We start from the raw sequence: 71,182 nt of genomic DNA on the forward strand, positions 1-71,182 counted from the left end.
TTTAAGATATAAATTGAGGAAAAATGGAATAGACAGCAGAAGTCGTCCTCTGATCTGACTGGGAGTGAATGAGTCCAAAGTCTATTGTTCTCTGTGGACTCTTGGTATTGAAGTTTCTCTGCAATATGTTCCAGAGAGTCCATTCTTAGGGAAGGGCTTTGGAGCTCTTCTCTTGTGACTTCCTTTTCAAAAATTCTAGGACACTATTTTCCAGTTAAGGGCAAGCACAGTGGCTTGCTTCCCTTTGAAGGAACCTGTTTGCGAGCAGTGTTCTGGAATCAGCTCCCTAATCTGGTCTTCTCAGTTGCCTTCTCCACCGTGAAACATCCCAAGGGCAAGGAGTGAAAGCGCTGGGTCTGGTCATTCTCAGCCTCCCACAGGCAGCATAGAGAGACGCTCTGCTTTGCCAGAGACAGGACGATGAGCGACTCTTTGACTGCCTGGCTTCACCCTCTAGGAATTTAGCCTTTGCAGTATAGAGGAGGTGGAAGTGGGTAAGAAGTGCTGGCAATCTGCCTCTGCAGACTGAGAACTGGGGGTGGGAGCCCCCAGTTACTGAGTTCACTGCCTGGGAACAGTGGCTGTCATGCTGAGCTGGAAGAAAGAGAGAAGGGGCTATGGGCGTTTGCTGTCCTTACCAAAATTCAGACTCTCTTGAGTAAATATTTCTTTGTATGCTGTATGTCCCTGGTTCAGTCTCTAGAGCACTGATTCTTAACCTGTGGGTCATGACCTTTCTAGGTCTGATTTTGCAAATCAGACATTCATATTACAACTTATAAAAGTAGCAAAAATTATGTTATGAAGTAGCAACAAAAATAATTTTATGTTTGGGGATCACCAAAACATGGGGGAATATATTAAAGGGAAGTTGAGAAGTACTGCTCTAGAGGCTGTAAGTGACTATTTTAATAATTTTATTAAAAAATTTTTCAGTTATGGATGCACAGAGCTAGCACACCTCCATTCTGGAAGTAAAGCGCCTGAAATTGTATTTTATTGTAGCTTTGTTTTACATGTCCCTAATAAGTAAAATGGGGAACGTGTTTGTTTTGTTTCAGATCCCCCTGGGCCATTTGCACTAACTACACCACGCCAGTTTGCCCTCTGGCCGCTCCCAGCCACCATTTCCTAGAGCTTTCCTATTCCGGATAGCAAAGAGGCAGGCCCTGCAGGCTCTCCCCCAGGCTTCTGTATCACCTGGATTCTGGCTAAGTTTGGCTAACAGGGGACCCGAGAGGTTAGAGGGGAGGGAGAAGCCAGGGATTTCTCCCTTCCTTCCTCTGCCTCAGGCCTTACCTGCTGAAATATGGGTGTCAGCTCCAGGCAGCCGGGCCCTCTGTGGCTCTGCTTCTGCTGGGCAATGCTGGTGCCTAGGTAATTGAGGGACAGTTTTCTCCCGGTCTCCTATTTGCCTCCCAGCCCCTGTCATGTGGGTAACCTGTGGGCTGCAATAGATCCCTTCAGCTCCCGGTACTTGGACCAGTGTCTGATTTTCTAACATCGGTGAGGTCACAGGATAGAAGGAATTGTGCCAGAATGGAAAACTAAATGAAGATTAGGAAAGTATCAAACATTACACACATTGTGTGCATTTCAGGGAGATGATGATGTGATACTCAAGTAGGACCGAAGTTTTCCTAACACATGATCAATAACCACACAGTTCTCTGGAAGAATGCCATGTAGGAAATGGAGTGCGTAGGTACGGTATCCACATGATCAACCTGAAGAGCTAAGTGCTCAGGCATGGCAGCCATCATGTAGCCACCCCACCCCACCCCTCCACCCCCTCCACCCCCCACCTTATGCACACAGACGATGGGAGAGACTATACAGCTGGGACAGGAAACCTGAGGCAAAGAATTTGAGGACTGGCTGAACCTGTCATTCAGCCTTGATCGGATGCTTCTCTCCTCTTTACTATCAATTATCAAATTGCTCTTACAAAACTGAAGAACCACCACAACTGTGCTCCAGAGCAGGTGGGGGTCAGGTTTCACCGAGGATTTTACCTCTGGATACTTGGCTATAGGGGGAAAACAGAAATCAGAAATAAAGAAAACTATAATTGTTATTATAAGTAAGTATAAATTAATATATTAAGAAATTACAATTGAATTAACACATTAGTTATATTTTCCTTCTCTAAATCATAGTAAAGATGCATAATTAACTTATTCATTTTCTAAATATTTTTATTGCCTGATCTTGTTCTTAGACAAAAGACAGAACACAGATGAAATTGGATGCAACAACTGTAGAAAAATACAAAAGAATATTTACCCATATTCTAGATGATAGAATGTAAATTTTAACCAAAAAAACCCCCACATTATTACTTTAAGTATAGATTGAGAAATGTATGGAAGGAAACCGAAGGCCAAAGCATTGCAAAGTATATCTAAAAACTTTCAGAACCTAAAGATTAGTTACGTGTTCTCAAATTAGAGCAAGATTCTGAGAACAACACTTTGATAGACTTTGAAAGGTAATGTCAATAATTCACTGAAAAACACTATGTGAAGGGCTGAAGAGGTGGCTCATTGGTTAAGAACACTGGCTGCTCCCTCAGAGGACCTGGGCAATTCCCAGCACCCACAGAGCAGCTCATAATCATCTGCAACTCGAGTTCCAGGGGACTCAACACCCTCTTTTCATGTACAGACATAAGTACAGCCAAAACCCCCATACTCATCAAATAAAAAAATAAAGAAACGACAATAATAATAATAATAATAATAATAAATCCTCCTTGTTACAAACAGTGTTAGTTGTACATGTGAATGGGCTTCACCATAATGTTTCTTTCCACCATGCACACAGCCTGCTCATTTCAAATTCAGCTTCCCATTTTCTAACCCCCATCCCAGGCCTATCCCGTTCTCCAGCTGCTGCTTTCAGGTCAACTATTAGCGTCTATGTATCACAGAGCACACAGCACTTACCCATCTTATTTCGCCTAACACAGTTCTCTCCAGTTCCATCCATTTATCTACGTATTTCAGAATTCTGTTCTTCTTTACGGGGGTTCATGTACCCCACTGCGTGCATGATTTACAACTTTGGAACCCTAGAGTCGTCTGCCCAGACCCTTACGGAACCACAGAGCGTCGTCTCCCCAGCCCCTTACAGAACCACAGAGCGTCCTCTCCCCAGACCCTCTTACTGAACCACAGAGCTGTCGTCTGCCCAGCCCCTCTTACTGAGCTCTTCTCACCCCAAGGTTTCCTGTCATTCTTTTTCTCACCCCAAGGTTTCCTGTCATTCTTTTTCTCATTTACGTTGGGTATTTTCTTCCTGCTATCATGGTCTTGCTCACTCTCTCGGAGCTCACTGAGCTTTTCATAATCATTTTTGAAAACTCTGTCTTGGGGCTGGAGAGATGGTTACGAGCACTGACTATTCCTCCAGAGGACCCACTTCAATTCCCAGTACCGCATGATGACTCGCAACCATCTGTAACTCCAGTTCCAAGGAACCCAACACCTTCTAGCCCCTCAGGCACCAGGGACACAGACATGCATGCAGGCAAAAATGCCCATATGTACAAATTAAAAAACTTAATAAATCTAAAAGTCTCTCTATCAATATATCCCTTTGTCTCTGTCTCTGTCTGTCTGTGTATGTGGTGTGTGTGTGCAGTGTGTGTTTGTGTGAATGGTGTGTGTGGTGTATATATATTTGGGGTGTGTGTGTATTGGTGTGTGTGGTGTGTATGTGTGCAGTGTGTGTGTGGTATGTATGTGTGTGGTATGTGTGTAGTGTGTATGTGTGTTTGGTGTGTATGTGTATGGTGTGTGTGATGTGTGGTGTGGTGTGTGTGTGTGTGTGTGTGTGTGTGTGTGTGTGTGTGTGTGTATGTGTGTGATACTGAGATTAAACAGAAGGCCTTACATGTGGCTCTGCCACTGAGCCGTATCCCCTGGCCAGATCTCCTAAGCTCTTTATCAGGCATTACACCCATATCAGTTTCCATGGGCTATATTAATAGAAAAACAATTTGTTCTTCTGAAGCCATCATGTTACTGGGTTTCCAATTTTCTGATGCTCCTAAATTGAGTCCCTTGTACCATTTTTGCGAAGTAGCCTTCTCGGTAAGCAGCTTTATCTTTAAGGTGAGCTGAAGTGTGCATTGTTATTCAACACTATCTTTATTTAGCTAAAGAACATAGTACAGCTTTTTTGGCTGAGATGGATGACTTTGGGCACAATGCTTATGATGGTGGAGTCAGAGAGACCCACTCTCTAGGGACCAAGAAAGATTAGGAAGACTATAGCAGTGGGGAGGGGGTGGGGGCGTTTCTCACTGTGTATCTATTTCCGCAATATGATGGGAGGCCCCGATGGGACAGTTCAGGGGTCCCTTGAGTACTGTTGATATAGTATCAAGTGACTGTGGACTAGGAGAACTAAAATATTTATCCCCTGTCCAGCCAAAGGTGTGGACCCAGATGCTTCCTCAAGAGGCAGTGATGTGAAGGGCAGCAACTCCCTTTGGGCCCCAGCACCCACTGTGACAGTGAGTCAGCAGACAAGGTCTGGGAATAAGGCGGTGCTGAGACAGAGTCGGCTGGGCGTGGTCTTGTTCTTTGGCTTCCACGCAGTACACACACTCAGGAGCAGAGTGGCCCCTGTGTCCCCTCGTACAGACGGACGCCCTCAGCTGAAGTGTGCACACAGGAGCAGCACTATGGCTGCCTGAAACTGGAGGAAGTTCCTCTCTGTCCCTTTGTCTATAGACACTCAGGAATAGGACTGTGGGTAAAGCCTTAAATGAACTTGTGATTCATTATATAATAATGTAATAATTTATATAATATAATGAATTCTATAGGTGGCAGCCTTTAACCCCATCTATCATGTCTTTCCTCCAAGAAGCCTCGAGATTTAAAGATAATGTCAATGCATCTCCAGATTCTTATCTTCCCTAAGCTCAGTCCATCGCCGGCCCCAGAAGACAATCAGCAGCCTTGACACCTGCTCGGAAATCGTCATGTTTTCATAGAGAAACACGAGCTCCTTCTAACTGAAGTGAGGGGGTTCAGTGATGGTAAATCTGTGGGGGAAGCTCACTGTTGGGATAAGTATCAATTAGCACCTTCTTGCTTTCTTGATTTTTTAAACTATTGGACAGAAAAATAAATAGCAGTATTCCGGAGTCAATTGCGTCGAGGGTGGGTATGACAACACCCTCCAGTGCTAGATAACTCCATAGACTCTCCTAGCTGGAGGATGTGGTAGAGGGGGGTCCAACCCTGGGTACCCTTGTCCCTAACTAGCAGCAGGTCCTGCTGGGAATGCCCATGTCCAGGGACAGGTATGAGCTCCTTCTCAAGCCCATAATGTAGCTCAGGGAAAGTGCACCACGCCCTACCCCCCCCCCCCGCCCCGGCCTCTTCCTGAAGCAGCCCCATCCAGGACTGCTGGCACCATAGGACATCGCCCAAGAACTCCGGCTCCCCTGCCGCTCATCCTTGTGGACCCACTCAAAATCTCCCTGGGACACGCGCCTCCCCATGGCTCCAGTCCCTCGTCTGGGTCCAAGGCCTCGAAGGAGATGGTGTTGGCGGCCGCTCCCTGAAGTCCCACCTGTCTCTGTCCAAGTTCTACTTAGAAAGGGCAGTTGGTGTGACTCACAGAGGGCGCCACTGGGTTCTGAGGAGACTTGTGGGCACATGCGGGTCCTGACTGCCTTTAGGTGTGGCATGCCGGTGCCAAGGCCCCTGGAACAAGTAGAAAAGGACGGGAAGATCGCCAAGCAGAGTAGAGGCGGGAGGTGGCTGCAAGTCTGCTGTTGGGAGTCTCGGCATAGGGCAAGTCAGTCACTGAGCCATTTGGGGGCTGCCTTCTAAGACTGGTAGACCTGGGGAAAATGAAGACTGTGTGGTACCTAAAATCTAACGTAAGAACAAAGTGTTCTTGTGAAAACAGGACAGGACCCTGGAATTTGTCGTTGTCCCGTGCCTGACAGTTGTTCATCTCTGCACCAGTCACAGAAGCCATCAACCAGCGCTTCTCAAAGGAAGGGAGTGATGTTTTGAAATGAACGACCACTTCTGCATCCAAAAAGAAAATCTAAGATGACAGAAAGACATCCAGATGTGGAACATCTGCTAATAAAAGGACCACATACTTCACACACTACACCACATGCATACATTCAGAGAAGCACATTTGGTCACCATATCTGGTCAGGTCCTGGTTCAGACCCCCACTGTGGAGAATTAGGAAGGACAGAGGTTCAAGCCAAGGCAGCCTTGGGAACTCAATTATACAATGACCCAGGGTCTTAAAACAGAAGCTGCGAGGAACGGAAAGATGTCACCTGTGAACTAACAGTGTTTGAAGGATATACACCAAACAACTTCAGTGTGTTGACTTTTTAAAGACTCTGATTCATGGTTTAAAAAAAAAAATCAACATGGCCAAAGTTAATTCCAAGATCAACTGCATACACAGAAGAAAGTTATTGTTAAAATATTAAGTGTGATAATAGTGTTATAGTTTTATGAGTTTCTTATCTTTTAGAGATAAGTACCATATTAACAATAAAAAAAAATCACCCTGAACTAACACAATGAAATCATGGGACATCCAGTTGACATATCTTTGTGCTATGATGCTGCTAAAACCACAGTTTTGGAAGTATTAATATGAACTAATCTCCGAAGTGCATGCTAAATCTAAATGCATGTGTTCCCTTGTTATATCAAACTGGCTTTGTAGAACACCTTTGACAGAGGTACACTGTGGCAGAGTAAGCAAGCAGGTGAGAGTTGAAAGTGAATTTTTCCCACTGAATCAAAGTATGCATGCATGTATGTATATGTATGTGTGTATGTATGTATGTGTGCATGTATATGTATGTATGTATGTGTGTGTATGTATGTAAGTATGTGTGTATGTGTGTGTATGTATGTGTGTATGTATGTGTATGTATGTGTGTATGTATGTATGTGTGTATGTATGTGTGTGTGTATGTATGTGTTATGTGTGTATGTATGTATTGATATGTGTGTATATGTGTGTATTATGTATGTGTGTATTATGTATGTATGTGTGTATGTATGTGTGTGTATGTGTGTGTATATATGTATGTGTGTATTATGTATGTATGTGTGTGTGTATTATGTATGTATGTGTATGTATGTACTATGAAGGGGGCAGCACTCTGCTTCTGCATCCTAAGTACCAGGATTACAGGTATGCACCAGTACTTCCTGTCACTCTAGAAGTTTTGAGCACTTTCCAGAAATATTTCTTTCTGTGGCTTCTTTTGGAGCCCTCACCAAAAACTCTGCTTCATTTTGACTATTTCAAAGCCCTCTCAACAAAACTCTGTTTCCTTCATCTGCTGTGTGAGAATTCCTCACACCCCATACACCCCGCCTCACTGGCATAGCATCCACTGGTACACGGCTCTGCTGCCCGGGCACCTGAAGTCGGGACTCTTGCTAGACGCCACCTGCCTGGGAGCAGCTGCCCACGCTTCTTTGGCATTCCTGAGCCACAGGACCTGGAGCCTGCACTGTGGCTGTGTGCCCAGCACTCTGCCTGGCCTCTGCCCTCCCAGACAGACAGCTCAGATCATTCCTCGAATCTCAGAGTCAAGGTTGTGTGGACCAGGGTAGAACTCGCTCACATGCTGCGCTGCCTGCAAGCTCTGCAGAGAGCCCAGGGGATGCAGCTTCTGCGTGTCATCCCCCATGCTGGGGCAGACTTACATGACGCAGTCACACATGTTCTTGTAAATAACCCGTACCCCTTCTCCTGTAAGGAACCCCAATACACACACTGGTCCACTAAGCCAGATATGTGCAGTTGTTCCTTTGTTCTGTCATTGATGCCCCATCTGGGTGATCTCCAGGAAAAATCACACAATAGATCGTCAATCTTTCCTTCCTTCTTTCTTTCTTTCTTTCTTTCTTTCTTTCTTTCTTTCTTTCTTTCTTTCTTTCTTTCTTTTTTTTCCAATGATTGTTTCAAAATGATTCAATTTAAACTAATACTAGTATTGAGAAAGACTAGCCTATAGGAAGCTTTATTAAAATTTACTTGTAGAGAGATGGCTCAGCGGTTAAGAGCACTGGCTGCTCTTCCAGGGGTCCTGAGTTCTGTAATGAGATCTGGCGCCCTCTTCTGGCGTGCAGGTGTACATGCATGCAGAACACTATAATAAATAAATCTTTTTTAAAAAATGTGCTTGTAGGGGGGAAATTCCTATAAACATTCTTTATTTGCTCCAACCAAACCTAACCACAATGATTTTTGTTCTATATTTCTGGATATACCATCCATTCAATAATTATTTCCCAATAAACAGCTTCTCTTACTTCTTTTAGAATAGATCACTGGAGACTGGAGAGCACTGACTGCTCTCCCAAAGGACCTGGCTTTATTTCCTGGCACCCACCTGGTGGCTAACTATCCATAACTCTAGTCCCAGGAGATCTGATGTCTCCTTGGTCACCGCATGCACATGGTTGGTACACAGACATACATTCAGGCAAACACTCATACACATAAAATAAAAATAAATAAAACCTCCATTTTTTATAGTTTAGCACTGCCTTAGAAAATTAGCATATATGACTTTTCAGACACTTCCAAAATTGACTGCAGCTGAAGAAGGCTCAGGAGTGTTTTGGAAACCCCACCTTGCCTGTGGTCCTTGCTCTTCTAGCATCCCTCAATATAGCTGCTCCTGCCAGTGCTGGAGGGATCATGTGCCATTTACTGCTGGCATCTTTAATTCCACATGCTCTCTAGTCCCCGAGTCTGTACACCAGACTGCCTCCTCCTGGCCCTGTCTCCTCTGGTGCACAGCCTTCCCGAGATGCTGGGCCTCTCTGGTTTGGAGGCATGCCCCACCTCAGCTGAGCTGCTTACTGCAAAGAGCGTTATGAAAGACTGATTGACCCTCAAGTCAAGGGCTTTCCACACCTTATATATCCATTGCAAATCTACCGTGCTACTGGCTTGCTGCAAGCGAGGGAGGGTCTCTGTGCAAGAATTGGGCTCCGTGATTATCCCAAGAAAGCCAAGGAACTAATTAACCATGCCTTCTGGAGTTCAGTATTAAAAACGGGGGGGGGGTGCTGGAGAGATGGCTCAGAGGTTAAGAACACTGCTTGCTCTTCCAAAGGTCCTGAGTTCAATTCCCAGCAACCACAGGGTGGCTCACTACCATCTGTAATGAGATCTGGCGCCCTCTTCTGGCCTGCAGGGATATGTGCAGACAGAACACTGTATATGTAATAAATAAATAAATCTTTAAAAAAAAAAAGACTAAAAGAGGAAAGCATATGATAGCCTCAAAAGAAACAAGGTGTGGGGGGGGCAGTGGGGTTGATAAGACCCATTGCCTTTTGGAAGCATTTGTTTACAAATACGAACAGAACTGTTTTGTCAGAATCAAATGAAATATTTTTGCAAGATTGCCGTGTTGAAAACTATTGTACAAAGTTTTTTGGTATTTTTATATACTCTCAACAACAAATGTAAAAGATAGAAAATAGAAATATATAAATAGAAAAATAACATTTAGAAAAACATTAAAATTTATCTAACAAAGAAGTGTAAGATCTTCTATATCAAATATCAACAATTTAGTTGAAGGGGAATAATTCATGATACAACACGCACACTACCTCTGAGCAGGTCACTCAGCCCCATAGCACTACTTTATTTTACTGTTTTATGTATATAAGGGGTTTTCCTGCATATATGTATGGGCAACTCACATATGTTAATTTTCCAAGGCAATGATGATTTTTAAATTTGGAGATTTATTTATTTTTATCTTACGTGTATGAGTGTTTGCTTGAATGTATGTGCACCACACATATACAGTGTCCAAGGGGGCATCAGGTTCCTGGGACTGGAGTTATGTACAGTGAGCTGCCTCGTGGGTTCTGGGAAATGAACCCGGGTCCTCTGGAAGAGCAACCAGTGCTCTTAACTGCTGAGCCATCTCTCCAGCCCCCAGTGATACATTTTAATAGAAGTAAGGAGAAAAAAAGAAGAAGAAAATGTGCAACATCTGTGTGTCTAGTGCCTGCAAAGGCCAGAAGAGAGTGTCGTCACCTGGAACTGGAGTCGCAGACAATGGTAGGCTACCATGTGGTCCTCTGGAAGAACAGCCAGTGCTCCTAACAGCTGAGCCATCTCTCCAGCACCAACATTAATATTTTATTAATGACACGAGAGACTCGGAAAATCATTTCATAGACAGTGTTCATTGACTGAAATGCCAATCAGCGGTCTCTGCTCACACAGCTGACCTGTGTATTGAGTGCATTCTTCCCAAGCTTCCAAAGAGGTTTGTGTAATCTGACAAGGTGATTTTTCAATATATGTGGGGAAGTAGAAATATCAAGAACCACTGACACGAATCCATCAGACGACAGGAGGGGAGAGACAGGTGGGGACAGGGAGGACACTGTCCCTCGGTTGGAAGGCCTCCTCCTCAGGCAGGAGACAGGAGGACTCAGCACCACATCACCCAGTGACAGCAGAGCCACCCGGGTCCTGTCCGGCAGGACCTGGAGCCCAAACCGCAGCAGGCCTGAGGTGGAGAAGGGAGGGGAGAAGAGGCCGGCTTTCCCAGGCCCCTCCTCCCTGTTATGTCTCCACTATCCAAATTCAGCTGACCCGGGAGCCTGGAAACCGCCTGCAGGGCCCACAGTTCTGTAGCACAGACAAGAAAACCCAGAGGAATGGTTCTGAGGACCAACAAGCCTGGAAGGTGTGAAAAAAAAAAAAGTTCCCCTTTTGTACATGTGACCCAAAGGCACAAGAAGATCCAGTTTCAGAAACTGGCTTCCAGAGTGGAGGTGTGAGTAATAGCAGGTCCAGGGAAACAGTAAAGTCTGCTACAAATCTTACAAAACTTGACAACTGTCTAGTATCTCCAGAAGTAGGGACATAATGCACACAAATATTTTACCCAAGGAAACATGAGCCACACGAGGGCAGCGACGCCTCTGGCACCTGAACCGTGGCCTGCTCTGCCTCCCTTCAGGCCCAGCTCAGGACCACTCCTGCAGCATCAGCCAGCAGATGTGCCAAAGCATACATACGGCTTTCTATGTCCCGATTCCCAGCCTGGGGCTACAGCATCTCCCTGAGGGACAGGTCAGCAGTTTGTCTCCTCCCCTTTCACCTGCGCCATACTGGAGTGGCCAGATTCCGGGAGAGCGGAGGCAAGCGGCCAAGGTCCGCTCACCTTCCCATGCCGGACGTGGTGAAGGCTCTATAGTGCTTGGGTAGGCTGCCGATTTCACCCTCTTTGATGGTAGAATGATTGTTCTACAGTGGAAAGGAGAAATGAGAAGAGAAGAGCATCCAAGCCGGTCTCATACCCAGCTTGGAAAGCACGGAGGTTCTTAAAAGGGAAGCAAACCTCTTGGAGATGGACAGTGACTTGGGATTTTTCTAATGGAGAGAGGCAGGTAACAAGGAAACAGAGTCCCAGAACTGTAGCAAGTATCTCAAAAGTTCTTATTAATAAAATCAAACCTGGAGCCAGTTATTAGGGTGAATGCTGGGAGATCAGAGAAGCAGAGTAAGCCACAGCCACCTCACCTTGCCAATTCCTCAGCTGATCCTGTTTCCTCTGACTGGATGCCTCTCAGCTGAACTGTGCTGCTCAAAAGCCTAAAAGTTTAACCAGCCAAAAGCTTCTAGTTCCTGGTTTTCACGCCTTATATACCTTTCTGGTATCACTTCCTGGGATTAAAGGCTCTTGTTACCAAGCCTAGCTGTTTCCAGTGTGGCTTTGAACTCACAGAGATCCAGATGGATCTCTGCCTCTGGAATGCTGGGAATAAAGGCGTGTGTGCCACCGTTTTCTGGCCTCTATGTTTATCTAGTGACTGTTCTGTTCTCTGACCCCAGATAAGTTTATTAGGGTGCACAATATTTTGGGGAACACAATATCACCACACAGAACTCTCCCAGAAGAATGGACTCTCTGTAGAACAGATTGTAGGGAAGTTCAAGGCTCACAGTGCAGGTGAAAACAGCTAACATTGGTGGTTAGCAGCTACAAGGAGCCTGGTAGCTCCTTGAAAGCAACAGGCTAAACCATACACTGTTGGATTACCAGAGAGAACCAAGGGAAGCTGCAGCAAAGAGAGATTCTTAGGGGTCAGAAATAACTTCTAGGACTGCCTCAGAACCTACCCCAGGAACTCCAAGTGTAGCCCAGCAATAGCAACATGTTCTTGGGAGACCCTAGGTTCCAGCTCCAGCAACAACCATACCAGCAGAGCTGAAGGTGGCCTGTGGCAGACATGGCTGGCTGGCCCAGCATCAAGAGCTTGATCATGGGTTCTGTCTACGAGCTCCTTCCACACTCCTACCTCCCAGGGGGTCCACGGGTTGAGTCACAGCTGCTGATGCTGGGAGACTAAAGTGTGACAGGTTCTCCAGTCCCTAGGGCAGCTAGCTGAAAATAGGCCACAAACCAAACACCCCAAGGAGGCAGAGATTTAACTAGAAGGTGACAACTGCCAGTATCTAGAATCCAGAACACCTCAACCAAACATGCTGGGTTTCTAGAGAGCTTCTTGTGAAGGGAGACAAAAGCTTCACAATATTGTTAGTTGAGAATGCCAGGGAACTGCTCAGACACTTTTTTTTAATGTGCTGGGTGTTTGGCCTAGACGTATGTATGTGCAGCACTTGTGAGCATGGCACCCACAGAGACCAGAATAGGGCATTGGACTTCCTGGACCTGCAGTTACAGACAATTGTGAGCCATAACGTCAGTGCTGGGAATCAAACCTGAGTCTTCTAGAAGAGCAACCAGTGCTCTTAACTGCTGAGCCATCTCTCCAGTCCTGGCTCAGACATTCTCGATGAGAGTGTAAACTGTTATAATCATGGAAAACAGTTTGACATTTGCTATTTAAGTGAATCCTTCTCCCAGGTACTTTCCCCAGAAAAATGAATGCATAATCAGGCAAGGATTTGCTCATGACTGGGTGGCAGATTTATTCATCCACACCTAAATCTTACAATATAGATCAGTAAGTGACAGGATTAATAGGTTCTTATATAGTTTCCCCATATGATTGAATATTAATACAATAACAAACATCCATATGCTGGTATCTCAAGAACATTAGGCTTAATGATAGGTGACTTACTCAAGAAACGCAAATGTTGTATGACTTTTCCCAGGGAGACATGAACAAACATCTCTGTGCAACAAGAAAGAGCACTAATGGTGGAACAAGAAAACAATTCCATCCAAGCTTAGCTCACTGAGACAGCAGCTGTACTGGGGTTACCAGCAGAAGTGTGGGTGAATCAAGAGCAGTTGCCTCACCAGAAAGCCTACCCCAGCATGGGTGATATCTTGTGAAAACTGAATCCTTGTAGCTGCATCCCTGCACAATTTACAGACAGCTTAGTACATCAGAAACTCTCTTTCCAGAGCAGTTGCTATTACTTATACAAGCTTGTAGTGGGGCCTTGTAAATCCTGTAAGTTTTAGGAACTTTCTGAGACTTGAGTTATTTCCCGAGCTTGATGAGCTCTGTTGACTTCCTGAGTTTTAATGAGCCTCCCTGAATGGTGGAATCTTTCAGAGGAAATAGTTTCACAACCTTCCTTCCCTTCCTCTGTCTCTTACACACTTCCCATGCCTTCTTCCGTGATGTTTCCTGAGCTGGAAGGAATGGTATAGATGTCTGATTATTTTCTTCCATCCATGGCTAAATATTCAGCCACTATGCCACATCTGTTCTTAAAAGCTTGACTGGTTGTGGGTGTCTCTAATACACTTCTCGCTATAAAAATAAATAAATAAATAAATAAAAGGAGTTTCTCTCCATTGCAGATTGAATGCAAATGTCTAAAAGGGAATTAAACAGCCACATCACATCTACTTACTTAACAAAGCAGTAATAGTGACCTCCATATCTGGGCCTATGACCTTCCCAACAAGGCCTTTGCCCCGACTTACAGAATCAGATGTAAATTCCTTCCTGTAAAGTGGACCTTAATCCGCTCAGAAAGTAGTTGTTGCAGCCATAACAGTGTCAGCACTCTTGTCCTACTCCCTAGACGCATTCTGCCTGGAATGTGGATGCTGCAGCACTCAGCATCCAAATGGAGCAGGACCGTTAGTGACCAGCCTTTCCAGTAGCCTGCACAGTGCTTTCCGGGAGGAGGCTTCCAGGTCAGTCTTAGAATTTTCCCTTGTTCTGCAATGAAAGTGTGAGTTGTCTTCAGCAAAGTTCTTAACCTCTACTTTGGGCACACAGTCAACTGCAGTGCAGAAGCTTTTGTGTTTGGGGGTTTCGTGATCCTCCCCTGGCCAATAACTCTTGAGAAGGTTGCTTCGGCCCTTGGATTTTCATTCATCAGCCTTACAGCTCCTGGGAGCACCTTTTCCCACTTACTCGGGGTGTCTTCATTTAAACTCCTTAACTGCTATTTTTACCACTCTTTCAGATGCTTTTTTTTTTTTTTTTTTTTTTTTTTTTTTTTTTTTTTTTTTTTCGAGACAGGGTTTCTCTGCGTAGCTTTGTGCCTTTCCTGGAGCTCACTTGGTAGCCCAGGCTGGCCTCGAACTCACAGAGATCCGCCTGGCTCTGCCTCCCGAGTGCTGGGATTAAAGGCGTGCGCCACCACCGCCCGGCTTCAGATGCTTTTATAAGTCTACAAGACACTCAAGTTTTAGCATTCTGCCAGGAAACCCTTTTCCAGAGGGTGGGAAGGTCCGCCATCATCTGTTCCAAGTAAATTCCAGTTTATCACTTTAACTGCTGTCTTCTCAATATAGGAATGTTGCGTACACAGCATGGATGTGAGTCCTTACCCTATCTCTATAACCCACAGTTGTTCTCAGTGAGCCATCCAGCCTTCTCATCCTCGGATGCTGATGTACATCTCAACGGCTACTTAACCCAGCCAGGCCTAAGGAAGAGAAAGACCACATTCTGCCCTGCTGCTGGAGCTGGTTCCTTGATTCTAACAGGTTTCTGCACCAGCACCATGGCCTTTGCCTTCCCATTGGCCACTCCTGGCTATTGAGAGGGCCAGGATGGGCAAGCAATCTCCATCCTTAGCCACACAAGAAATAGTCTCTCTTGACTACTTCTACTTCAGGCTCACCTCCAAAATAAATGCAGGGTCTGGTCCCTGGACGGAGGTGGCTCTTTCTCACCTGGTATGGTCTGATCCCTTAGCTGAAGGTAGCTCTCTTTTGGCTGATGTGGGAGGAATTGTGTAGACATAAAGAATGAAACTGTGTCATTTGCAGAAAAAAAAAATGGGAACGGAAATCATCATGTTAAACAAGTTAAGATGAACAAGTATGGCGTGTGTGCTCTCACTTGTGGACCGAGAAAGAAAGAGCCGCGAAGGAAGGGTTATTGTTATTGTTAGGGGCCAAGAAGGGGACCAATGGAAGGGGAGCCAGGTATGGATAATGGGATAATTATAATCAAAGTCCTTTTTATATATGATTGAAAATGTCACAGTGAAACCCATTGTAATGCAAAATTAACATACATTGATAAAAACGTACAGAAAGCCATGCATGGTGCCGCACGCCTGGGATCCCAGTCCTCGGGAGACTGAGGCAAGAGTGTTGCAACTCGGAGGCCAACCTGATCTTAAGACTCTCTCTTTAAAAAGGAGAGGAAGAGAAAGAAATGGATACAAGGAAGCACGCAGGAAAGGCTCTGCTCTGCGTCTTTAGTCTGATGGTTCCCTAGCGTCCTGGGGTACATGAGTGCACGCTACACTCCATAGAGAGGTTCTAGTCCGTCCCTTTACATATTTAAAACTAATTAAGACCACTAAGACACTTTTCCCTTTTCTTTTTGTATTTTTGAGACAGGGTCTTTCTAAGTAGCTCTGGTTGTCCTGGAACTCACTGTGTAGACCAGGCGGGCCTTGAACTCATGAAGATCCGCCTACCTTTGCCTCCCGAGTGCTGGGATTCCATCATAGGGATTCCATACACTGGCTAAAGCACTTTTCTGATTAGCATATGTCGAAGGTTATTATATTAACTTATAGGGAGAGGGTGGCATTATTTCACAGTCTTGTCGATCTTTTAATGTCTGGCTTAAGAGGAGAAAGATGCATTCTGTATTTATCAGTGTTTCTAATCTGTTATGAAACACTATCATGGGCAGAATATGGAATAAAATCTTGTTTTGTCCACTATGCAATTGGGAAATGAAGTCTTTTCATGGCTGTTTCACATATAAATTGCATTTTCTACTTCTTTGGACTTTATGAGTGATAGACTCTTCCACCAGTTGCTGGAAACATGGAAACAGGACAGCAGACTGGATGTGTCTGGGGTTTGTGGGGTTTAGAATGTGATTGTTCAAAGAGACGGCTCTGCAGGGAAGAGCACTGGCTGCTGTTACAGAGGACCAGAGTTTGCTTCCCACTACCAGCCAGGTGATTCACAAACATCTGTAACTCCAGTTCCGGGGCACCCAACTCCCTCTCCTGGCCTCTGTGGTCACTGCATGCACGTAGTGCACTTGGAAACACGCAGGTGAAACACTGGACACAGATTTTTAAATAAAAACTTTAAATTTGTTTGCTTGGCTTTGTTTTTTGAGACAGGGTCTAGCTAAACAGCCCATGCTGGTCCCAAGATCACTGTCCCCTGAGACCTGAGTCTCCCACATGCTGGGATTGCAGGACATGCCACCATGCCTAGCTCCAGAATATGATTAGATTTATATTGCACATTTCGATATACAAAACCTCTCTCTCTCTCTCTCTCTCTCTCTCTCTCTCTCTCTCTCTCTCTCTCTCTCTCTCTGTGTGTGTGTGTGTGTGTGTGTGTGTGTGTGTGTGTGTGTGTATGTGTGTGTCTTTCTTTCTAAAGATGGAGTCTTATTTTACTCAGGCTGGCCTTGAACTTGTGATCTCCCTGCCTCCACTTTCAAAGCATCTGGAATTCAAGCCAACACCTCCACCTCTGAGCCATACTGGCCTGGTTTTCTTTTGGGAATGGGAAGAATCAGGAACGGCTCTGCAATTTTTATCCAAATTGTCACCCACATGTTGTTCAAATCTGTGTGTTTCGGCACCACATGTATGAACTGAAGACATGACTGCTCCAAGGTAAGGTTAAGCAGAAGGTTTTTGTTGTAGATATGAGGGGCAGTACAACCAGAGGCATCTGGAAGAGTCCAGAATAGAGAGAGAAAGCAGTAAGCCGAACATGGCCAGCAGACTGGACTTGGCCGTGAGAAGAGAGGGAGGTGGGGAAGAGCCTAACAGGAGAGAGAGGACCAGGAGGACCAGGAGAGAGGGGACCAAGAGGACCAGGAGATAGGGGACCAAGAGGACCAGGAGATAGGGGACCAAGAGGACCAGGAGATAGGGGACCAAGAGGACCAGGAGAGAGGGGACCAAGAGGACCAGGAGAGAGGGGACCAGGAAAGAGGGGACCAGGAGGACCAGGAGAGAGGGAACCAGGAGAGAGGGGACCAGGAGAGAGGGGACCAAGAGAGAGGGGGCCAGGAGAGAGGGGACCAAGAGGACCAGGAGAGAGGGGACCAGGAGAGAGGGGACCAGGAGGACCAGGAGAGAGGGAACCAGGAGAGAGGGGACCAAGAGAGAGGGGACCAGGAGAGAGGGGACCAGGAGAGAGGGGACCAAGAGGACCAGGAGAGAGGGGACCAGGAGAGAGGGGACCAGGAAAGAAGGGACCAGGAGAGAGGGAACCAAGAGAGAGAACCAAGAGGACCAGGAGAGAGGGGACCAGGAGAGAGGGGACCAAGAGAGCACATGACCGAAATAGAGTTATAAGGGAATGAGTGGCTGGAGAAGGGAAGCCCATGACCTGGAGAAGTTTAGGGTAGGGTGGGGTGAGAGGAACTGAGAAGAGCCAGGGTGTCAGCATGGACTCTGTAACAGGTACTTGTGATACTGAGGGAGCCTGGAGGCCAGCATGCACTTCAGTCTGCTAATGGATACCAGAGATAGCCCTCTGTCCCAAGTTTCTTCTGGACCTGACTGTGTGTGTGTGTCAGCTCCTCCCTTCCACTCACAAGGTCTTGAAATAATCAGCTTATAAAGAAACCAGGTCTGTCCTGACTTGGAACTTTAGAAGTCTCAGATTTGTTGGCCCTGCATGGGGCCTGTGGCAACATGTCACATCAGGAGCACACACTGGAGAAAGAATGCTCAACTCATCGCCAGGGAACTGGGGCGCTGGGAGTGGAAGGAGTTTGGGGTCCCATGATTCCCTTCAGGGGCATGACCTGCCGACCTCTCACTAGGCTCCACCCCTTACCCAGGCTCCATGTCTCCCAACACCACCTGCATGGCAACCTCGCCTCCACCACATGAAAGGGAGGATGTTGAAGATTGAGGCTGAGGGACATGGGTACTCTAAAGCACATGCCAGAAACAGCCTTTTCTTTCTCTCTCTCTCTCTCTTTCTTTCTTTTTTAATATAATATATTCTAGCTATGACACTGTATCCATTCCTTCACTCACTGAACTTTGTGACGGCTTTTGAACAAAAGCACAGAAAAATCGGACTGAATTTCTCCTGGCTCTGATGAACTCTGTCTCAAGTGTTTATTGATTGCCTTCATGTAAACTAAACTTTGAAACCTCTTACACCATATTAGAGCTCATGGCCGATGGGTAGCAGACAAGGGGGAGTCAAGGTCTTATTTGTTTTTCAACAGTAGCTTTATTCAGATGTAGTCCACATATCATCACATATACTCTGTGTCTTTATTCATTCATTTTGACCATGCTGAGGATCCGATCTAGGATCCTTGTCTGCTACCCACCCTGACAGCCTTCGGCAATGGAGTTGTGAGGTGAAACCAGGCCCTTTCTCCACAAGCTGCCTTTGCTCATGGTGTCGTATCATAGCAATAGGAACCCTAACTAAGGCAAGGGGGACGTCCGTCAACTGCAGCTACTGCTGGAATCTTTTACTTCTCAATTTTTAAAGACAGAGTTTCCCTGTGTAGCCCCTGGCTGACCTGGAACTCACTCTGTAGACCAGGCTGGTCTCGAACTCACAGAGATCCTCCTGCCTCTGCCTCCCAAGTGCTAAGATTAAAGGTGTGCTCCACTACTGCCCAGTGAGTTAGAATGTTTCCATCCTCACTGTGTTAGGAATAATAGATTTGCCTGCTTTGGTGAATGGCAGGAGACAGAATTCCTGTGGGAGCAATTTAGAAGGAGGCCGGGGAACTTGCCTGGACTTGCACCCTTTGGAGGAGGACCGCAGGTGTGGGAGAGGTTATGTTATGTGTGGGAGGCTGTTGAGCTGAAGCACCAGGAAATTCCATATTTGGGTAGAAGATTGGCAACATACTACCCAGGGGTTCCAAGGAGGCGGGAATAAGTTGACTATGTTCACTAGAAACTGCCCTCAGTTAGAATGGGAAAGGCTTGGGCCCTGATGAGCAGCACAGAGGGCTGGAGCCAAGGGTGAGAGGTGAAAATTAAGAACTCTACCCTCGAATGTGTGCAGGGTGATAAACTTGAACCCCCACTGGGCCCTCACAGTGGTGTACCTGGCCAGTCTTGGGAGGGCAGCAGGGGTATGGGCAGCCCCAAGGGTGCCAGGAACTGTGGTTGACCTTTCTGCATGGCCGGCCCTGCTTCCCCACCACCACCACCCACCACCCTCCCCCCACCCATCCTCCAGCCCACCCCACCCCCACCCACCATCCCCCCCACCCCACCCTCACTCCCCTCCCCCCACCCCCACCACACACACAGGGTGCTGGCCTTTGCTTGGCCTCCACGCCTCCTGGCCTTCAGACTAGCACACCTCACGGTGTTGTGTGCTTAAAGACAAACATGTTCTTTCGTGTTTATATACACACTTCATTCTCTATTTTATTTACTTGCATTTTATTTGTGGTTCTGAGAATGAACCCCAGGGCCTTCTCCAAGCGAGACAAGCATCCTACCCCCAAGCCTGTCCCTAGACCTTGGTTTTGCTTTTAAACTTCGTTCACTTACCAATTCACCTATTAAAATAATTACAACGACTCGCTAGAAAGGCTCCAGAAAGGCTGTAATACCAGGCCAGCTCGGGCTTTTGTGTTTAGACTGCCAGACTAGGTGAAACCTTTGCTAGGTGCTTGGCTAGCCTTGGCCCCCTAGGCAACTCGGGGGGTGGAGCCAAGAGAGGGGTGGGGCTAGTGGGGGCGGGGCTAACGGGCAGCTGGCGTCCCCGGCTGCTCAGGTCCCCGCCGCCCCGAGCCAGGCAGACTTGCAAGAGGAGTTGGGGAGTGGAGGGACACCTGCGGCCGCTGGAGCGTGAGCGAGACCCTAACCGTAAGCTCCGGGGACAGCGGCGGCACCCCAGCCTGAGAGTTGCCAGGGCTGCGTGTAGCTCCTGCAGTTAAATGCGCTTCCGCCTATCCCAAGGCTGATGCCCGGCGTGCAGTCGGCCTGCCTCCAAGTCCGGCATCCGACGCCCCCTCCCCATCCCTGGGCAGTCTGGGTGCGCTTCTGAAGCCAGGGGTGGGTGCTGGGCCTGCCAGCGCCGCTCCCTGGGCTCCCTCCCCGACAGGTGCAGGTTTGTCCCTTCGGCTCCCAGCTCGAGGCTTGCCCGGGCACCGGCCCCGACCCTGGCGGCCAGGACGCAAGCCCTGCAGGAACTCTTCACTTCTCCACTCTGTACCTCTCGCTGTTTAAACTTCAGGCGGCCCAAAGCCAGGGTCGCCCTGCCCGCGCTGGGTGGGTGGGATCGGGCGGGAGGTGGAGGCATCCGGTGCCCACGCGCGCGCGTCACCCTAGGACTAGGACCTTCGCTAGCGTTCTGCGGCTGCTGGCCAGGACTGTTGAGTTAGACTTTGGGGTGGGGGATAAGGGGTGTGTTTTGCTTGCTTCTCTGCCTCTGAATTCGGTGTGGTCCTTTTTTTTTTTAAAGGCTCAGTGCCCCAGAGGCTGACATTGTTAGTGTGACGGTGGTTTCCTTCCTCAAGTGGCGCCTTTCACTGGCTGTGCTTGGTCTGACGTAGCAGAGGACTAAGGAGGGAAAAAAAAATAAAACAAAACATGGGCGTGTTCAGCAAACAGTTTCCAGTCCCAAATGCCCACACGAGGAGGGCCGCGTGATGACTTACTGTGTCCCGGAAGAAGTGTCTCCAATGGGGCTGTGCTTAGGGAAACAGACTGGCTGTTCAGATACTGCCCTACACCCTGGGGGTGGCACGGAATGTGTTTGCATGGGACATGCTTTTTAGGACAGACAACTAGCAAAATTCAAGGACCAGCACCATAAAACAAAGGAGTACATATTTGTAAAATTTAACGTTTATTGGAAGATGATGTGTGCTGTGGAAAAATAGAAAGCATTAAAAAGAGAAAAAAGGAATGTTGTTGAATGGGAAGTGAAGAAGGCCTCCCAGAGGCAACATTTTAACACTCCTGACGAGTTAGGGAGCCACTCTGTGTCCAGCTGCACCAGAGTGAGGAAAGACCCCGCCAAGGATCCTGAGGCAGGAGTGGATGCCTTGTGTCGATGGCTTTTATGTCCTTATTTGCAGTCTGAGGGGAGTGACCAGTGTCAGAGAGAGGGCCCCAAGCTTTCTGCTGCCCCAGGTTCCAAGAACACAAGGTTGTCCCCTAGACTCTCAACTGCTCAGAAGGTCAGCTGTGCGAACTTGAGCACCATCCGTGATCCCCCAGGTTGTCCCGTGTGACTGCGCCTGCCTCTTGGTGTGCCTCGATCACACTGGCTGCCACAGAGGTCCTGAGGTGGGAAGTACATGGTGAGCAGAGGGGAGAATTTTAGTGAAAGTTAGGAAAGTGTGCACCTCCACCAGACCCCTGGGGGGCCCATTTTCTGCCTAGTGTCCAACTAGTACACAGGTGGTACCCACAAAAAGCCCCTGTTACTATGAGCAGCATTTCTCCTCCCATCACAGAGGTGCTGGCATGCCCAGGCATAGTCCCTCCCTACCTGGTGCCTCCTCCTCCCCCCCACCCCACCCCACTGGTATTCTGGCCCAGGCTCAATAATGTGAAGGGCAGAAGCTGCCCAAATTCCATTCCTTCACTCTTGTTCTGAGACCAGAAAGCGTGGGAACACTGCCTGGTTGTAGAGATGGGAGGCAAAAGAGGTCAAGGATACCTTAGAGACAAGAGGACCGCTACTCAGTCCCACTGGCCTTCTGGGGTCCCCTGCAGGTGGTCTTCAGGCCAAGCCAGTGATGTGCTGGAGTCTCCAGTGGGCTATGCTGATAATACTAGGAAAAGGCCCCCAAGAGGGAGCCAACCTCTGCTAAGAACCTTCTCCTGCATGGTGGTGCGCAGGGGAGTGGGGGAGACTGGGTCCCCATCCTGTTAGATAATCAACTGCACAAAGTAGTTCGAAGGAGCGCTTGCCCTGCTCCCAGGGTTTATCGTGAGGGAAATCACAGTTCTTGCTTTCTCCCCAGAGGGCAGCTGTTTTTCCTCTCAGAGTGGACTGCATGTTCCTTCCCACCATCACAGGCCGGGGGTGGATCTTCACTCCTGGCCCAATGCCCGCCTTCCCTTTGCTGCCGGCCGGTCACCCCCACTTTCCTGTGGAGCCAAGCCATAGCAAAGCCACAGCCTGTGCACTCTTCCAAGGCCTGGAGAGCTCACTTTAGAGGAAAAATGTTGCTCCAGCTGTGTTATTAAAAAGGCTTTACAGGCTAGAGATATGGCTCAGAGGTTAGAAGCACTGGCCGTTATTCCAGAGGTCCTGAGTTCAAATCCCAGCAACCCACATGGTGGCTCACAACCATCTGTAATGAGATCTTGTGCCCTCTTCTGGTCTTCAGGGATACATGCAGGCAGAACACTGTATATGTAATAAATACATCTTTAAAAAAAAAAGGTTTTACAGAAAATTCTCTAGTTTGACCAACCAACAAGCAAGAAGCCTTGTTGCTGAGTAAGAAGGAGTCTGCTGTCTAGCGTTTGAGAGGCTGGTGAGCGGTGGCACAATGTGGATGTCTCTTTGGCACTGACTGGTTAGATTATCGGGAGCAGCCGGGCAGTGGTGGCGCATGCCTTTAATCCCAGCACTCGGGAGGCAGAGGCAGGCGGATCTCTGTGAGTTCGAGGCCAGCCTGGGCTACCAAGTGAGCTCCAGGAAAGGCGCAAAGCTACACAGAGAAACCCTGTCTCGGAAAACCAAAAAAAAAAAAAAAAAAAAAAAGATTATCGGGAGCAAACATCCTCTCTGAACTTTAAGTGCTCTTTCAAACAGGGGAACACCCACTTCACTTCTTAGGTTAGAATATTACATGAGGTGATGATGGGAGAGTCCGGCTGTCAGCAGCATCGAGGACACAGCTCAGCACTGTGGCTGCGCAGCCTGAGGCTTTTCCTGTAAACCTCCAGCCAGGAGCAGCCAGGATCTGGACCTCGGGTGCTCAGGGATTAGTCAGTAGGAAGCAGAGTTGGAGCTTGTGAAGAAAAAGATTTTAATATAGACTTAAAGGGGAGAGAGAGAGAATATGACTGACTTAAGAAAAGGTCACTTGTGTGACTTTCTCTGGAGACAGGTGAACAAGTGTCCACTCATCTCAGATAGGTACCAGTGACGAACCAAAGAAACAATTCCGTAGATTCCACAGAAGAACAGTTGGATGGCCGATGACTTGATTAGCCTTACAGGAACGTTGATGAGGGGCTCTTCACAGCAGCATGGGTGACTCGAAGATAGTTTGCATCACCGATACGTCCCATCCCGTCATGAATGACAGCTCCTCAAAAGCTCGTCATAACTGCTGGTAAACTGCAGTCACCTACCTCCTGTATATTCTGGTAGCCCTGCCCGAGCCCAGCCTAAGACCACACATAGCTGGGAGCAAGAGTAGTGGCGGGTGGGTGAAGTCCTTCTAGGGCGTATTAAGATCCCCCTTACCCCAGGCCCAGCTGTCACTGTCTTCTCCCTCGTCCCAAAGGGGCCAGGGTCATCTCTCCTCCTTGGTGGTGATAGGATGGATGTGCCATGCCTAGAGGAAGATGCCATAGTAAACAGTGGTGCCCATCTCAGAGTAAACAGTGGTGCCCGTCTCAGAGTAAACAGTGGTGCCCATCTGTGTGTGAGTACCCTTTCAAGAGACAGGTCCTACCTAGTTTCTTTGGTGACTTTTGAAGTCTCCCTGTTCAAAGGTATGTTTTAGCATATCTATTTTTATCTAAATTTTTATTTAACAACTGAGATTACAAAGTGGTTTATGAGGTTCATCGTACACCTGTTTGTTGGTAAGAAAGGAGTATTGGTGTTTTTTTAAGGCAGGTCAAAAAAAGGTCGAAGTAATTCTTACTGTATGTCACAAGGAAGAGGAGGTGGATTTTGACTGTTAAGCATGGTTCAGTCTTGTTTGTGAGGTTTTCTCAAAAGATTATTGTCCCTCACAGGCCGTTTGAAAATTCTTTGCAAGAGACTTAACCAGATCCCAGGGGTGAGGGGCTCCTTTATCTCTTCATATTCCCTTTATGTTCCCTGTCTTTCTATCATCTCAAGTACTACCTCAGTGTCACAGTCCGGGCTCTCACTGAACTCTTCTAGATTGCGGGTGAACATTCCTGCCATGAACACACCTGGCTGCCTTTCGCGTGGCTCCGGTTTGCACTATGACCTGGGAAGGCCGTGGGATACCACAGCCGCGGGCAGGAGGTCCCAGTGCCTCCGTGGGGCATCAGAGAGCCACCGGTGAAGGGCGGCCTGTAAGCAGAAGACATGGCTGCTCCAGCGTATGGCTGAGCAGAAGGTTTTCAGTGTAGATGTGAGGGAGCGTACAGCCAGAGGCATCCTGAAGAGTCCAGAGCAGAGAGAGAAAGTCACAAAGTGAACACGGCCAGCCAGCCGACTGGACTTGGCCATGAGAGGAGAGAAAGGGGGTTGAGGGAGAAAGGAAGATAATGAGAACAAGAGAGTGGGAGACTGAGTGTGAGACCAAGAGAGGGAAAGAGAGAGGGAGGGAAGGAGAGAGAGAGAGAGAGAGAGAGAGAGAGAGAGAGAGAGAGAGAGAGAGAGAGAGAGCTAGCTCACATTGCGGAAATCGCAGGGTTGCTCCGGGGAGGGAAGCCCACGAGCTGGAGACATTTAGTGTAGGGGAGAGGTGAGAAGAGCCAGGATGCCAGCATGGACTCTGAAATATTTAACAGGTGCAGGTGACACTGTGTGAGCCTAGTGACCAGAGAGGGCGTTGGCACGCTAATCGGCATCACAGCCAGTCATTCGTCCCTCCTTCCAGTGATGAGGAAAGGGCTCCTTTGCTGGAGGGGGGCAGGCTTCCCAAGTTCCTGAGGGATGCCGGTGTTTGTCTAATGCCCAGAATTTGGACCTGAGACAGCGAATGGCTTGTCCTCTGGCCACCCCACCTAGAGCTTATACCCCTCCCCGACCTATCAGCTGGGCTACCAGACGGCCATCTCGTTTGGGTTTTGTCTTGATTCTTTTTTTTTCTTTACTTAAGTGGACTTACATCAAAAGAATAGGCTTAGGGACAAAGAGCTCTGCCAGGCCCCAAATAAGCCGATTCTTTCCTCTTTGAAATATGGGAGGCTCTTTACGGTTCACATTTTTTATTGCCGGGAGACTTGAAATTAAAACTCCTCTCTAGAACAGAGAGCAGAGGCGGCCTGGGTTCCTTTGGCCCTGGGAAAAGACAAGTAAGTTAGTCTCACTGTCGGGTCCAAAGGAAGCTCCATTTCCCCAAATTCTGGGCGTTAGACAAATGCTGGCATTCCTCGGTAACGTAGGAAGCCTGCTCCCCTCTACCAAAGGAGCCCTTTCCTCATCACTGGCAGAAGGGACAGATGGCTGTCTGTGGTGCCGGTTAGCGTGCCAAAGCCCACTCGGGTCTCCAGGCTCCCTCGGCATCACCAGGACCCAGCTCCTCTCACCTCCTCCACTACCACCCATGCCTGCCGCTCACGGGGTTCCCTCAATGCGGCTGCTCATTCTCTTTATAACCCTGCTATTTGGCTATGTGTATTCTTGGTCTCTGTCTTCATCTCTCACTCCCTTGCCGCCACCACCCCCACACCTCTCTCTCTCTCTCTCTCTCTCTCTCTCTCTCTCTCTCTCTCTCTCTCTCCCTCCTCCCTCCCTCCCTCCTCCCTCCCTTCTTCTTCTTCTTCTTCTTCTTCTTCTTCTTCTTCTCTCTCTCTCTCTCTCTCTCTCTCTCTCTCTCTCTCTCTCTCTCTCACTCTCTCTCCTCCTGCTTCTCCCATGGCCAGGTCCAGTCTGCTGGCCATGTTCAACCTACTACTTTCTGTCCTCAGGACCCTTCCAGATGCCTCTGGCTGTTCTCTCCCTCACATCTACAACAAAAGCCTTCCCCTTAAGCATGCCATGGAGCGGTCATGTCGTCCGTTGATGTACTCACTGGTGAATTTACCTCTTGTACCTTAGTTTCACGGCTTTCTGTAGACACCTCCCATGTCTAAGTTGTAAACAAACCCACTTTCCTTGGACGGTTTGTTTCTTAGATCTTTTTAAAATATAAGGAAGTCAGACCCCGGGTTTCTGGACCTAAGTGCCTGGGAACGGCAGGGCAGTTTAGGGGAGCTGGTCTCCCCTGCCCACTTAGAATGGTAAGCTTCCCCTCTTGCAGCTTGCCTGTCTCTGGCAGACCGGCTGCCCAACCAGCTTGTCCCTCAGAATCACCCACTGAGCAGTGCTGGGAGGCTGGCCAGGCCTCGGGGGCTCTGTAGGAAGTTCACGCTGCACCCAAGCAGCCAGGAAGGTGGACTGGACTGCTCAGAAGGCCCAGACTCCAGGCAGTTCTGGTGCCTGCTAGTGAGGAAGCTTCCAGACCAGGAGGTTAGAATCACTGAGGAAAACCCGGGTGGAATGGGGTGGGGTGGGAAGGTAATGGCATGCTGCAGGATGGTCCCCTCCTGCTACCCCAACGTGGGCGTCTGCCATGCTAGCTGAACAGCGGGCGTGAGTTAAACCTCCACCTTAAAGCAGGGGAGGTGTGTTCCTGCAGACATTTAGGCCAGTGGAAAAGGTGACAGCTCCTGTTTTAGTTGGCAGAGCCGGAGCTGGAAGAGAGCTCTGACGGAACTCCTAAGCTTGAGCACGCTGAGCTGACAATGTCCCGGTTACAGGACTGCAAAGGCTGCGTGGCTGCATTGGGGGAAGTAACTGAAAACAGCTGGGCTGCAGCCTAGGGACAGGGCGTGTGTCTATGTGAGTGAGGTCCTGGGAGCCACCCCAGCACTGGAAAATGGCGGTGTTGTTGTTGTTGTTGTTGTGGTGGTGGTGGTGGTGGTGTTGGTGGTGTTGGTGTTGTTGTTGGTGGTGGTGGTGGTGGCGGCGGCGGCGGCGGCGGCGGCGGTGGTAGTTTTCTCTGTGTAGCTCTGGCTGTCCTGGAACACTCTCTCTGTAGTCCAGGCTGGCTTTGAACTCAGAGATCCACCTGCCCCCCCCCCAAAAAAAAATGTAATGGAGTATGTTTGTTTGAGAATGCATAAAATGTAGTCAAGGTCACAGTTAATGAGATCTCAGAAAGATCTGCAATTTCAGAACCTTTGCCTGAGGCTAAATAAAATAATAATTCCTAGCTAATTAACTGGTTAATTTTTCCAGCCTCCTTAGGTGTAAAGCTTATACACACAGGGTTGAACCAATAAGCGTACGTGGCTTTTCCACACTGGAAGTGTCCACCCCCTCTCTGAAGGCATGCAGGGCCTGCCCACGCACACGTGTGCTCCCAGCCCTCCCTAGCCAGCTCCTCTGTGGCGGTGATCAGACTGAGGCCTGGACAAGGGTGATCCCTGCCCTCGGGTACAGGGGCAGCCCTGGGGGCCTGGCCTCCAGCCGGGCTGGCCCTGGGCCCTGGTGTGTTTCAGCAGAGCACACTTCCAGATCGGGCATTTCCTGACCATCTCGGCTCCTCCCTTCTTCCTCTCTTCTGCGTTTGCCTTCAGAAACACTCTAACCTCTCCTGCTGGTTGACTCTGACTGCTTTCCTGAGCTCAGCTCCAAGGCTGCGTTCTGAGAGAAACAAGACGGTAGGCCCAATATGGAGCACGCACCACTGCCGAACCCCCAAAGCACAGAGACAGTGGCCCTGAGGGAGAAGAGGCTGGCCATTAACCCTCTGTACGGTCTGAGGGGGCCCCTGCCTGTCAATCACTGCACCCCTCCCTTGTGTGTCAGGCTGACTGGAATGCAGGAGAGACCATGTGCTCCCCTTTGTCTCCCCAGGAAGGGAGATGGGGTTGCAGGGCTGGTCAGGCCTAGGGCCAAGAGGAGGCCACACCCCACTCTCCCTCTGGCCTGACATCTGAAGGTAGCAGATGCATGATTTTCCCATATCTTCCCAAGGCGAAGTGTGGATACCCCCAGGAGGAGCTTCTAGGAGTCCAAGTCACCACCAGGGAACCTCGCACAGCCTCTCCGAGGGAGCACGCCTCATGCCCAGGCGGACCCAGGGCCCGCTGCCAACACTGGCAAGGCTATGCACTTTGTTGGCCTTTGTTCTGGAAAAACCCAAGTACCCAGACCTGTAATGTACCTTGCAAAGACCAGATCTGCTGAGTCACTGGCAACTGGTACTCGAGGGTGATTTTAGGGAGCATGTCTGGGTGGGCACTTGCTGGGTTAAAGAGGGCAGACTTCCCTCCAGGGACAGTTGGCTGGCCCAAACACTGAGACTTGCAGTGAGTACCCTTTGACACCAACACTATCTATAGTCTTTCTCCGTGCTTTGAATAATCCTCAATCCTTCAGCCCTCCAGACTAGACTGGGAAATAAGCTGTATGCTATTGCTTAAGGAGAATTTAAAATCCTTTTCATTCAAAACTTCTATTGTCCCACATTATCCCGAGGACTTTACATTTCATTCCGTCAGTGTTGAATAATCATCCAGTAAGTGCCAGGGTCTGAGAGTTCAGAAGGGAACCGAAGAAGCTTGCTCACAGCGAGAGGCACACGCCAGCGGTATCAGGGCTAATCACACACAGAGGTGAAGGAGGTGGCGGTAAGCAGCGCCCCCCCCCCCCCCCCCAGAGCTGCAGCCCCCTCGGGGCCCTGGAACAGCAGAGACTGATGAGCACAAGAACTAAACAAAGACGGTTGGAGTGTGTGGCTCCAGTGCAGGCGACGGGGCGGTGGGTCATCCAGCCACACAGGCCTTGAAGGTCCCATTAAGCAGTTTTGCTTTGTCTTGGAGTCATGGGAAGTTCCTTGATGCTGTGTGTGTGTGTGTGTGTGTGTGTGTGTGTGTGTGTGTGTGTGTGTAAGAGAGAGACAGAGACAGACAGACAGACACACAGGGAGAATGAGTGAGTTGCATAAGAGACATTTGGTAGATGGGGGGTCATTCCGGGGGCTTGCAGCCATCCTGGGGTAGCCTGCAGATGCCCAGGCTGGGTGTGATGGCAGAGACAGACTTGACAGTTATGCTTAGAGAGGTTGTGGCCAGGGAATCTGTGTTCTAGAACCTGACAGTGGCCATTGGTTAGTGGCCTGGGAGTGGAAACCCCAGAAGACAAAGCTCAGGGCACGGGGTGACAGTTCAGTGCCACATGTGTTGGAGATTGGGGGACATCTGAGAAGGTGAGCTGCTGGGCGGGTATAACGGTATGAGACAAACAGGAAGTCTGGAATAAACACACATGTCTCTCTCCCCGTCTCCCTGGCCCACCTTTACCCTATCTCCACCTTGCCAACTTCGTCTACATGGGTTTACATTTGCACCAGGCTGCTGGCCGCCAGATTAGTGCACATAGGTTTCCAAACGGAAGGAAGCCGGACAGCAGTGCCCCAGTCCTCGTCACACCCGCTGAGTGTGTTGTACAAGACTCTGGTGCTAGGAAGCCACCTGATACCTGACACTGTTGAAATAGATTCTCAGACAGAGCTGCTCATGGTTTAAAAGTAGCAAATTAAAATTTACATTTATGCCGGGCAGTGGTGGCGCACACCTTTAATCCCAGCACTCGGGAGGCAGAGGCAGGTGGATCTCTGTGAGTTCGAGGCCAGCCTGGGCTACAAAGTGAGTTCCAGGAAAGATGCAAAGCTACATACACATACACATATATATGTGTGTGTATATATATATAAACACATTTATTAGATAGCATGTGTGTTTGTTTAAAAAGTATTTGAATGGCACAAAAGCTAACAAGTACAGTGTTTAATCTGTGGCACTGAGTGTGGGATGCACCATATATGCTGGACAAGCACTCTGCCACCAAGGTGAGGTACATCCCAGCACCTGACATTAAACTACCTATAATCTTAATTATTTTTATGAGGACTTGATAGCTCACCAAATTTCCAATAAATGACCACTCCTTCAGTTACTGTGCTGTTGTTTTTTAATTTTATGCACTTGGGTGTTTTGCCTGCATGTATGTCTGTAAACTTTTGTGTGTGCAATTGGGGCAGATGCCAGGTCCCCTGGAACTAGAGTTACAGGTGGATCTGAGTGCTGGGAACGGAGTCCCAGTCATCTGAAAGAACAGCTGATGCTCTTAACTGCTGAGCCATCTCCCCAGTCCCTCCGTTACAACGTTGTAATGTATGTATCCAGCTCTCGATATTTTGTTATTTTTTAAAAACAGATCTGCCAGTAGGTGGTGGAGCATGCCTTTAATCCCAGCAGCTAGAGGCCGCTGGATCTCTGTAAGTACAAGGCCAGCCTAGTCGACAAAGCCAGTTACAGCCAGGGCTGATTCACAGAGAAACCCTTTCTCAAAAAACCAAAACCAAAACCAAGCAAACCAAAAAAACACATCTTCTAGACAACTAATCATTTCCTTGGGAAGAATACCGTGACTCCAAAAGAGAGAGAGAAAAAAATACAGTTTCCTTTGACTTGTATCACTGGCCATGAAACACATCTCCTCACAGTGCCAGGGACTTCTGCACAGAGCCACACCCATACCCTGCTTTCTTTTAGAAAGGCTTCCTCTTCAACTCTAGTTCTCCGGGCACCGTGCTTTTCTCGTTGGAATATTGAGTTACAAGACAAATAAGAAGCCTGCTGGAAAGATGAAACCTTTGCGCAGGATAAATTAACCTCCAGTTTCGGGAGCCAGCATAATGGAAAGGAATCTGGAAATTGCTTTTTGTTTTTGTTTTGTTGCCTAGTCTTTCCCGAGATCCCGAAACCGTGGTGTTTTGAAGAGGTTAGAATGTTCTCTACTCCGGGCTCATGAATAGTGGGTTTGCCTGTACTGTTATTAGCAAACGCCTCATACCCAACCTGCAGAAGGGCATTGCAAGCGGCTCCTTGAGCCTAATCAGAGATTCCAGTATTCGTGTGCCTTTATTACCTGTTATTAAGTAACAAATAGCAGTTTGCCAGGGGTGAACTGAGACATTGCCCCCAGTCCTGCTTTGTAGTCTGAGGCCCAGGACTCCAAAGCACTTGAGCAAAGTATACTACTGCTTTATATGATTGTTGTAGTTAGGGTTTCTATTGCTGTGAAGAGACACCAAGACCACCGCAGCTCTTATAAAGGAAAACATTGAACATTGGGACTGGCTTACAGTTCAGAGGTTTAGTCCCTTATGGTCATGGCAAGAAGCATGGCAGCCTGCAGGCAGACGTGGTGCTGGAGAAGGAGCTGGGGGTTCTGCATCTTGAGCCACAGGCAGCAGAAGCCCTCTGTGTCACACTGGGGGTAGCTTGAACAAAGGAGACCTCAAGGCCCACCCCCACGGTGACACACTTCCTCCGACAAGGCCACACTCACTCCAACAAGGCCACACCTCCTAATAGTGCCACTCCCTAGGGGGGCCATTTTCTTTCAAACTACCTCAATAATGGATAATACTAATATTCTTGTTATCTGGATTAGAATGTAAGAGACAGAGCCTTTAAATTACTCTTTAGATCTGTTGATTTGCACACACACACACACACACACACACACACACACTGTATTCTTGAGCTTTTTGAAGGACGATACTTTCCAAGACACCCCACTACATGAAAGCCTTAAGTCAAAGGCAATTCTGGAACCTGTAACGTACCTCCCATTCCTAGACACCCTTGTTCACGATAAAGCAGGGCTTATAATTAAACCCTATGAGAGGTTGACAAGGACTAATGATTCAATGGCACATTGACGGCACTGTACTGTGGAACATTCTAGCACCACTACAGCCAAGCTTTGGGGCCATTATTAAGTGAAGTAGGGCTACTTGAATCATTTCTGTGATAACTGTGGGTGCTCCTGTATAACTAATGGACACCTAGTGTATACGTCATGGATACATTGAACAAAGAACAATTTACAGCATGGGTAGGCTGGAGCAGAACAGTGGGAGATGTCACCACTTACTATGACAGCTTTTGGGTTTTTTTGTTTGTTTGGGGTCTTTGGGGGAGGGAGGGAATGTGTAGAGGTAAGAGAACAGCTTTTCAGAGTCAGTTCTTTCCATCAAGATAAAACTTAGACCATCAGGTTTAGCACCAAATGCCTTGACTCGTGGAACCATCTTGCCAGCCCAACACACAGTTTTAAACTAAGAGTCATTTCTAAAATTCCTGTCTACATTCACCCATGCAGTCACCCATGGGTAAACAAAGCCCTGTTGAGGGGCGATGACCGAGGCAAGACTGGGCTAAGTCATCCTAATGCCCTTTTCGCCTGGATTCCGTTGTTTTAGATGGAGCTCCAGCACTGGGTCACCGTGGTTCTGTTTGCTGTCTAAAGTCCAGAGTCCTATCTGTCCTGCGCACACAGGGATCCGCTAAGTCATTGGGCCTGTGCAAGCGTAAAAAGGCCAGGTGGGTAGGGACTCACACTCAGCCACCCTCACCTGTCCCACCGCTGTGACCACGGAGGAGTCAAGGTGCCTGCACTGAGCCCTGGTAAACAGCAGAGGACACTGGGATAATTCTGCCCAGAAAAGGAAAAGGCGGACACTTTAGTCCCCAAGAAAAGCAGCAGAGGAGTCCTCGGCCTTCCACTGCGTCAGGCAGTCAGGAGGTAGGGAGGCTGATTGTCAAGTTCTCTGGGCGGGACAATCCTCTTTCCCGCTGACTCTTCCAGCTCTCCTGAATACATCATACAAATTAGTCTTCTCTCAGTGGTTCTGGAGTAACAGGTGACAGTATTCCGTCTTCTCAAAGAAGAGGACCTTCTGGTAGGGACAGAGCATCACTGGAAATGAAAGGAGGGGGAGGCCATGCAAAGTCTCTGTCTGAATTCAGAGGGACCCCACTTCAGGCATCTCTAACCTGTTTTAATGTAAGTGGTTCTCACCACCTGACTGATCAGGGATCTGAGGACAAGGGCTGAAGGAGTCTCAGGTTGAGAGACAAGAGCCTTGGTCTGGAGATGGAATGGTGGAATGCACACCGACAGAGAGACAGAGACAGAGAGAAAAACACACACGCTGAGATACAAGCACACAGAAATACACACACACACACACACACACACACACACACACACACACACAACATCCTCTCACTAGAATGGGTAAAGCTTGCTCTCTAGCACCCAGACTCTCAGGAAACATTCTCACGGAGACTTTGAGTCACACAGACCTTTACAGCCCAAAGAGGGAGATGGGTGGAAGCTGGGGTCTCTGTCCACAGTGTGTGGCTTCCATGGATGGCTGTGCTGGGGTCTCAGCGTCCCAGTGACTTCGGCTGGTGGAGGCTAGGTTGCCTCTCTTGGTGGAGGCTGGGCTGCCTCTCTTGAGATCTCTGGCAGTATCTGATGTGGGGTGATGAGATCTCTGGTCAGGGAGGGACGGCCATGGAGGAGGCCATATCCGTGTGGCAAAAGTTCCTGGCGATGGTGTGAAGTAAGAAGCAGCAATATCTCAGAGACTGGAGGTGGGCTGGGGAGATCGGTGGGGTCGCTGCCAGACAGAAACAGTTTCCACATGAGATTCCTTCTCTGTGGAAGCCCCATGACTGGCCCTCTGTGTGGCCTGGTATCTCTGGAAATGGCACCCAGTGGCCCAGTTCTCAGCTTAAAGGGGCAGCTTTCAGCAGGAATAAACCTGGGGCCTCAGTGAACCCTGACGGAGACCTAACCATCTGAAATTAGCAGATGGAGTGCACACGGGTGTGTTTCCAAAGGGCTTCCCCTGCCTTGGGATTCCAATCCTATTCGGTCGCCCCAGACTGGTCCTGACTATAGTGTGTCCAGTGAACCCTCCTCTGCCCTTGCTCCAAGAATAGGTTCATGTTCGTGCCAAGCTGGGTACTGCCCTAGGAAGATGGCAGCTGAGAAGCCAGGCCACCATGCTGGGCTGGGATCTTTCTATATTGGTTTGCAGATACCAAGTTCTTTTTTCTTCCTCCTGAGAGAAAAGACAAAAGACTTGGACTCACGGGTGTGCAAGTACAGCTTGGATTTTCTGAAATATAATAGCGCATGCCCACAGAAACTGGAGACGAGGTTACCAGGGGCCCAGGATGGCTTGGGGACTAGGGAACTGACAGGCTCAGGGTGTAAGGTTTCTCTTTGTTGGGATGACAATATCCTAACGTCAGCTGTGCAGATGCATGCACATGTCCGTGAGTACACTGCAAACAGTTGGGCTGTACCCTTGAAATGGACACACTGCAGGGCATGCCCATCCTATTTCAATAAAGCTATTGGAAATACACAGAGACGCCCTGTGTAGCCGAAGGCGGGCTTCCTAACATTATCCTCCCAGCTGTGTGCAGTGTCCCAGGACCTCTGTCCTCTCGCTTCCCTTTGTGCCCCATGAAGAACCCTCCTCCCAGGATCCACACGGAACACACCAGGGTGTAGAGAGAGCCTTCTGGGCAGCCTTGAGCGCAGAAGACCCCTCAGAAGCCCCAGGCCTTGCTGCATTCAGCCTCCAGCCAGCACTATGCTGAAATCACCATGCACCCTTCCCAGGGAGGTGGGCAGTCCTCACTGCTTACTGGAGTTATGAGTGAGTTTGTCTAACGTTTATACGTTTTTATACGTCTTCGGCACTGTCGGCCTGAAGCAGAAAGTTACTGGCCAGACATGATGAATCATACCTGTAATCCTGGGCACTAGGAAGCCTGAGGCAAGAGGGTGGCTGGGGTTCATGGCCAGCCTAGATACCATAGCCAAACTCCATCTCAGACATCATTAAAACCAAACAAGAAGCAGTGTTTCTCCAAATATTAGTATTAATTTAGGAATAGCAGAATAAGGCAATGAGAACACACAGGTCAGGGCTGTAGAGATGTCTCAGCCACTGAAGACTAGGCTCATAGATACAAGAGGATACACAGGTCATAGTAAATTACGCCCATATTAGGAAGGATTGAAACAAAGGGAGTTTTTAAAAGGCAAAAATAAGGAATATGGATCTGGCAGTTCAACAGTGATAGAGCCCTTGCCTATTATACTTGAGACCAGGGATTATGTCCCCCAGTGACCAAAATATTAATAATAATTAATAACAACAACAACAACAACAGATAAATTCAAACAAAGATGCACGACATCAGTTCCTTTGAAACAGTAACCTTGGCCACAGTGCCTAACAAGGAGAGGGGCTTCCTAATGAGGTGGGAGACCCTGGCCAACTGTTGTCCTTGCAGAAGAACTTCCGTGTGGGGCTGTGGCGGCCACCATGCAAGCTTGGGGTATGACAGTCCTTTCCCACAGCTACCATCAGCCATGCAGAAGAGTTCTTTTCCCATGAGTTTTTTTTTTTTTTTTTTTAAATGGGGATGACACAAGGAGCCCCATTTTCACTCTGGCGACATTCACTTCTCTCACAGGACATGAGTACAGCCAGTGGCGGGTCACACATTAGTTATTTACTGGTTGTTGTGGGAAAATACCTGAGAAGAAGCAACTTACGGGAGGAAGAATTGGTTTGGGCTGTGCTTAAGGTAGGGTCAATCGCGGCAGGGCAGACGTGCCGGCAGAAGCGGGTCCCTGGTCACATTGTGCCACCATCAGGGAGCAGAGAGAGAAGGGTGCGGCTGTCAGCTCCCTTTCTCCTTTCATTCAGCCTTGGGCTCTCGCACGTGGAATGGCCCCAACCAAACTCAGGGCGGGTCTTCCCACCTCAGTAGTTCACGTCTTCGGGAAACACTCACAGGCACACCCGGAGGCTTGTCGTCTCCCAGTGTTGAGACAAGCCGACAGCCAAGATTAGCATCGCACTTGGGGATGCACCGGGGAAGAGCCTTTTGGGTAACTGGAGTCTCTGGAGAGCCAGGCGCCAGGTTCTGGCCAGGTCGCTCCTCTTGCTGATGTCCCCTCTTCGTCACCCAGGAGTCATGTGGCTGGAACTTCTCCTGGCTTCGGTGCTGGGCCTTGTCATCTACCGGTTTGTCTCCCGGGACAAGGAAGAAACCTTGCCCCTTGAAGAGGGCTGGTGGGGCCCCGGGTCAAAGCCCTCCACCAGGGAAGATGAGAGCATCCGGCCTTTCAAGGTGGAGACCTCAGATGAGGAGATCAAGGTGAGACGCCCTTTCCCAGCCTGGGTAGAAACCAAAGGGGCAGACTGGCTGTGGTTTCCTTGAACCTGAACAGGAACGTGGTTAAAGATGGAGCTTTGGAAATGCAGTGTCTTGAGGTTTTATCTGTCCACTCTTCCCCCTGAGGGCAGGTGCATTTTTACTCCTAAAAGGCATTTCCTACTTCCTAACCCCATCTCTCTAGCTACTTTTCCTCCTCAACACAAGGCCCAGAAGGGCTGCTGATGGAACCATTGTGTGCAGCAGAGACCAAAGAAAGCTTCTGTCCCCCTCCCCTCCTGCCCACTTGCGGCAGGTACAGAGTTTAAGGGAGAAAGCGAACAGATGCCCAGGGCAGATGTGGAAGTCACAACTACAGAGGGAAGGTAGTGCTCAGGAAATAGAGTGGCGTGGGGACCACAGGGTCGGCCTTGGGCAGGCCCCCACTGTGTGGACCGCTCCTGGGCCCATCGTAGCCTTACACCAAGCCTGGACATTGTCACCTGCTGTTCCGGCCCTCAGAGGTGGGCCCTGAAGCGGAGAATGGTTGGTACGGCAGTGTGTTGTACAATAGTATTGCAAGGTGTGTGACTTTTGTTCATGTTGCATTTGTGTATATCTGTGAAGCTGTGTTACTGTGCCTGTCTAAAACCACCTGATGGTTTAATAAAAAGCCGAACAGCCAATAATGAGGCAGGAGGAAGGATAGGCGGGGTTGGCAGGCAGAGAGAGGATAAATAGAAGGAGAAATCTGGAGGAGAAAAAGATCAAGGAACAAGAGAGAAGGAGGAGAAGAACGTCAGGGGCCAGCCACCCAGCTACACAGCCAGCCATGGAGTAAGAGTGAGAGTAAGATTATACAAGTAAGAAAAGGAAAAGGCCCAAAGGCAAAAGGCAGATGGGATAATTTAAAGTTAAGAAAATCTGACAAGAAACAAGCCAAGCTAGGGCCGGATATTTGTAATTAAGAATAAGCCTCCGTGTGTGATTTATTTGGGAGCTGGGTGGTGGGCCCCCCAAAAGAGCAAAAGCAACCAACAGCTGCAGTGGGTTCCAGTCTCAGGGTCCTGGCCCTTCCACCCAGAGTTGGAGTCAGAAAGGAAGGGCTGGTGGGTAGAGAGAAGAGAGAAGGAAGTCTTCCGGAGGAGCCAGGCTCAAGTAGGGTCGCAGGGGGCAGACCTTCCGCAGCCCGGCCTCTCCTTCACTGTGTGGCCCTTAAGCAGCTACTGTGATAGGCGCTCTGCAGTGTGTTTGGAGAACAGACACCCTTCCCTCACACAGCTCAGCATTTAGCTTCCATCCATGAAAAGGGAGTACATCCAAAGATACAGTGACCCACACATCAGGAGAGATTAACATCATTAACGATTAACTAGCAAAGGGTCACAAAAGTTCCCAGGAGGAAGGAATTGAGACCAGGAACTGGACCGAAGCCAAGAGCAAGTGGCTGAGGCTCCTGTGTGGGACTCGCTGGGCCCTTGCTGCTGAGGGCAGAAGCTGAGCTCCAAGGATCGTCCTGAATTGAGTCAGGCCTTGGAAGGAGTCTAAGGTTTCCAAACCTGTTTGGGGGAGGCCAAGGGACATGAAAACCTCTGGGAAGAATGACACCTGAGCCACTCCAAGAGGCAACAGGCACGTCCCTCAGCTGGAATGTTGAACTTTTAACTGGATCCGCTCTATCTGGACCCTGTGTCCTGGGCAGTCCTTTCTGTCTGAGTTAGGATCATTCATTACTGTACAGCAAGGGCTGGCACATGGCCCAAGGCCAAGTGTAGCCTGACACTTGTATTTTAACGGTCCAGTGAGTAAACTTTTGCATCTGTAAGGGGTATGGAAAAAAAAACAAAAGAAAAAGTAATAATTGAAGTCAGGCAATGATTGTATGGATTTGAGTTTTAGTCCTGTGTGTAAGTTTAACTGGAGCACAGCCTCACTGCTCATGTAGGGATCATATGTGGACACAGCCTCACTGCTCATGTGGGGATCATGTGTGTGGACACAGCCTCACTGCTCATGTGGGGATCGTGTGTGGACACAGCCTCACTGCTCATGTGGGGGTCATCTGTGGCAGCTCCACCACTTCAGGGAATGAATAGAGAGCTTGCATCTTGCCCAAAAACTTGCCATGTGACTCTTTACAAAGCTTTCCAATTCCAAACCTATAGCTGGCTTGGAGTATTAAGAGTATTGTTCACACACCTGAGAAATGACAAGATGGCTGGGATGGAGCTAAAAGGGAGACCCCACCATGTGTGGGCTGTGCAAAGCCTTCCATCCTCTCCCTGAACCTCCCATTCCACCAAAACAAAGGGGTGAAAGGGAATCTGAAGTCCACAGGGAAGAACCATCAGCCTCTCAGGGATCCACTGATGCACATGGGCCCTGTGTGGCCCCTCCGTGGTGCCCATCTATGGCTGCAGGGTTCACGCCGAGTTGGGGACACAAGCTCTCCCCTGCCTCTGCCCACCCACCCTGGCTTCCTCCCTGCAGGACTTACACCAGAGGATTGACAGGTTCCGGGCATCCCCTCCTTTGGAGGGCAGCCGCTTCCACTATGGCTTCAACTCCAACTACTTGAAGAAAGTGGTGTCCTTCTGGAGAAACGAGTTTGACTGGAGGAAGCAGGTGGAGATCCTCAACCAGTACCCCCACTTCAAGACCAAGATTGAAGGTGAGTTTCCAGAACGCCAGCCTGGCAGAGGGGGTGTGTGAGTCACGGGAGCAGCCTTCCTGCGTGAGATGAGTGGCCCCAAGTCAATCATGTGGTAGCACCCCAGAATCCAGTGGAAGGTCACTGAGATGTTGTGGTTCACCATCTTGCCAGGATGTACAAATAATGCCAAGAGTCAACAAACCATCAGTGTGCGCAACCAGACATGAGGGCAGAACACGGACTTTGCAACCAGAGACCTGCAAAGTCCAGTTAGCAATATAGAGATCCTTGAGCAGCGTCTATAAGCCTGGGGTCTGAGCATGGCCTGAATCCGCTCAGCTCCTGCTGGAGTTTTGGGCTAGGCAAACTATGGGATGCTCAATGGTCAATCCTATGATAAACTGTCCTGTCTGACTATAGCCCTCAACCTCATGACCAGGTCCTCCCACACTGTCAATCAGACTAGCCATGAAGACACAAAGTTAACTCTATTTCCAGGAAGCGTGACCCCAGGATCATTTTGTCTAAATTAATAGATCCTTAATAGAAAACAAAATTTTTCAACACTTGATTAAGCAGGGAATCTTTAGTAAAATTAACCCCTGCTGTTAATTTTTTAACCCATTTATTTGTATTGTGGTAAAATGCATGTAACATAACATTAAGTACACAGTTCAGTGGCTCAGTGGCAAGAAGTGTGCTGTTCCATGGCATGAAGATGATTCATTGTTAGGCAGGATGTTTCCAGAAGTTTTCCACCATCCCACACTGAAACTCTGCCCAGTCACACCCCAGCTCACACTTCTCACCCTACCACAGCCCTCGGCAGCCCACCTTCCTGTCTCTGTGAATCCGTGTACTCTAGATTACTCACATGATTGAATCACGCAAGTGGCTTTTCCCACTGGTGCCTGGCTTCTTATTCTGTCTTCATCTCCTGGGCAGCTGTCAGAATTTTGTTGTTGCTGTGGGACCCGTGCCTCAAGATGCTCGGCAGGAACTCTACTGCTCTTCCCTACATCCTGCCCTCTTCTTACCTTTCAAGGCCACAAATTCCATAGTGTGAAGGAGACATTTTCTTTATCCACTCATCCACCCAAGGACACCTTTGCTGCTGTGAATAACACAGAACACGAGTGTTCACTCACCCCTGAAGACCCTGCTTACGGCCAGGCACAGTGCTGCCGCCTGTGATCCCAGGGCTTTAGAGGTGGAGGCAGGGGATCAAGGGTTCAGGGTCAAAGCAGGCTGTCTACATAAGAGCCTGCTTCAAAGCACAAAACCACGCAAAGCGGCTCTTCAACTGTTTGTGCTGCCGTCCAGAAATGGCAACGCTGAATCAGATAGAAACTCTGGAGTCAATTTTGTGAGAAACCGTCATGGTGTTTCCATTAGCAACAGAAACATTTTACGTTCCCGCCAGAGTGCACAGGTGTCCAAATTCTCCACATCCTCCCCCCAGGCTTGTTAATTCCTGGGATTTGTGACAGTGGCCTTGCTAACGGGTATGGATTGATATCTTCAGTGTGTGTGTGTGTGTGTGTGTGTGTGTGTGTGTGTGTGTGTGTATTGTAATTTTGTTTGTGGTGATACAGACATGTTATTCACCATGAATAATGGTATCAAGCATCTTTTCATTGCATGATAATCATTTTCAGATCTTTGAAGAAATGTGTGCTCAAATCCTTTGCCCATGGTTTTAGGATGCTGTTTCACTGTATGGTCCAGACTGGTCTGAATTCGGGAGTATAAATGATTCTCCTGCCTCAGCCTCCCAAATAGCTGGGGCTGTAGGTGGATTTGGAGTTACTGTGTGATCAAGTTTCACTCTTCATGAGTGCTGCTATGCTGTTCTCCGGATGCTGGCATCTCTCACGGATGCTGCAGTGACTTTATCAAGAGCATCCAAGCCGCTTTACCAAGGCCCCTCTGTTCAGACTGATGAACCAGTCCCCACAGGTCGTCATTTAAAGCCAAATGATGCCACTTCTTGGGCTCAGACGTGGATCTCTCTGCTGTCTCAACTTTCCTGTGTCCATGCAGCAGATATGAACAGTGTCCTTCTCCAGCCCAGGCACTGTGCTTGGGGGGGGGATGGCCAGTTAGAAAGGACAGGGGTCCAGCCTTCCTGCCTCACAGTTCATGGTTAGGGGCAGAAAGAAAGAAAGTTCCAAAGCTTCCTCCAACTGTGAGGAAGGGCTTCCTGGAAAAGGATCCACCACACCAAGATAAATAGGAGCTAGCCAAATGTGAGGGACAGTGGGCCAAGGATGAAGACTGAGACAGAGTCCAGGGGCAGGAGGTGCCAAGGGCTGTTTTCTTTCTGGGTGACAAACTTAGAACACAGTTTCACCCCGGTGACCTCTGGACGCGCCCAGTCACTGTGTTACAACACAAAGCTTCCTCCATGTACAAACGCTCCAAGGTGCCCGGCGGTGGTGGCGCACACCTTTAATCCCAGCACTGGGGAGGCAGAGGCAGGCAGATCTCTGTGAATTCAAGGCCAGCCTGGTCTACAGAGTGAGATCCAGGACAGGCACCAAAACTACACGGAGAAACCCTGTCTCAGAGGGAAAAAAAAAAGTGCTCCAAGAAGGCAGTTCCAGCCTGGAGTTCACTCCTGAGCAGTTCTGTGCGCTTTTCCCAGGCCTGGCCCTGGCAGGATGGGTTCTGTCTCTTGAACTTAGAATCATGGTTCTCTGTCCTGCCCTATGGAGTCATGTGCCAGCTTCAGCCCTCATACCCAGCAAGTCTTCCCTTCCACTCCTTTCCTGGGCCCCACAGTCTGGGGTGGCTCACCCTGTCCCCTGCCATCCCCCTGCCTTGTACTATGCTACGTGGGACCCTCTGTGTCCCCAGTGTCCGCGCTTCAGTCTCGGACACCTCCACCAGTGGTGTGTCCAGGTCCTCACTGTCCCTCCGTGGAGCTCCCTGTCCTACCAAATTTCTGCTTGCTCTACAAGCCACCAGACCCACCTCTGCCCCTGGCCTCCTGATAGGGTGGCCATGGCCACTGCAAAGAGTCTGATGGGTAAGTTCACTCGACCGTCCAGGGAGGAGACAGTTGCCCCTGAGGCTGGCAGGTGGTGGTGCAAGCCCAGGCAGGTCAAGTCCTCACCTGACTCTACCCTCCACCTGCCCCCCCCCCCCCCGTCACTGTCCAGGGAACTTAGGCTCCCAGCCAGTGACACCCCCAACCTCATGATTTCCCCGCTTCTCTCCATACCCAGTATTGCCTTCCTGCACTCACTATGGATTTGTGGGCTGTTGTCCTACAGGAGACCCAACCAAAGCCTTTCCTTCCATGGGAAATGGACCCATGAGGTCACCTCGGCACTACAGGATTTTAACAGTGTCCTCACTGGGAATGTGGCCCAGTCAGGTAGCATGTACAAGACACTGGACTCTATATTTAATACTAATAAGAATTAATAATGATGATAATAACTTTAATTATTTATAATATAGCTGTTATAAGGGAACGCAGATAAAGGTGAGGATTCCTGTCAGGGTATTCCCATCCCAGATCCAAATTCTGCTCTAACAGAATTTCATGAGGGAGATCCCTGTGGGTGTGTATTTCTTTATTCTAATTTTAAAATCAGATGATGTGATACTAAACTTTGAATGAAAAATAGCCTCAGACCATGCCGTTCATGCCAAAAATCATAAAAATAAACTTGATAATGGCAGTAAGTTGAGCAACAGAGAAGGACCCTGGGAGATATTGCTAAGTGGGAAAAACAAGGTTCCCAAATAGAACAGGCGTGGCTGTTTAGTATTGTTAAAAGGAAGACATGTTCTAGAAGTGTTTCTTTAAAATGCGGACTACACTAAAGGAAGCCTGAGAACACAAGTCAGGCCCTGGGAAGGATCCTGAGAAGGAGGTCAGATTAAAGCCGAGAAGCCCTGGATGGCACAGCACCGGATGTACGTGCCAACGTCATGCAGCTTTCAGAGCAAGAAAACGAAGGGGTGTGGTCATCTATTATCCTAGCACTTGAAAGGCAGAGGCAGGGGGATGGAAAGTTGAGGGGTCCACCTGGGAGAGTGATAAGGAAAAAACTCTGCAGTGTGACACCATGGACATAACTTAAGGATGTTTTTTATATTGTCCTGAGGGACAGGTGTCAGTCACAAAGGATTCCACCTATGTGAGGTATCTGAAACAGAAACGGACAGAAACAGACTAACTGGACTGGGGAGATGCTAAAACTGTGTAGAATGTTGTGGTAATGGCAGATGTGTAAGTTCTAGGGACTGCTCTGTTTTTTATCGCCATAGTGACCAGTGCTGCCGGTGAGGGGCGTGGCTCAATGGTGGGCCATTTGCCTAGAACATGCAGGGCCTGGGACAAAGTCCCAGCACTACAGAGTGAATGGATGAAATTTTTAATGAATAATTCTGAGAACTTAAAAGGTTTAGTGTTGGGGCTGGAGAGACAGGCTCAGCAGTTAAGAGCACTTCTTGTTCTTGCAAGGGCTCAGGGTTCCCTGCACCCACATGATGGCTCACTACAAATGGAGTTTTCCCATCACAGAAGCCACTTCCAAATTACCACACAGAGGCTGAATATGAATTATAAATGCTTGGCCAATAGCTCAGGCTTGTTACTAGCTAGCACTTACCTTTAAATCAACCCATTTCTATTAATCTATGTATTGTCATATGGCTCATGACTTTATCTGTCCTCTAGCATGTCTTGCTTCCTTGGTGGCTGGCTGGCATCTCTCCTGACTCTGCCCTCCTTCCCATCATTCTCAGTTTGGCTTTCCTGCCTAACTTCCTGCCCAGCTACCAGCTTGTCAGCTTTTTATAAACCAATGAGAGTAATACATATTCACACTGAAGAAAAGGATTGTTCCACAGCAGCTCACAACTATCTGTAACCCCAGTTCCAGGAGATCAAGTCCCCTCTTTTGGACTCTGCAAGCACCAGGCATTTATGTGGTATACAGACATACATTCAATCAAAACACTCATAAGCATACAATAAAATAATCTAAAAAAAAAAGTTTGGTTTTATAATTGGAAAATGATAAGAAATGCTTCAGCCAATACATATATCAAAAGAATAAAATTAAAATACTTAGTTGTATCACAGCACTTATTCTCTCCCAGGAATGGCACACAGGGAAACAAGATTCCCCAGGACCTCAGCCTCCACTACAGCAGGACCCTCCTTCCCTCACCCTGACTGCTCTCTCCCCAGGGCTGGACATCCACTTCATCCATGTGAAGCCTCCCCAGCTGCCCTCAGGCCGCACCCCAAAGCCCTTGCTGATGGTGCATGGCTGGCCCGGCTCCTTCTATGAGTTTTACAAGATCATCCCACTGCTGACTGACCCCAAGACCCATGGCCTGAGTGACGAGCACGTGTTTGAAGTCATCTGTCCCTCCATTCCTGGCTATGGTTTCTCAGAGGCATCCAGCAAGAAAGGTACAAGGTGCCGGAGGGTGGCACCTCCCAGACTGTGCTCTGTTCTCACCAGCACCTGCTAGGGGCATCACCACCCCTGAGCCCTGTGCCACTGTGTGGCTCACAAACTTTTCAGTGGCTACAGTGCCCCAAGGGTGGCAGGACCAGGCACAGTGCCCTGTGGTCTGGGTCATCCTCAGGGCACCAAGGCTCCTTCCTTCCGGTCTCCTGTGAGCTACTTTCTCCTCAGCTGGGGACAGAAAGGTCTGGGGAACTTCACAGGCACCTGAGCACTACCCATGTCCCCCTGTGTAAGGCTCATGGTACTGGTAAGTTGTCCTGTGCTGTTTGAGCTCACAGTGAAGCTGCCTCTGGAAACAAAGATGTTGACATCCCTATCCTGGCACCCTAGTTCAGACTCAAGTGTGTTTACCTCAGTGTCCTTCAGGACACTCAGTCCTGGGTCAGGCTGGCCCCTGCCTCTGTAATGGGAAGAGGGAAACATAGCAAACAGCGAAGAATATTAAAAAAACATTGTGTCCTTGAAGACAGCAAGAAGGCAGTTATTTCCAACAGGCATGGCTATGTTTATTCCACGGCATAAAAATGCCTGCAGTGGGATGCTCATCCATGGAGAGAAAGCTCTCCACTGGGAATGCTAGTTGACTGCCTCAGTTTCCCGCTTTGATTTCTGCAGGATGTTTAGAAGGTCTCTTCATTGCTTGCTTTCTCAGGCAAGTGCCTCCACTCATCTCTCCAGCCTGTTGTAAATTTCTGATTTGATGATGTTTTGCTATTTTACCTGCCGCCACTGTTGCTGCTGTACCTAAACTCCTTCATTCAGAGCCCAAAGTACAGCCACCGTAGACCATTCTCCGGACTGCACAGAACACCCTGTCTGTCCCCTTCACACTCAGGGTTCAATTCGGTGGCCACTGCCAGGATCTTCTACAAGCTGATGTCGCGGCTGGGCTTCCAGAAATTCTACATTCAAGGCGGAGACTGGGGGTCCCTCATCTGCACCAACATGGCCCAGATGGTTCCCAAGTGAGTCGGTGAAGTCATACAGGCATGGTACAGCCTCACCGGTATCTGTGTGTGTACAGCCTCTACACAGGACACAGGGCTGTTCGCATTAGGCCCTCTTCAGCAATGTCCAAGACAGTGGAGCTCCCCTTAGCCAGGCCCCCACAGGCCCAGATGCATATGAGCCTGGAGCAGAGGAAACAGATCTCCCCTCATTAGGTGGGAGAGGGTGTGTTGACCCCATCCTCTCCTTGGGGTAACTGAGGTGGCTGTCTGAAGCAGAGGATGAGGTATGTATTAGACCATGTGGGACAAGATCTACAACAGCCCTGACCAGAATACTCTAGCAAAATTTCCTCCTCCCCAACCACTCACCTCCAACTCAGTGGATACCCCCAAGGGACAGGGGCCAAAGGAAGCTGCCTCTCCGGGCCTGTCCCTTCCTCCCCATCTCCTCTCACATCTGTCCTTCATAGCAGGTAGACTTACTTGTGCCCATTCCTCTGCCCACAGCCACGTGAAAGGCCTGCACTTGAACATGGCTTTCATCTCAAGAAGTATTTACACCCTGACCCCTCTCCTGGGCCGGCGTTTTGGGAGATTTCTTGGCTACACTGAGAGGGATATTGAGTTGTTGTACCCCTTCAAGGAGAAGGTTTTCTATAGCATCATGAGGGAGAGTGGCTACCTACACATCCAGGCCACCAAGCCAGACACCGTGGGTAAGTATACCAGGGCAGAGCCACATAGGGAATCCCACTGCCCCTGAGAGCACAGCTCACAGAAAGCCCCAATAAGGAACACGGGACTCTGTTTTCCATGCTGAGAACTGAACCCAAGGGCATCGCACATGCTAGATATGGGATCTGCCACCCAGCACAGCTATAATCCCATATGAGAGACAGAGGCTAGGAGAACCCCACAAGTTTTAGGCCGGCCTAGTCTACACAGTGAGTTCCAAGCCATCCTAGGCTGCATAGCAAGACTCTTGTCTCAAAAAAAGAAAAAGGAGAAGAGGAGAAGACGGAGGAAAGAAGAAAAAAAGAAACTAAAACTTTTAATTCATAAGGACATCGATGAGATGATCAAACAAACCATAGTTTGTTCAAAGGTATTTAGAATACAGATTTGTTTTCTAATGGATACGGAACTCATTAACATCTACAAGTAGCCAGGCCTGGTGATGCATGCAGGCCTATAATCCCAGACGCTCTGGAAGCTGCAACTAGACAATCCAAAAAGTCCTGCCTGCCTGCGGGGCTCACTCTGAGACCTGATCCCAGAGTAATCATTGTAACCACGTGGGGAGACAGCTGAGAGGGAGAGTGTTTGCCTTGAAACCGTTAAGTCCCCGGGTCCAATTCCCCAGTATAAAAGAAAAATTACCACTGGAAAAAATGTCTTTCTTCTTGATAGACTAGAATCATTTGTGTTTTCCTGGTTTTCTATTGTTTACAGAGCTGTAAAGTAGCTAAGAGACAAGGGAAGTTGGGACCCCCTAAAACAGTGGTTCTCAACCCTCCCAATGCTGTGACCCCTTAATCCAGTTCCTCATGTTGTGGTGACCCCCAACCATAGAAGTATTTTTGTTGCTACTTCCTAACTGTATTTTTGCTACTGTTATGAATGGTGATGTAAATATCTGCTGTGCAGGATCTCTGACCTGTGACCCCTATGAAAGAGTTACTCAACCCCCCGGAGGGTCACATTCCACAGGTTGACAAGCACTGCCTTGGCTGACCCGAGACTGTGAGGCGTCCTCTGAATGTCCCCCAAGTCCACTCAGAGCCTCCCACAGTTCCCATGACATCCCATACCCACACCAAGGACAGCTCCTAACCATAACAGCACTTTATATAAAGTCAGGCTTCCTTCCAATTGTGAAGCAGATGTTCATCGTTTGACTAGAAATGCAAAAAATGCAAAAAACAAACAAACAAGCAAACAAAACAGAGAAGTCAGTCTCCAGCTCTCGCACCTTCCTGAGGTACTCTCCAGAAGAGTTCGCCAACATTGTCCCTTATGCATGTTGTAAATGCAGATCCCCATGTGTCCAGACACAGGTGACTGGCCTCTTTCAGGACCCAAACGGGTCCCCCCCACACAAGTGTCCTAGGATGCTGTTGCCTGTACTCCCCTTTCTGGTGACTGGACCACACAGCATGGACTCTGCATTCTTGCTCCTTTTCTCAACATGACTTTTGTGAGGCTTTATACGGTTATCCCAGCTGCAGTATTTAATGCTGCAATGCATGTGTTCTATACTGTTGTCCCAGCTGCAGTATATAATGCTGCGATGCATGTGTTCTATGATGTTATCCCAGCTGGGGTATTTATGTTGTGATGCATGTGTTCTATACTGTTATCCCAGCTGCGGTATATAATGCTGCCATGCATGTGTTCTATGATGTTATCCCAGCTGCAGTATTTAATGCTGCGATGCATGTGTTCTATGATGTTATCCCAGCTGAGGTATTTATGCTGTGATGCATGTGTTCTACACTGTTATCCCAGTCATGATGTTTAAGGCTAGGCATGGCACCCGGAGCCTCGTGGGTGCTAAGCATGCGCTGCTCCACTGATCTCCCCTGTCCCCGCTATTTCAATGACTGGGATAGTATTTTAGCCCATGGGTACATCGATATTTATTTGTAACCAACTGTCCTATTTTTGACCAAGATACAGCCCACATAGTCTGTGACTCCCATGAGATGATGGGAATGTTGACCTCTATTTGCTCTATGAGGCTGCTCAGGCCAGGGCTCCAGAAGTGGGGTGCGTGGCGGGGCCTGCTGCTGCTCTGTGGCACCCACACACCTCCGTCCTGGAGTCATACTCCCTGGGGCCAGGCTTCAATGCCTCCCTTGCTTCTTCCCATCCAGGCTGTGCTCTGAACGACTCGCCGGTGGGCCTGGCTGCTTACATCTTAGAAAAGTTCTCCACCTGGACCAAGTCAGAATACCGTGAACTGGAAGATGGAGGCCTGGAGAGGTGAGGCCCCTCACCCTGTCCTCAGACCAGATCCCCAGGCTCTCTGCCTCTCTCGGCCTGCCGTTCCATCTGTCTCCAAGCACTCCATGGGGAAAACTACCAAGCTTCTTCAGTCCTTGGCTTGCTGCACCTCCTACTCCATGGCCAATGGAGTCCTGTGTAGGGGAGGGGGAGGGAGAGGCAAGAAAGGTCCAGTGACTTGTTCAGCCTCCCAGTTGGTGGTGAGACAAAATATGTGTGCCAGGAAGTCCCCAAAGTAGCAAACCCCCTTTTAGCTGAACCCTCTCTCATGGGACCCATATAGCCTGTGAGCTCTATGAAAAACCAATGGGAAGGGGCAGGGTTGTGAGAGTGCACTCGTGTGTGCCTCTGACACACCACTGTGCCAGAGGAGCTTAGCATTGATGCCAAGCTCGTTTGTGGCATGGTCACATTCAGGCGCAGACTGTGAGACACCCAAGTGAGGGTGTCCATTCAGAGCCTGGATCCACAGAGGTAGAACTTGGGTAAAATATCATAAGGAAGAGACAGTCCCGTGTGATCTGGTTAGATATCACAGAAAATGTGGGTGGCGGCATCTAGGGATGCTGGGAAGTCTTGTTGACTACAGAGGAGGGAAAGGACAGAGGGATGGGACAGACAGACTAAAAGGGCAGAGTCAGATAAGAGCCTCACGCCTACAGACTTTAGCAATAAGAGCAGTTTCAGGAAGCAGGACTGAGAAAGGATAGAGTGGAGGGTAGAGCAGAGTGGAGATGGAGTGGTAGGAAGGGCAGCTGGGAGCAAGGGCCTAGGGGCAACGTGAGACCAGATAGTGTGGCTAGCCCAGGAGGAGGAAGAAGCCAGCGTGGCCAAGGGGGCCAATGGGAGATTCAGGGACCAACACTGGCAGATCACAACTCTAGGACAGAAAAACTTGGAAACAACAGGCCCAGACTCGTCTGCCAGACTAAGATATTCTCAAAAAGGGCAACATGGAGGTGGGACTGTGATAGACGTGTGACCCATCAGGGCACATCCAAGGGCCTTTGGAGGAGTCAGCAACTGGGATGGAGTGGGGTCGGTCAGCTGGGTTCAGAGGCCACTTCGGGCTTAGCTAGTCAGAGTTGAGACTCCTAAGACCACAGGGCTGAATCTCTGAGGTCAGCAAGTGTCACAGAAGGGATGGCAGCATTCTGCAGTGGAGGGTCAAAACAGAGGCCCTTCCACAAGACAGACAGCTACCAGGGATCGCTGGAGCCGTGGAAGTCACACCCTTGAGTGGCAACCATAACTCACCAACCCTTCCCTGGGCTCCCAGCATGTGAGAGCTAGACCTTACCCGATGTTCTCAGCCTGAAGGGGCAGCCCCTCTGTTCCTGACAGCCATGGCTTTGCACTGAGCCTGGACATCTTGTGCTCTTTCCCAGGAAGTACTCCCTGGAAGATCTGCTGACCAACATCATGATCTACTGGACAACAGGAAGCATCGTCTCCTCCCAGCGCTTCTACAAGGAGAACTTGGGCCAGGGCATCAATGTCCATAGGCATGAGAGGTAAGCCCGGCTGAGCAGGGAGAGGGGCCTCTGGGGCTGGGGCTGGGGCTGGGAACCACTTGGCCTTTAATCCAAAGAAGGTGTGATGGCAAGTTAAGAAAGACATCAGATGTTCTCAGGATCCTGGTCTGCTGGGACAAAGACACTGGGATCTGCAAGGTCCACATGGAGACCTTCAGGTGACATCAAGACTGGCAAAGTGGGCACTTAGAGGCTCACGTGACCTGTCACATGGTCCTCCCAGGCAGAGAGGGTCCTTAGTGAGTAAAAAGCAGGGACTATAATGGAAGGGTAGTGTAACCCTTGTCACTAGGGCTCCATATGACCTCTCTGAGTCCTTCCCAGGCCATAGCAGTCTCCTCTGGAAACAGAAGAACACAGCGCCTCAGCCTCATCCCCCCCTCCTCTTCCTCACAGGATGAAGGTCTTCGTGCCCACCGGCTATTCCGCTTTCCCTTCCGAGCTACTGCACGCTCCAGAAAAGTGGGTGAAGGTCAAATACCCCAAGCTCATCTCCTATTCCTACATGGAGCGTGGGGGCCACTTTGCTGCCTTTGAAGAGCCCAAGCTTCTGGCCCAGGACATCCGCAAGTTTGTGTCCCTGGTTGAGCTGCAGTGATGACCCGAGATACCAACCACGGCTTTAGCTGCAGCCCCTGGCTCCTCCCAAGTCACGCAGGGGAGATGACCCTTTCTAAAGAATAAGTTTGGTTTTTGTCCCCTGACCACACTGGGGGCCCTGACTTAACCCCTCACAGGGTCACCTCTCACCACCCCCACGTGGATCACCCCACTACACACCTGTGTTAAGCTACGCTGCTTTGATGATAAATGGTTTTATTTCTAAGAGTGTCTGGACCAAACGCTGTGTATTTCTTAGACACCCACATGGGGCTTCCCTTCCAAAAGAGAGTTGCCAGGTGCCCCCGTCCCCATCACGGAGGGTCCTGCTGGGCCCTCTGAACCTGGCCCTGCTGACTAGGGCAGAGAGGCAGTTAGATGCCACCAGGGGTCAAGGCTGTGCTGCATTAGGCAGTCTCCAGGAGGCTGCCAGCTCCCATCTTGAGCCACTCACAGCACACAGGCCACTGGGAACAGAAGTTGTGAGGCTGGCTGTTGTCTATGAGAAGATCTGAGTATCCCAGTCCCAGCCAGCCCTCCAGATGAGCCCAGAGAGGTCTGCAAAGCTGTGTTGGTCCAGTGGTCCTCTGGCTGAGGTATAGGGAAGGCTCACCCATGCTTGGATCTGTGCGGCCAGAGCAGGACCTCCTTCTCTACCCTGAAGGATCTCCCCATCACGATCCTGTACCTCAGGCCTTCCCCAGAGGGAAAGTTTTATTTCCTCATTGAGGGACTTGTCCAAGGACAGACTATTCTAAGAAGAATCCCTGACCACGAGGAGGTATCCGCTGCAAAGTCCAGGGCTGCTTTCCCGTCTTCAACTGTGAGGGCACCAGCCATTACTGCTCCGCTATCTGGGACTCTGAGCCTCAGCCTCTCGCTGAGGCAACATCTGGAGGCTAGAGGAGAGGAGACCCAGGAAGGAAAGGGGTCCTGGCCTCTTACCCCTGTGGAGCAGATCCCTCCTGCGGTTGCTGAGTTCCAAGGCACGTGTGTTTGCCGCCCCCTTGTGGCTATCAGAGGACCTCGCCCATCCACAGAGCCTCCTGTTATGGCTGCACTGAAAACCCAATTCTCCAGGCAGTGAGTGGGTCCGAGAGAGGGCAAGCGAGGAGGGCACTACAGCCCAGGGGGTGGGCATCCACCCCACAAGGCTTCCCCTTTATCTACAGGGGAGGCCTCCCAAGATTCCCAACAGTTACGTGAAACTTCCGTGAAGCTGTAAATCCACCACTTACTGCACACTGTGACTGGAGCTGGTGTGGTGTGTGGTGCCACGGTGACTATGAGCCACGGTGACTATAACAGAAATTTCTTCTTCCTTCTTCATAAGTTTATGGGCCAAAGATTTGATCCTCAAGAGTCTCAGCACTTGATATCTTTTTCTTTACTCGTATGTCAAGAACATTCACGTTTCACTTGAGGGAATTGCTTCAAAGTCCCTCTGTGGCATTCCGAATGCCACACAATTTCCCCTTGCTCACCACGGCCATTGTTAAGTGAAATAATGACACCTGGCCCCAAGCACTGACCACTGATCTGGTTAACCATACCAAGACTGGTGAGTGAGGGACAAGAAGCTAACATGGTGTGGATGCGTGGGAACACAAGCCACACGGGACAGACGAATGGCGTGTGAGTGCACTGCGCTTAAAGGTTTATTTCTTTTAAAAAAAAAAAAGTAAAAATTTGAAAGAAGATCAATCTATACCTATTTCTAGAATACATGATCCTATCTTTAAAAGACCCTAAAGGGAGCTGGAGAGAAGGCTCAGAGGTTAAGAGCACTGGCTGCTTTTTGAGAGGACCTGGGTTCTATCCCAACACCCACATGGGGATCACAACCATCTGTAACTCTAGTTCCTGGGAATCTGACACCTTCTGCTGGTACACGTGTGGTACACAGGCATGTATGTGAGCAAAACTCTTATATAAAAACAAATTAAAGATGCTACTGAACACTCTTAGCTGATAAACACTCTCAGCAACGAAGAGGATACCAAAGCATCATGTAAAGCTTGCCTATGTGCCGGTAACAAATTTATTGAGAAAGAAATCAGACTCCACTCACAATAACTTTTAAAAGTAAAATACCAGGGCTGGAGAGATGGCTCGGCAGCTAAGAGCACTCACTGGCTGCTCTTCCAGAGGTTCAAATTCCCAACACCCACAGGACGACTCAGCCGTCCGTAACTCCAGTTCCAGGAGATCCAGTGCCCTGTTCTGGCTCTGCAGGCACCATTGATGCACGCTGTGCACAGACATACATGCAGGCAAAACACCATCTACATAAAAGAACAACATTTTAAAGTTAATAAAAAACAAAACAGGATTAAAGGTAGCAAAGGAGGTGAAAGACCTCTACAATAGAAACTTTAAGACACTGTAATGAAGAAATAGAAGGCACTAGAAGATGGAAAGGTCTCCACTGCTCATGAATAGGTGGAGTTAATATTGTGAAATTGCCCATATTACTGAAAGTGATCTATAGATTGAACTCAGTACCCATCAAAATTCCAACAATACGTTTCAAAAATCATAAAAAAATGACTTCAAAAAACTCATAAAATTTATATGGAAACACAGAGCCCCAAATAGCCAAAGCAGAAAAACCAGTGCTGGAAATGCCACAGTACCTGGCCGCAGATGACGTTAAAGAGCTATATTGGCAAAAACATCATGATAGAACACAAGCATAGACATGCAGACCAATGGACTGCAGTGGAGGATCCAGACATAGACCTATGCAGTGACAGCCCCTGATGATTCCCCCTGGTGTCAAAAACACCTCGACAGAAAGCCTCAGCAAACGGGGATGAGAGAACGGGATATTCGAGCGCAGAAGAAAACTAGACCACGTCGCTCACCCTGTGCAAACATCCATTCAAAGTGCATCAAAGACCTTCATGTACGGCCTGAGTCTCTGACTGGGCAGTGGGGTACACAGCTTTGATCCCAGCACTCCAGAAGCAGAGCCAGGTGGATCTCTGTGAGTTCAAAGCCACCCTGGACTACATGAGATTAATCCAGTTTAAAAGAGAAACAGCCAGGCTGTGGTGATACACATCTTTAATTCAAGTATTTGGCAGTCACATGCCTTGAATCCCAGCACTAGGAAGGTTGAGACAGGAAGTGGTATGTCTGGGCAGAGAAAGGAATAAGCTGAGGACTCAGAGGCATTCAGTCTGAGGGTTCATAGAGACAGGATCTTCTCTTTTCAGCTGAGGAGCTGGTGAGGTGAGAAGTGGCTGTGACTTGTTTCCTCCAATCTTTCAGCATTTACCCCAACATCTGGCTCCAGGTTTTTATTATAAGACCAATTAGGATTCGAGTAATATCGAGGATCTATACTGAGCTCCAAAAATGACATGCCCCCCCAAAAAAAATCATCCAGTCAATGGATGGCAAATGAACAGCTCAAAAAAGGGAAATGACCTGAAAAATGCATGGAAAAACAATGTCCTAACTATGGCAGCCACTGCCAGTGAGGATGTGAGGAGGAGCAGCCTATCCACTGCTCCTGGGATGTAACTGGGGTGCAGCTGCTAAGGAAATTGGTAAGAGGTCCCCTGAGTTAAAACTAGAACTACTGGCCAGAGAAATGGCTCAGCTGGTGGAGACCCCATTTTCTACAGATTGCAAAAATAAAGGCACCACTGTCCTGGGGGAGGTGCTCCTCAGTCTCTTTGTGGGATGGGAGGACCTATGGGCAGAGCCATACAGATAGACCGCCTTCCTGGCTCTGACTGGCATCCATCCTGATCCACGGCCTGGCTTTTATCAGCTTTTTCTTTGGGGTGAAAAATGCAATCTGCCTCCTCCCGGCAACGGTCTGGCCCTTGGCAGGCTGTGCTGCCCCTAAGGGTAGATGCCTTAGTTAGGGTTTCTATTGCTGTGAAGAGACACCATGACCACAGCAGCTTTTATGAAGGAAAACATTTAATTAGGCTGGCTTACAGTGTCAGAGGTTTAGTCCATTGTCATTATGGTGGGACATGGTGGCATGCAGGCAGACATGGTGGTGCTGGAGACAGAGCTGAGAGTCTTATATCTTGACCTGCAGGCAACAGGAAGTGGTCGGAAACACTGGCTGTGTTCCAGATGGCCTGAGCTTGTATGAGACCTCAGAACCCACATCCATAAGTAACACACTTCCTCCCAACGAGGCCATACCTACTCCAACAAAGCCATGCCTCCTAACAGCACCACACTCCCCATGAGGTTATGGGGCCCAATTCAGTTCAAACCACCACAGGTAGTGTGAGTCTTAAGACTGTAAATGGCTGCTGGAGAGCAGACTGGGAGCTGGGCAACATGGATGCCCTGACAGTCAGAGAAGCATTCTTCAGACAGGAATTCTAATGGGCTTCATTGACATTGCTGTACATGTCTCTATGGTTCTTTGCTCTTATCTACTGTCTAGTTACTTTTCCTGTCGCCCTGTTAAAATACCGTAACAAAGCAACTGAAGGAAGGGAGAATTGATTTTGGCTCATGGTTCCATAGTCTGTTATGACAGAAAAGTCACAGATGCAGAAACATGAGGTCACATTGTTCCCAGTCAGATGCAGAGAGAGATGGAAGTGTGCTCTGTGATTCCTGATCCCACCCCAGGGAACGGTTCTGCACATAGTGAGCAGATCTCCCACCTCAGTTAACCCAGTCAGGATGCTCCCCCACAGGCATGCCCTGAGGCTCACCCATCAAGAGATTTTGGAGCTCATCAGGTTGATAATTGACTAGTCATTACACATGCCATTACAAGTTTCTTACTCCCACAGTTTTCTTTAAATTGAGTCTCATTATGGAGCCCAGGCTGGCCTCGAACTCACAGAGACCTGCCTGCCTCTGCCTCCTGGCTGCTGGGATGGAAGGTGTGTGCTGCCACAGCTGGCCACTCCCACATTTCTTTCCTCTTCTGGTACCTTTCACTAATACTGTCTCTTCTATTTTTAAGATGCTTTTTTCTTTCCTCCCTAGTTTTCTCATGTGAAAGAAAACCTGTAATACTTGTGAGGGTTTACGTGAGAAATCACCCCCATAATCTCCGGCATTTGAACACTTAATGGGCTCTCATTTGGTGGCACTGTCTGGGGAGGGTTAGGACCTGAGGCTTTGCTGGAAAAAATATGTTCCTGAGGGCACGTTTTGAGTGCTTAAGGCCTCACTGACTTCTAATTGGGCTCTCTGCTTCACGCTTGTGGTTAAGAGGTGAGGGCTGGGCGCCCCACTCCTGCCACAGACCCCCACTTGCAGCCATGCCCCCCCACCATGATGAACTCTTATCTCTCTAAATAAATCTTCTGTAAGTTGCTTGGTCATGGTGTTTCATTACAGCGTCAGAAAAGCAACTAAAACACATGTCTTTCTGCGTCTGACTTTTGGCTTAACATGATGACCTCAGCCTCTGTCCATTTGCCTGCAAAGTCATTCATCTTTCTAGCTTAGTAAAAACCCCTTTGTGTACACATACTCCTCATTTTCTTTATCCATTCATCTGTTATGGGTGTCTATGCTGGTCTCTTGGCCTTGGAATAAGGTAGCAATTGACACAGATGTGTAGGGGATGCTTTGACTTATATTCCTTCAGGTTTATCACCAAAGCTATGGGTGGGTCTTATGGTGGCTCTAACTTTGGTTTCTTTTCTTTCTTTTTCTTTTTTTTTTTTTTCTAACTTTGGTTTCTTAAGGAACCTTTATACTGATGTCCATAGTGGCTGCATTAATTCACATTCCTACCAACAGTATATAAAGATTCCTTTTCCTCCATATTCTCACTTGAATTGGCTACCTTTAGATATTTTGGTAGCAGCCATTTTTACTGGAATGGCAATGCATTCCTTAATAGCAAAGTATATTGGGCATTTTCCCTTCTGTTTATTGGCTATTTGTTCCTCTTTTGAGATGTGTCTGCTCAAAGCATTGGCCCATTTATAAATTGGGTTTTTTTATTTTTTATTCTTTGTGTGTTCTATGTATTAATCTTCCGTTGCCTGGAACACTAGCCAAACCTTTCTCCCATCCCGAGATCATCGCTTTGCTCTGCAGTACAGAATAGCAACGTGACACCATCCCACCTACCAGCTTTTGCTGTTGTTTCCTGGGCTAGATTCAGTTCCGTGACTTGTGTCTTCTTCATGAATCTGTACACACTGTCTACTATCACATCCTGGAGACCCGACCTACAGAAGGTCAATGCCGGCTGCTACTCCGGGCTAATCTAGAATAGTGTTTACTCCCTGCTGTAAAATAAGGAGTGGAGGTTGGTAGATGTGGAACGAACACACTATAGTCAAACCTGCCTTGTAGTCTGAGGTCCTGAGTCTCAAGGTCTCTTCCTTGAGCAAAGTACTGGCTTATCTTAATTAGAGTGTAAGAGAACCATTTAAATTTCACTTTAGATCTGTTACTTTGTTCTCCATTGTAACTTCACTCGGGCTTATTGGAAGAAAATACTTTCCAAGAAACTTCACTTTCCAAGAAACTGGCAGCCTAAAACTGAAGAACGTATTAGAATATACTATGTGTACACATGCATACACACTCATGATAAAGCTGTCTAGGCCCAGTGAGAGATTAGCAACATTAACTAATAATCCAGTTGAATGTTAACAGTGTTCTGTATTCTGTACAGGGATGCCAGTATCACTGGACCTGAGCCTTGGAACTGTTATTAAATGGAATCAGGACACAGCTCTGCCACACTGTAATAGTCGATGTGACAGCCGATCGCTACTAGGTAACTAACGGACACCTAGCATATACAGTTTTGATGCAGTGGACTAAGGCATGGCTTATGAAGCGAGGTGGGATGGGCTGGGACAATGGGAGCTGTTATCATGCCACTCAGGGCGGCACACGGTTTTAAATGATGAACTATTTCTGAAATTTCGATATAACGTTTTTTCAGGTTGCAGTTTCCCCACATATAACCAAAATTCCACCAAAAAAGGAGACTGCTGGGCAAAGTTGGCACGGGCCGTCCTAACACTCTGTGTCCTTCATTCCCTTCCTTTAGATGGAGGTCCAGCGACGATCTCTTGGCACTTGGCCTCCGGGTCACTGAAGTTCATTCAGTTTGCTGTCTGAAGTCCAGAGTCGTAACTGGCCTGTGCACACAGCAGATTTGCTGAGTCATTGGGGCCGTGCAAGTGTACAAAGAGAGAGTGGGTGGGAACTCACGCTCAGTCTACCCGGCCTCTCCCAGGGGCTCTGGACGCTACTGTGTGCAGAGCTCCATAGGTCTGTGCTTGAAGGGGCCTCAAGGAGCCAGCACTGAGCCCAGGTGGACAGCAGAGCATGCTGGGATAATCCTGCCCCCGAAAAGGAAAGCAGACGCTCCTGTCCCCAAGGAAAGCCACAGCGGTGTTTTGGTCTCTCCCTGCTGCCTTCAGGTAGGGGGGGCTGGTTGTCAAGTTCCCTAGACAGGCCGGCCATCTGTCCTGCTGCCCGTCCTTGTGGCTCTCCTGATGACATCATGCAAACTTGTTCTCATTAGCTTCCAGGACCTGTTCAGCTGGCTCCAAAACAGCAGAGATTGTCTGTGCCGGCTGTGGGGCGGGGTGCTAGGGACGCCACAGGAGCCTAGACAGGCATAGTCTCACCTGCTGGTAACTGGACCTGTTATGACTTTAGCCTCAGGCTGGGTGAACCGCATGCACCTACCCTGCTGCCAGGGGGCTGACCCCCTGTGTCCCCCACAGACCCTGCACCTAGCCTACCTTCAATGCTGGGGCCACCAGAGGACATTGTGCCCCTTCTCAGAGAGTAAGAGTTCTGTCAGGGAGAAGGTATCTTTGGGTTTAAAAAAAAAAAAGGAAGAAACCTGTGCAACATTCTCTCTTTTTCTCTCTCTCTTTTTCAACATTCTTTTCTTAATCCCCTTAAGTCAGGGGCCTGTCTGGGGAGTGGCCATCTCCAGCCTTCTTTCATTCAAGGAATGCTGGTCTCACCACCTGACTGACCATTATCATGGACAAGGGTCCTGGGGACAGGCACTGGGGGTAAGGAAAAGAAACCTCCAGCCTGCCAGGCTGGGGATGGGCCACTCCCCGCATGCCCAGGGCGCCCTCTGGCGGGGATGGGCAAAGCCTGCTTCTCGCACTCTGAGACTCTCTGTAAACTGTCACAGAGACTCTGAGCCATGCAGACCTGAAGAGGGAAATGTGTGGGCAGTTCAATGTGTGTTCACAGGGCGTGGCTTCTAAAGCTGGCTGGAGTGAGCCTTCAGTGTGCCTGCGGTTCTAGCTAATGGCATCGGGGTGAGTCTTGAAAGCCACAGCGGTATCTGATGTAGGAATGGGAGTCTGACCAGAGAGGAGCTGGCCATGGAGGGGGCTGAATCTGTGGGACAGCAGTGCCTGGTGATGGATGGCTATGAAGGAAGAAAGAGATGACTCCCAGGCTGATGACGGGCCTGGAATGTCGGTAGGGTCACTTGTGAAACATAGCCAGTTTCCACGTGTGAGTTCCCACACACATCAGGAAGCAGATGCCCTGTACCCAGCCCCAGGACTGCAGAGTCCCTAGTGCTGGTCCTCACACCAGTGTATTTAGGAAGGGCACCCCCTGGCCCGATCCTCAGCTTTAAGGGACTCTTAATAGGAGTATCCTGGGGCCTCTACCAACACCCAGGGAGAGGCTGACACCAGGCAGCATGTTTTCCTTCCTTGGACTTCCATGACCTAGAGTGACCCTGAACCCATCTTGTCCCCTTCCATGCTCTGTCCTCCTGCTGGTCCTGAATACATGGTGTCTTAGGAAACTTCCCTGCCACTGTCCCGAGGACACAGTTCATGTTCCAGCCACCTTCTTCCAACATAGCCCTGCTGGCTGCTCCCTGGGAAAAGGGAAGCTGAGGAGCCAGACCACAGTCTGGGCTGAGACTTACTAGTTTGCAGAAACTAAGTTCTTTCGATCCTCTGAGGGGGAAAAAAATGCACAGGAACCAAACAAATTCAGATTAACACATAACCGGATTTTCTGAGCTTTAATAGGCCATGAGCAGCCTATTAAATTTGAGAACTGGTTGCATTGGGCCCAGGGGAGGGTAGGACATGGAAGAACCAGCTATGTATGGAGTAACACATACAAGAGCCAGGAACCACATGGGTGACTGCACACGCCATGAGTACACTCCAACCAACTGGATTAGACACTTGAAGGGCATGTGCGTTCTATTTCAATACAGCTGTTGGAAATACACAGAGATGATACGGGTGGCCAAAGACGAGCTTCCTAATCCATTATCACCACCTGGACTCCATCTCCCAGAACCTTTGACCTCTTGCCCCCCTTTGCATACCTCAAGGACGGCCGTCTACAAAGACAGAGCACAGAGCAAGGAGCCCAGTCAGCTCTAGTCCCAGACCCAAGTCCTGCTGTAAGATCCACAGTGACAGTCTCTCCTCTCCCCGGGGTCTAGGTGTGCAGAGAGCCTCCCTAGCAGCTTCAGGACCCGAAGACTCCCTCCAAGGTCCCAGGCCTCAGAATGCACCCCAGAGACCCGTCCAGGGCCATGCCAACGTCGCCACGCTATTTCCCCAGAATAGATCATGGTTTTCTTGACATAGTGGGAGTGTGGTGGGTTTACCTGTCCAGGAACACATAAATCATAAACTATGACGTAGCTGGAACAAAAGGATGTTCTTAAAGGCCAAATAAGGAATGTGGGGCTCAATGAGAGAGGAAGAGTTCAGGCCTAGTGTGGTTGAGAATGTGAATTGTAGCCAGAGCCACAGCAATTAAAACCAAACAAACCAGCCGGGCGGTGGTGGCGCACGCTTTTAATCCCAGTACTTGGGGGCAGAGGCAGGTGGATCTCTGTGAATTCGAGGCCACCCTGGTCTACAAAGTGAGTTCCAGAACTGGCTCCAAAGCTACACAGAGAAACTCTGTCTCAGGAAAAAAAAAAAAAAAACACCTTAAAGACACATGGCAGAGGTTTTTGTTTGTTTGTTTTTTGTTTTTTGTTTTGGTTTTTCGAGACAAGGTTTCCCTGTGTAGCTTTGCACCTTTCCTGGAACTCACTCTGTAGACCAGGCTGGCCTCAAACTCACAGAGATCCGCCTGCCTCTGCCTCCCGAGTGCTGGGATTAAAGGCGTGCGCCACCACCGCCCGGCCTAGAGATTATTTTTTAAATGACCTTTGACCATAGTGATTGGTTAGGACAGTGCCCTCGGTCTGAGATGGAGTGCACAGTCACTTTGCTGACACCTTGAAGAACTACTTCTATGTGAGGCAGCAGTGGCTGTGTGCAAGCCTAGGGTGTGACAGTGTGGGTGACGGCTGCCATCCAACAATCAGCAACCCGGGGATTCTTGTAAAAAGCAAAACACAGCTGAGACAAGAAGCGTGGTTTTCATCCTGTCGTCACTGACATTTTCTTTCGGGACAAACACGAATAGAGCCAGGAGTGGGGGGGGGGGGGGCAGGTGCCAGGCAGGAGCCCATTGGCACCTGGAATCTCTGGCCTGCCTGGCACCAAGTCCTGGCCACGTCATTCCCCTTGCTGGTCTCCTCGTCTTGTCATGGAAATTTATCCCACCCAATGAGAAATTCAACCAGCACTCAGAGACAAAAGGAAAAACTCTTTAAAGTGTGCATCTGGAGCCCTGCTAATGCTCAGGGAATTCAGCCTGGAACCCAACTTGTCACATTGTACACAGAATGCTGTAATGTTATAATCTTACACACACTTTCTTCTACAGGTGGCCTTTAAGCTCCCACACCAAGTTACATTTTTGAGCAATTAGGCAAGTGTTGCAGAAACAGAAACTGAAGCCTTTGGTTATCTCTATGATTTTTTTGCAGTTGGGGGGGATGTTGGGGGGGGGATTGAGCTGATCACAGAGGCTGAGGAACATGGTTACCGCTGCCTTAAACAAGACTTGAGCAGTTCTTGGGGTCATTCATCAAGGCAGTTTGTCAAATGCTTGCTCTCTTCTGATGAGAGGAGGGGCCCGAGGAACAAGTTTTAAAAGCACACCTAAGTTCCAGCTAAGTCAGAGCTATGAGGAGTTCTTAGCACTCTATACTGTCTAGGACATGTCTGTCCTTTGATGATATGCTCCAGTCACACTGAGGCAGGGACCGTCAGTAAGTTATTTCTGTGTGACTTAATGCTCCCTAAGCAGGCCTATAGTGAACCCCTTTCAGTCATGTTTAATTAATGTTAAAGCTTGTTGTTTCTCTTTTTCCATCCAATCTCACAGGAGTCATGTGGCTGGAACTTCTCCTGGCTTCGGTGCTGGGCCTTGTCATCTACCGGTTTGTCTCCCGGGACAAGGAAGAAACCTTGCCCCTTGAAGATGGATGGTGGGGCCCCGGGTCGAAGCCCTCCGCCAGGGAAGATGAGAGCATCCGGCCTTTCAAGGTGGAGACCTCAGACGAGGAGATCAAGGTGAGACGCCCTTTTACGGGCAGGAGCAAAAGCTGGAAGGTAGCCCTTCGGTGACCCCCTTTATCTGTCCAGCCTTCTTCCTCAAGCAAGACACAGATAGCTCCCAAGAAAGCTGTCTGCTTTTCAGGGCCATCCCTCCTGTGTGTCCCCATCCTTAACCTGAGGCCCAGGATGGGTCAGGAGGACTGCCAGGGAGCTGTCTGTATACACAACAGGTCACAGGAGGCTGCTGTATTCATTTCCCCTTGCCTAACCGAAAGGATGGAGCTTGAGACAGCTTGAAGGGGAAAGTGAGCAGATGCCCCAGATCCTATGTGGAAGGCAATGCCCCCCAGAAAATGCAACAACATGGAGATCACAGGGGCGGCCTTAGGTGGGTCCTCACTGTGTGTTGGGTACTCCTGGGCCCATCGTGATCTTTATCATGCTGCCCATGGGGCTTGCTGTCTCAGCTCACAGGATAAAAAGGAAGCTGAAAATGGTACAGCCATGGGTCCCAGGAGACTGTGTGAATAAGCAGAATGGTTAGAAATCATCTGCAATCCCAAGGCCACTCACAACCCCAGAGTCAAGAGAAGCAGACCAGTAGGGACAGAGAGCAAAGGGAAAGCCTCCTGAAGAGCCTGGATGGAGCAGGGCGTTGGGGGATTGGGGGGACTGACATGGTCCTACCCATCCTTTCTTCACCCTCCGTGCTTGACTACCTACTGGGTGCAAGCACTCCATGGAAGGCATGGGAGAAGACGGCCCCTCCCCCACTTCCCTCCCACAGCTCCACACACACATTCGGCATCCGTAGATGAGAAAGGAATGTCGTTAAGATCTGGAGACCCAGGGATCAGGAAGAATCAGTGTCATCAGACGCGCTGACAAAAGTTCCAAGGAGGAGGGGACCGAGAACCAGGAGGCTGAGGGCAGAAGCTAAGCTTTGAGGACTGCAAACCTGTTTGGGAAAGGCCAGAGCATGGGGGAAGTCTCTGGAAATGGTGGCACCTGAACTGTTTCCGTGAGCTGAAATGAGCATGCCCAGATGGGTTGCTGGATTGGTATCTGGTTCACACCAGGCACTTGGAACCTGTCTCCTAAACAGTCCACTGTATCTCACTGGGTCAGAGTAAGTCGTTCAGCTGTCAGCAAGTGTTGGCACCTCTGGGCTCACAGGCCAAATGTAGCCTGTGACCTTTTCTTGCACCGGCCACTGTCAAGAATGGCTTTTATAGCTTGAGATCGGGGTGGACAAAAGCCAAAAGAAAGCTAATACTTGGAGGTATACAATGATTGTGTAGCATTTGAGCTTCAGTCATATATGTAAGTTTGATGGAACACGGCTTCACTGCTCCTGCAGGGGTCATCTGTGGCCATGACCTCACTGCTCCTGCAGGGGTCATCTGTGGCCATGACCTCACTGCTCATTGGGGGTCATCTGTGGCCATGACCTCACTGCTCCTGCAGGGGTCATCTGTGGCCATGAGCTCACTGCTCCTGAAGGGGTCATCTGTGGCCATGACCTCACTGCTCATTCGGGGGTCATCTGTGGCCATGACCTCACTGCTCCTGCAGGGGTCATCTGTGGCCATGACCTCACTGCTCATTGGGGGTCATCTGTGGCCATGACCTCACTGCTCCTGCAGGGGTCATCTGTGGCCAGGACTTCACTGCTCATTCGGGGGTCATCTGTGACTATGGCCTCACTGTTCATTCGGGGGTCATCTGTGGCCATGACCTCACTGCTCATTGGGGGTCCTCTGTGGCCATGACCTCACTGCTCATTGGGGGTCCTCTGTGGCCATGACCTCACTGCTCATTGGGGGTCCTCTGTGGCCATGACCTCACTGCTCATTGGGGGTCATCTGTGACTATGACCTCACTGCTCATTCGGGGGTCATCTGTGACCATGACCTCACTGTTCATTCGGGGGTCATCTGTGACTATGGCCTCACTGCTCATTGGGGGTCATCTGTGACTATGGCCTCACTGCTCATTCGGGGGTCCTCTGTGGCAGCTCCTTTGCTGCTAGGAGAAAGTGGAGGATTTGCATCTTGCAAAGCCTGATAAAGTTTACCAACCCCTACTCTACAGAAGGCTTGGTGAGTTAAAAGTGAGTATTGGAGCTGGGCAGTGGTGATGCACGCCTTTAATCCCAGCATTCAGGAAGCAGAGGCAGGCAAATTTCTATGAGTTTGAGGCCAGTCTAGTCTACAAAGTGAGTTCCAGGACAGCCAGGGCCACACAAAGAAACCTGTCTCAGAAAAAAAAGAAAAGAAAAGAAAAAGAAAGAAAGAAAAGAAAAGAGTAAGTATTGTTCACACACCTGAGAAATGACAAGATGGCTGGGATGGAGCTAAAAGGGAGAACCCACCATGTGTGGCCTGAAGTCCATAGGAAAGAACCACCAGCCTCTCAGGGATCCACTGATGCACATGGGCCCTGTGTGGCCCCTCCGTGGTGCCCATCTATGGTTGCAGGGTTCACGCCGAGTTGGGGACACAAGCTCTCCCCTGCCTCTGCCCACCCACCCTGGCTTCCTCCCTGCAGGACTTACACCAGAGGATTGACAGGTTCCGGGCATCCCCGCCTTTGGAGGGCAGCTGCTTCCACTATGGCTTCAACTCCAACTACCTGAAGAAAGTGGTGTCCTTCTGGAGAAACGAGTTTGACTGGAGGAAGCAGGTGGAGGTGCTCAACCAGTACCCCCACTTCAAGACCAAGATCGAAGGTGAGTTTCCAGAACGCCAGCCTGGCAGAGGGGGTGTGTGAGTCACGGGAGCAGCCTTCCTTCGAGAGATGAGTGGCCCCAAGTCAATCATGTTGTAGCACCCTGGGTCAGTGGAAGGTTTCTGGTGTGCTTGAAAGTTGTTGAATCCTTATTTTCCTCGTTGCTCTAACATAAAGCCTGACAAAGACAAGTTAAGTACCATTGGGTTTCTTTTGGCTCCTGGTTTGTGGGTACTGTCATGGCAGAGAACCCACCGCAGCAGCGGGGTGATGTCATACCCCATCTGTCTGTCCTCAGGAAGCAGTAGAAAGGAATGTGGTCTTCCCATTTTCCCCTGTCTTCCGTATTATAGTCAGTCTTTTGACCACCCCAGGCTGCCCGTATTCAGGGCGGGTCTTCTCGCTTCTCTTAACTCTCTATGGAAACACCCTCACACACACATCTCTCCAGTGATCTCCAATCTAACCATGTTGGCAATAAAGATCACAGCTGTACCCCCAGAAATGTGGGATCAGAAGGGGAAGATTCTTGGCAGCTCCCAGCCCAGGCAAAAGAACATGTGTTCCAAGTTCAGTGGCAGACCCTCTCTTAAGAGGAATAAGGCAGAATGTTAGGGAAGGATTCCTGAAGTCTTCCCCTGGTCTAAGCGCGCGCGTGCGCGCGCACACACACACACACACACACACACACACACACACACACACACACCAGCTTGAGAAAGGAAGGGTTTATTTCAGCTAACAGTTGAAGGGTGCTGGCCATCGTGATGACGTCATGGTTGGGAGGAGCATGAAGAAGCTGGTCACAGTGTGTCTGTAGTCAGGAAGCACAGAGTAATGAATTCCTGTGCTCAGCTGGCTTTCTTCTTTTTATTCAGTCCAGTCACCCAGTCCGTGGGCTGGTACTGCCCACGTTTACCATAGGTCTTCCCACATTAATTAACCTAATCTAGATAACACCTCAAGGATTTGCCCAGAGACTTGTCTCCTAGACGACCCTCCACCCTGTCGCATCAACAATTCCTGGCAGCTGTCACAAACCTTAAAGACAATCAGATATGGAAACACCTAAGAAAACCAGAGCCACTGTGTAAACACTTCAAGTTCACATTCTCTTGTGGCAAAACACACAGAGCCTGACATTAGAGCAAGTGGCCTCCGGAGGAGGAAACAGGACAGCCGATGCCCAGGATGGCACTAAGCAGTATTTCCCTTTCATGAGTGGCAAGCTTGGGCGATCAGCCTCGACGCACTGTCTCCCTGGTAACCATAGTTACTAGAGTGTTACACTGCAAAGCCCCCTTGGAGTACAAATGCTCCAAGAGGACAGTTCCAGCCTTGAGTTCACCTTGGATAGCAGCCCACTAAGACAATCCTGTGGGATCTAGCAGGACTGGCAGCCTCTGCTGGGCCTGGGGCTTCCAGGATGTCCTGCTGGGCCTGGGTTTGTGGTTCTCTGCACCATCCACAATGCTATTTGGTGACCTCAGTCCCCAGGTGCAACAAGTCTCCAGCCAGATTCCCTTTCTGTGTTCTCCAGTGTAAGTTTGGTCCAAGAAGGCTCCTGCTTCATATTTGCCGCCATCCTCCTGCCTCATAACGGACCTTCCCAGGTCCCTCTTTCCCTCAAGCTCTGATACCTGGTTCGCTGATTAATCTTAGCCCAACTTTTGCAAAAACTGGATCACACCACAGACATGACATGGTGATTTGCTTTTAGCATCTACCAGTGAACTCTTCTGTGTGTTAGATGAGCACACGGATGATGGTCCCTTCACACGACCGTACTGCAGTGCTCCGTGGAAGGCTACCCCTGGTTGCTGGGTATATGGGCCTCTCCCAGCCCTGATGTGTTCTCAGTGAACAAGTGTTTATGGAGCCCAGCTGTAAGCCAGGCAATGTTCCCAGCCCATCTCTGCCCTCCAGAGAGAACACTCTAGTGTGACTGGGAGGTCAGCGAGGACCTGCTCATAGCCAGAGAACACTGAAAGCACCCAACAGTGAGACTTGTTATTACTGTCATGGGTTCCTTGGGGACACCAAGGCCACAGCACTTATTCTCTCCCAGGAATGGCACACAGGGAAACAAGATTCCCCAGGACCTCAGCCTCCACTACAGCAGGACCCTCCTTCCCTCACCCTGACTGCTCTCTCCCCAGGGCTGGACATCCACTTCATCCATGTGAAGCCTCCCCAGCTGCCCTCAGGCCACACCCCAAAGCCCTTGCTGATGGTGCACGGCTGGCCCGGCTCCTTCTATGAGTTTTACAAGATCATCCCGCTGCTGACTGACCCCAAGACCCACGGCCTGAGTGACGAGCACGTGTTTGAAGTCATCTGTCCCTCCATTCCTGGCTATGGCTTCTCAGAGGCATCCAGCAAGAAAGGTACAGGGTGCCAGGGGTGGCACCTCCCAGACTGTGCCTCATATGACCAAGATGCCACCATGTTCTCATTCTAAGATAAAGCAGGGTGGCTAGACAGTTGGGAAAGAGAATCTGAGGGACATTTTGGGTTCTACATGGCCAGTTCTTTAAGGGCATGAGTCAAGGGGACAGATGTGGCTGCCTAGGCTCAGGCCTAGACTCTTATATTTACTGCTCAGGGGCTGCTCCATACCTAAGCCACACTCTGCTCTAGGCCAGCATGGCTACTAAAGCCCCTGTACAGTGTGGCCTGCATCCTGCAGAAGCTAGCCAAGCTCTGCACATACCTTCCTTGCCTGGCAGAGAAGTAACTATTGAATCATGCCCTACCCTGAGAAGGGCAGCTCTCACTACCTTTCCCTGTGAGGGGACACTGCTTGCAGCTCTAAGATTCCTTCTGTCCTTCTGTGGGCCTCTGTTTCCTCAGCTTGGAGGGAGGCAGGTCTGGGGCACTTTGAGGGCACCTGAGTGCTCCAAAGGCATCCTCATGACTCCCCTGTCTGTCCCCTTCACACTCAGGTTTCAATACGGTGGCCACTGCCAGGATCTTCTACAAGCTGATGTCGCGGCTGGGCTTCCAGAAATTCTACATTCAAGGCGGGGACTGGGGGTCCCTCATCTGCACCAACATGGCCCAGATGGTTCCCAAGTGAGTCGGTGAAGTCATACAGGCATGGTACAGCCTCACCGGTGTTTATGTGTGTACAGCCTCTACACAGGACACAGGGCTGTTCACGCCAGGTCCCTTCGGAGGGAGACTTGGAGCTCTCTCTCTCTAAGCCAAGCCCTCCATGGTGACCCAGTGCAGAAGAGGGAGTTCCCCTCCCACCAATATCTGAGAATGGCATACACTGACACCCTCCTCCTGGGATAACACAAGAGTGGTGACCCTTGGCCGGGCACCCGGGCAAAGGAGTTAGCAGAGATACAAGCGATATCCATGGATGTCCAACCTTCCAACACTACAATCCAATATCACCACATTTCAACACTACAATCCAATATCACCACATTCCAACACTACAATCCAATATCACCACATTCCAACACTACAATCCAATGTCACCACATTCCAACACTACAATCCAATGTCACCACAGTGCACTAAGTGGCATTCATACCTTTCCTGGTACACATGTGGTCCACACGTTGTAGGCTGGACACACCTGATAGACCTTCATGGTCGGCAGACTCCAAAACAGCCCTGACCAGAACTCTCTAGAAACTGTCCTTTCCTGTCTCTCACCTCCAAGCCCATGGATTCCCAATGGAACAGAGTGCTGAAGGAGGCTGGCTTGTGTTCTTCAGTTCCATGGCCTGTCCCTTCCTCCTCCATCTCCTCTCCATGTCCTTCATAGCAGCCAAAATCACCTGTGCCCATTTCTCTGCCCACAGCCACGTGAAAGGCCTGCACTTGAATGTAGCTTTCATTACAAAAAATATCTACACCCTGACCCCTCTCCTGGGCCGGCGTTTCGGGAGATTTCTTGGCTACACTGAGAGGGATATTGAGTTGTTGTACCCCTTCAAGGAGAAGGCTTTCTATAGCATCATGAGGGAGAGTGGCTACCTACACATCCAGGCCACCAAGCCAGACACCGTGGGTAAGTATACTCATGAGAAGCAAAACCTGAGGGATACTAGGAAGGCTGCCCACAGACCGAAAGGCCCTAGGATGGGTCTCAGAACAAAGACTGCATTCTCTATGGAGGCAAGTTCCCACGGTTCCACACGCTTTCCAAATTCCCAGGCTAATCTAAACACCTCCCTAACTTACCTCATCGTGTGCTCGTGGGGCTTAGATTTCTCATCCCCAGCCTGGTTTTCAGTCCTCTCCAAGGAGTACAGGGAAGGAGGACTCAGGGCAGAAGGCTGCGGGTCAGCAGCTCTGGAGCACCCCAGGGACAGGAAGTCTCAGCCAAGTCTGAGAGGAGGGCTAACCCCCCATTCCTGTCCCGGGTTCTATTGACAGCTTGCTTTGGAACCTGAAAAGCTCAGTTTCCTAACCAGAGTCAAGTGAGCAGGTCCCAGCACACTTCACTCATTTGTTCACGGGAAACCAGTAAAATGTTGACAGCCACAAAGGCAGATAGGAGCACAAACCAGGTTTCTTTCTTTCATTTTTGGTTTTTCAAGACAGAGTCTCTCTGGGTAGCCCTGGCTGTCCTGGAACTCACTCTGTAGACCAGGCTGGCCTCGAACTCACAGAGATCTACCTGCCTCTGCTTCCCGAGCGCTGGGATTAAAGGTGTGCATCCCCCGCTGCCTGGCTTACAAACCAGTTTTTTGATGAATGCAGAGCTCATTTACAGAGTGATAAAGATCACTAAGAAGATGTGTTTGTCCATCTCTACAAGACGAGAGTCATTTGCACCGCCCTGGCTTTTCTGTAATTTAATGAGCCATGAAGTGACTCAATATCAAAGGTAGATGGGACTCTTAAAGCAGCAGTTCTCAGCCTGTGGGTTGCGGCCCCTTTGGCAAACCTCTCTCTCCAAAAGAGAAAATTATATTATGATTAGTAATGGTAGCAAAATTACAGTTATGAAGTAGCAACGAAAATAATTTTATGGTTGGGGATCACCACAGCATGAGGAACTGTATTAAGGGGTCAAGGTCAAGGTTGGGAACCACTGCCCTAAAGGATTGGAGGACTGGTAAGGGCCCTCTGGATGATCCCCTAGTCCACTTAAAAACACCTGAGAATTGTTGGATCCATTTCTGAGCATCTCACAGTCCTATGGCAACACAACATTCCAGATACTCACCTACGCTATGATCAAAGCCCTGTGTTTTGGTTTGGTCTGGAGCTTTTGCCTGTTTTGCTTGTTTGGGGTCTATTATTTTGCTTTTGTTTGGTTGCTTTGATGCTAAGGATGAATGAAGAAGAGCCTCGTGCATATTCAGCAGGTATTGTATCACTGAGCTCCACCCCAGTGCCCTGCAGTTTTGATCGATGGAATGTGTTTTATCTCAGCCATGTGCCCATGTTTACAATTGATTTTCCTCTTATGTATTTTCAGATCCTTCTTTTCCTTTCCTTTCCTTCCTTTCTTTCTCTCTTTCTTGTGTGTGTGTGTGTGTGTGTGTGTGTGTGTGTGTGTGTGTGTGTGTTCTCTCTTGGGCCTCAAGAACTCCAGAGTGATCTGCCCTTCAGTTTGAAAGACACTGCCTTATCGTGAGTCCCATGAGATCATGGGGAGGATTGGACCCATTTACTAGATGAGGTTACAAGGGCTCCAGTTGCGGGATTCATGGCAGGACTGTGCTGGAGACAGGGCTTCTGCCTGGCACAACGCTGATCCAGCCCCATTCCTCCATCCTGGAGTCATGCTCCCTGGGGTCAGACTCCAATACCTCCCTTGCTCCATCCCATCCAGGCTGTGCTCTGAACGACTCACCCGTGGGCCTGGCTGCCTACATCTTAGAAAAGTTCTCCACCTGGACCAACCAGGAATACCGTGAACTGGAGGATGGAGGCCTGGAGAGGTGAGGCCCCTCACCCTGCCCTGGTACAAGGACCTGGTCCCCAGGCTCTGCCTTTCCCTGCCTACCATTCATCCCTGATCAAGACCCTCTATAGAGGGCCAGCAAGCTCCTCTGTCTTAGGTGTCCTACACCTGTGACCGGGGGACCCTGTGTGGAGGATGGAGAGGTAGAGGCACCCACAGGACAAATGTCTTGTTCAGCAGGTTAGTGACACAGAGAATTCAGAGCTCAGTAGCTCCCCCTACAGCCAAGGAGTCTCCAGGACAATGAGCAACCTTTATGGCAGAATGGCGGAGCCTCTCAGCCAGAGCCTCTACAGACTGGGGAGCCAGCCCATCTCCAGAGTTCTGGAAGACGCACCATGCACAGGGATAAAGTCTCGTTCCTAAGCCCGGTGCAGGATTTTCTCTGACCCACAGTCCCCAGGGTCTATCTATGCCTTTCTTTCCCTGTGCAGTGACCAATCCCAGAGCTGTGGGCCAGACTCCCCTGCAATTTCTACCACCTCCTAAATGCTATCCAAT

At 49.3% G+C, this 71,182-nt stretch overlaps 1 protein-coding gene and 1 pseudogene across 3 annotated transcripts; both read left to right on the forward strand.

Annotated features, from left to right (window-relative positions):
- The first annotated feature begins 20,183 nt into the window (after window positions 1–20,183).
- Window positions 20,184–50,855, forward strand: LOC114686406 (epoxide hydrolase 1). 3 transcript variants are annotated; one of them, XM_037211184.1, is made up of 10 exons: window positions 20,184–20,313; window positions 32,610–32,947; window positions 36,197–36,384; window positions 38,872–39,052; window positions 44,247–44,474; window positions 45,371–45,500; window positions 45,993–46,201; window positions 48,362–48,470; window positions 49,880–50,005; window positions 50,423–50,855. In XM_037211184.1, the coding sequence occupies exons 3-10, from the start codon at window positions 36,202–36,204 to the stop codon at window positions 50,622–50,624; spliced, it is 1,368 nt and encodes a 455-aa protein (XP_037067079.1). In that variant the 5' UTR covers window positions 20,184–20,313; window positions 32,610–32,947; window positions 36,197–36,201; the 3' UTR covers window positions 50,625–50,855. The 3 variants fall into 3 exon arrangements, with proteins under 3 accessions (XP_037067079.1, XP_028716924.1, XP_028716923.1); XM_028861091.2 differs by having other exon boundaries at window positions 32,610–32,932; XM_028861090.2 differs by lacking the exon at window positions 32,610–32,947.
- A 6,977-nt stretch (window positions 50,856–57,832) lies between these two features.
- LOC114686403 overlaps window positions 57,833–71,182 on the forward strand; it is a 15,031-nt pseudogene continuing 1,681 nt past the window's right edge.

The sequence above is a fragment of the Peromyscus leucopus genome, chromosome 15 (assembly GCF_004664715.2).
Source record: "Peromyscus leucopus breed LL Stock chromosome 15, UCI_PerLeu_2.1, whole genome shotgun sequence".
Classification (NCBI taxonomy): Eukaryota; Metazoa; Chordata; class Mammalia; order Rodentia; family Cricetidae; genus Peromyscus; species Peromyscus leucopus.

Excerpts from the sequence above, each read along its gene's own strand:
- LOC114686406 (XM_037211184.1), top strand. The coding sequence starts at position 36,202 with ATGTGGCTGGAACTTCTCCTGGCTTCGGTGCTGGGCCTTGTCATCTAC. Across the intron at positions 39,053-44,246 it reads CTTCAAGACCAAGATTGAAG|GGCTGGACATCCACTTCATC; the intron begins GTGAGTTTCCAG and ends CTCTCTCCCCAG. Across the intron at positions 48,471-49,879 it reads GAAGATGGAGGCCTGGAGAG|GAAGTACTCCCTGGAAGATC; the intron begins GTGAGGCCCCTC and ends GCTCTTTCCCAG.